Source organism: Rutidosis leptorrhynchoides, chromosome 1 (genome assembly GCF_046630445.1).
Source record: "Rutidosis leptorrhynchoides isolate AG116_Rl617_1_P2 chromosome 1, CSIRO_AGI_Rlap_v1, whole genome shotgun sequence".
Lineage (NCBI taxonomy): Eukaryota > Viridiplantae > Streptophyta > Magnoliopsida > Asterales > Asteraceae > Rutidosis > Rutidosis leptorrhynchoides.
Genome location: NC_092333.1, coordinates 190,308,408 through 190,380,496, shown reverse-complemented (window position 1 = coordinate 190,380,496; position 72,089 = coordinate 190,308,408).

Sequence of the window (72,089 nt, the reverse complement as noted above, 5' to 3'; positions counted from 1 at the left end):
AATTTTGTCGTTAAACAGTTTATAATGAATCATGAATTAAATACATATATTACTGGTAAAAGGTATATGATATACATGTTTTTGGAAAGCTGGCGAAAAATCAATAACTTTTCATTTAGATATCGAATAGTTTCGATTTACGGATTAAAAGATATGATCAACTGAATTATAATTGACATTAATTGGAATTGCTTATGAATCTACAATTAATATTTAAACAACTTGTTTGTAAGATGGATAAATTGGATTTTTGAATATTACCAACCGAGTAAATAAATCCTTATATAAGGTACATAACGTTTTGTTAAACTATTGTCAAAATTGACTTTTTGAAACAACTTTGGATAACTTTTGTATGTCGATCTCGAGCATTAGGATTGTGATACACTATGACCTGACCTAGCTTAGTAGACATTTATTGACCAACATATGTTCTCTAGGTTGAGATCTACGGTTATTTGGTAATTCGAGTTTCAGTCACATTTTGGTGAACGACTTTATATGCTGCTAAGGTGAGTTTCATTTGCTCCATTTTTAATTGCTTTTGCAATCTATATTTTTGGGCTGAGAATACATGCACTTTATTTTAAACGCAATGGATACAAGTACATACTAAATTCTACACCGAGTTTGAAACGAAAATCCCTTAGCTTTGGTAACTAGTAACTGCCGGCTATAAGAACTGGTGGGCACGAGTAGTTGTATATGGATCCATAGGGCTTGACATCCCCGTCTATTCCAGGTATAGAAACCCTAGCCTGAACTATAAAACAGACGTATGCTATTTGAGTTTAGTACACGTTGGTTTGCGTGTATTGTACATGTTGGTTGCATTATGTTAAAACAGGGGTACTTATTATATAGACGTTAAAGTTTAGTTACCAGGGTGCTCAATCTTGTAGAATAATTTAATAAACGTTTCTGGATGAAACAACTGAAATCTTGTAATCCACCTTTATATACAGATTATGCGAAACACTAAAACTATGAACTTACCAACCTTTGTGTTAACACTTGTTAGCATGTTTATTCTCAGGTTCCTAGAAGTCTTCCGCTGTTTGCTTATATGTTAGACAAGCTATGTGCATGGAGTCTTACATGGCATATTTATCAAGGAAACGTTGCATTCACCAAATCATCACCATGTATCTTATTTTGACTGCATTGTCAATGGAAGTACTATTGTAAACTATTATTTACGGTGATTGTCTATATGTAGAAATCATCAGATGTCGAAAATATTTGATTTAAATATTCATTTATGGCGTGCCTTTTCAAAAGAATGCAATGTTTACAAAACGTATCATATAGAGGTCAAATACCTCTCAATGAAATCGATGAATGACGTGTTCGTCCATATGGATTTGGAGCGATCGTCACAGTTGGTATCAGAGCGTTGGTCCATGTGAAGACCCGTCCTAATCCATCCGGGAGAATTCCATATCGATTATAAACGATTCACAACAGTTGATTACATCGCGAGGTACTTGACCTCTATATGATACATTTTACAAACATTGCATTCGTTTTTGAAAAAGACAATCTTTCATTACATCGAAAGTTGACAACATGCATACCATTTCGTAATATATCTTACTATAATTGACTTAATATTAATAATCTTGATGAACTCAACGACTCGAATGCAACGTCTTTTGAAATATGTCATGAATGACTCCAAGTAATATCTCTAAGATGAGCAAATGCACAGCGGAAGATTTCTTTCGTACTGATGATGTAGCGTGAGGGTACGAAATAGTATTATTTTTAATACAAAATACTACAAAATATGACACAAGTTTTATTAATTTACGGATGTGATATACCTAAACCTTGCTACAACACTATAGGCAGTGTACCTAATCGTAGAGTAGTGTAGTTTTTAGTAAGTCCGGTTCGTTCCACAGGGAGCTGGTGATACTTACTATATTTTTAACTATATTTATATAAAATATATATAATTATATAAGTAGTAATATTATTATAAAAGGGGGGTTTTACCGTTTAATGACCGGTTTGTCGATTCTATATTTTAAGCGTAAAGATAAATGACGATAATTAAAGTGCGTAAAATAATGACAATAAATAAAATGACAGTAAATAAAATTGCGAGTAATAAAATGACAGTAAATAAAGATACGATGAGAAATATAATAAAAGAATTATGCTTATTTAAACTTCCGTAATCATGATGTTTGACGTGTTGATTTTAATTTATTACCATGGGTTAATTGTCCTTTGTCCTGGTTTATTTGATACGTCTATCTGGTTTTTGTCCATAATAGTCCATCGGTCATAAATATAAAGTGCGAGTATCCTCGTCAAATTACCCTTATACCCGAAGTCAAATATTCCAACTGATTAAGGATTTAAACTGTGACGCAGTTATCACTTCTGTCAACAATTACACCAGTTATCACTGTATGTAATCCACCCCTGTTTTAATTAGTTTATGAATATTAATTCATCCACTTGATCAGAATGAATAATCAATTACCCAACCCAATTGATTAATTAAATGATTATAACAGATTCCATATGAACATCACTAAATAGGACAACCATAATCATTATTAATTATTAGGTTAATTAATTTGAAGATAGGTTCGACAGACTCCAATGAGTTGTCACTCAATTAGACAATACCCCCCATCTATTAATAGTCAATAGTTCAATTTCCACAAGTGTCGGTCTTTTGCCCAAACCTTAATTATGGTCCAAAGTTCAATAACCCCTTCTTAATATTTTAGCCCAACATCACGATTAATTCGGCTCAAATAAGCATAATAATAACTTAGTTACGATACATTAATGTAAAAAGGTTGAACATAACTTACAATGATTAAAAATAGCGTAGCGTTACACGGACAGAATTTCGACTTACACACTCAAACGATCTCTATCATAAATCTTATTATTATCATAATTTAAAATTAAAATTAAGATTATTGTTATATCTTATTAAGTTAACATTATGATAGAGATATAGAATATAGATATTGGATATTAGATATAGATATTTGATCGATATATAGATAAAAAGAGGATAGAAAAAGTTGTGTTTTCATCGATCGAATACACTGCCTTTTATAGGCGAATTCTGAATTTGATTTTTCACTTACGACCCCTGAACTATGCTCAATTAACAACTTTTTATTATTTAATATTATTCTTATTATGAATTATTTAAATATTATATTTTATTCTTGTGCATAGTTGACTCGTAATTTTTACACCGTTGCGTCGAGCGTTGAGAGTTGACTCATGTCCCGGTTCCGGATTTTCAAACGTCCTTTCGTACTATTTTATATCGTGTACTTTGCGTTTTGTAACTTGTACTCTTGTCATTTTTAGACGTTCCTCATCAATAAATTGAACCTTTTTAATTGTATCTTGTACATTTGAGCTTTTTGGACCTTTTTGTCTTCAAATCGTCGTTTTCGCCTTTTGTCTTCGCACTTATTTAATATAAACGAATATTACTTGAAAATGGAACAATTGCAACTAAAATCTTGTCTTTCTTGAGGGATAATGCTATGAAATATATGTTCCTTTTTAGCCTTATCAATATCCCCACACTTGAGCGTTGCTTGTCCTCAAGCAATACAGTCTTGAATTAAAATACATCACACGAATCACTTCTTTATTCTTCACACTTTATACATCAGTGATTTTGATACGGCGATATGAACAATGATAGTAACGATAGAACCATGGTTAAAGGTGGGTGTGTCATCCATAGTTGCCTTGGGTTTAGGTCAACGACACTTGCAATCAAATAGCCGATTTACTTTCGGTTTCCAAAGCAAAGTGCACATTTGAAAGGCGGTTTACAGTCCCACATGACTATAAAAATGTAGATCCCTAAGGAAATTGGATCTTTATGAAAACATTTGATCTTTTGAAAATTCATTCTAGATTTTACCCTAGATAAGTTTTCTGATTTGATCCACCATCGGTGTTGCAAAATATATTTGTGGATCAATATTTTGGCTAAAAACATTTAGGTTCGTGTAATCCACTGCTATCCCGGTATCGGAAAGCACACATCCAGTTTACTTGTTCCGTATATTACCTTTCGGCAAACTACCGTCCGGTTGTAAAGGAAAGCGATGAACAAGAAACTGTTAAGGCAATGTCCCGTGACATGCAGATGATTATGGTCTTTTAACGTGTCGGATGCTAGAACTATCCTTGGTAGGAGCGATAGTAAAGATCATCCTATGATTTTAAGGTCCTGTCTCCGACCATGCTATGCAACCACCGTTCTTACGGTTGACACCCGATTTGGTTCAGGTGACCTAATGAATTCCAGATGAATTCCTAGGATTTTACGTTCAATGGTAATGAACGCATTGAAAATGGGTTTTCAGAAAACAAATCGGTTTGTATTTTTGATTAAAATATTTTCTCGTTCAAGCTCGAGTTTAGATATCATTGAATTCCATGAGTTTGTAATTCTCAATCTTTAAGGTCAATCTTTAGGATTGAGTAATATCAGTCTTAAAAGCTGATTTTTGATCTTTAAGGAGATTATCCTTTCTGGGGATCTGATTCATTAGTCTTATCAAGCTAATTTGCACGGTGCCCCCCCATTGTACGAGATAAATCCTTCTCATGGTTAGGATAAATCTGACCACATGGCGACCCTGTTTGATGCTGAGGTCCGTGGATTTCCAGCCGATTTTAGTGATGACTTTTCTAGATTTTTCGTCAACCTACAGCTGGTCTGGACGACAACTTCTTGACCTAAATCAAGAAGCGTGTGTCTTTTTCGGAAGACTTTACTTCCTTTTAATGATGGAATTGATTCATCGTGTAGATCCATCTTTCTTTCAAAAGTATTATAGTAAATCGGGTAAAACTGATTAGTATCATCCAAAACAAAAGTACCTGCAATAATCTTGTACAAAAATATGTGATAGATAGTTTTTAATTGAATAACTTGGTACATTCTCCACACACTTAGTTTCTTTCTTTGCCTTTTTATTCTCCTTTATTCCATTTTAAATGAATTCAAGCATTTTAGGTTGTTTCTCAATTTATGTCCTTTCCGAGGTAACGATAATTTCGGTATTATCACCTAGTTTTCACCGTTCATAAATATGTATAAACATGATTTTGACTTCATTTAATTGAAAATTTTTCAAATTTTCACAAAATTTAGCAAATAAACCAAGTATAAACCTGAGAGAATTTATAACCCTTCCCCACACTTAAGATCATGCAATGCCCTCATTTGCATGAAATCAGACTATAATTTAAATTCATGAGGGTGATTAGCGTAGAAAAGTGATTAAAAATACCGAGTTTGTAATTACAAAGCTCGTCGAATGATAGATGGCGCCTCATCGTTCATTCCTTCATTTGTTATATCATATTTGTTGTTTTGCGTCTTGTCGTCAAAATTAGTACCTTTTGCTGAACTTTAATGACAGTCTTTGAAAGTGCGTTGTTTTACCCTGTTTTGTACATAAGATAAAATACAAACACATATATATATATATATATATTTTTGAAGTTTGGTTTATAACCCCACTTTTCAAAAATTTATAAAGTTTAATATTTTTGGCATACTTTAAATCAACAAAATTAAAAATAATGATAACAAAATTTGTCGCCCCGCCCTCGGGTAAAGTAATTTCGGCTTAATGACCTAGTCTTCAACTCACGACGAATTTTAGAAATCATTTTTTTCAACTTAATGAATTAAAGTAAATTTTGTTTTTAAAATTCACACAAAACTTAAATTTAAAAAAAAACATATTAATTTTATATAAAACCTACAAAACAAAAATTCAGAATGGAGGGAGAAAACTAGTTCTTTAGTGTCTGCTAGTGGAAAAGACCACTCGGATTCCATTCTCGGAACTACACGAGAACAGAACAACTAACTCTAGATAGCATTTTCTTTTTAGAACACTTGAATCTCCCCACACTTAGGTAGCTGTGGTGTCAAAATTGTGATTAACTTCATCATCAATTTCTCTTGGTCCATAATCAACTTGCCTATCTGTGACTTTTTCTTTAAGCCAGTGCCCGGCTTCTTCCGTAATATCCCATAATTCAACTAGCTTCGCCCTTTCTTTAGGCGACAGATTGGATACTAACCGGTTACATAACTTAAAGTTCCCCTTACTTCTAGCATCAATAGCCCGTTTAAAAATTTTCTTCATTGAACTGTTAATAACGGGGTCATTTAATTTCGTATCAATAACGGGGTTCTTTGTTATCATGTCATCATTAGGTGTTACTTCATTTTCCCCACACTTAGGCGTTTTATTATTATTAAGCACTACCGTTGGAGTTGGTAAAACAACATGGTTCTTACCAATCATTTTTTCTGGTTCAACGGTTTTGGTTGGTGGAGATTTAGACTTTCGAATCATAAAGGTGATCGATTTGTCACCACTTTTAAGTGTCATTCTTCCATTTCCTACATCAAAGAACGCCCCGGTGGACGCTAAGAATGGTCGACCTAAAATTAGAGGAATGTTTGAGTCCTCTTCTATGTCAATGACAATGAATTCGACTAGAAAGGTTAAATTACCTACTTGAATGGGTAGGTTGTCAGCAATTCCAACTGGGTGTTTAATGGTTTGATCAAAGAGTCGAACACTCATATCCGTTGGACTTAACTCACCTACACCTAATCTCTTATATTAGGAAAGAGGCATAACACTCACACTCGCACCTAAATCTGCTAGTGCATCATACATGACACAATCACTAAGTAGACAAGGAACAATAAATTCACCCGGATCACCTACCCTAGGTGGATGTTTTGGTGGAACTGTCTTTACCGGGTTTACTTCTATGATTTTTGTTTCTTGCACTTTCTTATTCTTCTTCTTCTTCTTCTTTTCAGAGGTATCACAAACTTTATTACCTATTACTTTCTCATACTCAACTCCTTTTCTTGGAAACGGGATGGGTGGTTTGTATGGTGCCACCACTGGCTTTACATACTCGGGTGGTGGTGGTGTAACTTCTTCATTGTTACTCACATTTAAAACCTTCCCATCTTCTGGTGCTGGTTTTTCAGAGTTTGTTGACACCATATTAACATTCTCATTCCGAGGATTTACTTCAGTATTACTCGGTAGCTTTCCTTGTTCCCTCTCACTCATCATGTTAGCAAGAGTACCTACGTGTTTTTCAAGATTCAAAATGGAAGCTTGTTGAGTTCTTAATGACTGATCAAACCTCTCATTCGTTTGGGTTTGAGATGTAATAAATTGTGTTTGAGATTCAACTAGCTTTGCCATCATTTCTTCTAGATTTGGCTTTTTCTCTTCGGTTTGTTGTGGTGGTTTATACAAGCTAGGTCTTTGTTGATTGAAAGTGTTGTTTTGAGTTGGTTGGTTATTCGGACCTTGTTGGTTGTACCAGTTATTTTCGGGTCCTTTTGGATTGTAAAGAATGTTTTGATTTCGATTGAAGTTTAGCTTTGGCGGTTGATAATTATTTTGATAATTATTTCCAGGCCTTTGGTTCATATAGGAAACATTCTCTCGTTGTTCCAATGTTGGTTCAATGTGAAAATCTTTCAATAAGTGTGGTCCACCGCATTGCTCACAACTGATTCGTATTGCGTGAATATCTTTATTCATCTTTTCCATTCGTCTTTCGAAAGCATCTATTTTTGCGGAAACGGAATCAAAGTCATGGCTAGAATCGGCTCTAGCCGCTTTAGATGATCGAAAGATATCTTTTTCTTGATGCCACTCATGTGAGTGGGAGGCTGTGTTATCAATAATTTTGTAAGCTTCAGTTGCGGTTTTCTTCATAATGGAACCACCAGCTGTTATGTCGATGTCTTTTCTTGTAGCAATGTCTACGCCTTTATAGAAGATTTGCACTATTTGAAAAGTATCTAATCCGTGTTGAGGACATCCTCTCAACATCCTTCCGAATCTTGTCCACGCCTCATATAATGTTTCATTTGGCTTTTGCGCGAACGTAACAATTTCTCCTTGAAGTCTCACGGCTTTAGATGCCGGAAAGAATTGTTTAAGAAATTTTTCAACTAAAACATCCCATGTGTCAATCGCCCCTTCAGGTAACGATTCTAACCAATCTTTGGCTTCTCCCTTTAAAGTCCAGGGAAACAACATGAGATAGATCTGTTCATCCTCCACTTCTCGGATTTTGAATAGTGTACAGATCCTGCTAAACGTACGAAGATGTTCGTTTGGATCTTCATTCGGCGCACCACTGAATTGGCATTGGTTAGTCACCATATGTAGAATTTGTCCTTTGATTTCATAATCTGGTGCATTAATGTTTGGTTGAGTAATTGCATGACCTTGGCCGGTGCGTTTGGCTCTCATTCGGTCTTCCATACTTAGAGGTTCTAGATTTTCCATGATTGGAAGTGTTGTATCCGAATCACTAGAGGTTTCTGATTTAATGGTTTCTTCCTCAGCAATCTCCGGATTCTCAATTGTGAGGTTGGTTTCAAAAACTGGATTATCAGAAATTTGAGTATTTGGTCGACTAGATGACGATTTTAAAGAAAAATCAACGGCGGTTATATTTGCTAAATGTCTTGATCTAGTTACAGGTGGTGAACGTACAAAAGGTGGTGAACGTCTTGCTCGGTGCATTCACTGAATATCCTATTAGTTTTTAAAAAGAAAGAAAAATTATAATAAGTTATCCAATCAATAGACTTTTCTGATTTTGCCCACGTTTCGAATAGCCAAAAGATGCAGCAGAGGGGCAGGATTCGTTTGGTCTCAATATAATTGAGGACTGTTTGGCTCCAATAACCCGGTCCACGTACAAATCCAACTATTACTACGAACCAGAAAATTTTGATGTCTATCAATTTAACCACTTAAAATAAATTTTCGTAATTTTAAGAAATTTAGAGAAGAAATAGAAAAAATTCTAAGTCCTAAAAACAAGTATGGCGAGAAATAAGAGAGAAAAAGATTGCGCGTCGAAAAGTGTCGAAAAATGAAAAAGACGAAGAGTGGTTTGTAAACACGCGGTTAATCCAACCTTATAACTATCACTATCTTAAAATCAAAGCTACAAATGGAGATCACTAATTGGAATTGTAATTGATACATAGGTAAACGCGTCGAAAAATAAAAATAAGAAAATAGCGCGAAAAATGGCGTCGCAAAATTCTAAAGCACCTAAAACTTAGTCTAAGGAATAAGCACTTAAGGGATTTTACGACAAAGCCTAAAAATCTAAAAATGAAAATAACTATGGCGAAACTAAACTTAATACTAAAAGTTGTGACTGAGTCTAAAAATCTAAAGGTAATAAAACTTAAAATAATTTTTTTTTTTTCGTTCGTTTTTTTTTTTTTTTTGCGTTTTTTTTTTTTTTGCGTTTTTTTTTTTTTTTTTTTTTTTTTTTTTTTTGCAAATATAAATTAAAAATATAGCGTTTTAGTGCTCCCCGGCAGCGGCGCCAAAAACTTGATGATGTAGCGTGAGGGTACGAAATAGTATTATTTTTAATACAAAATACTACAAAATATGACACAAGTTTTATTAATTTACGGATGTGATATACCTAAACCTTGCTACAACACTATAGGCAGTGTACCTAATCGTAGAGTAGTGTAGTTTTTAGTAAGTCCGGTTCGTTCCACAGGGAGCTGGTGATACTTACTATATTTTTAACTATATTTATATAAAATATATATAATTATATAAGTAGTAATATTATTATAAAAGGGGGGTTTTACCGTTTAATGACCGGTTTGTCGATTCTATATTTTAAGCGTAAAGATAAATGACGATAATTAAAGTGCGTAAAATAATGACAATAAATAAAATGACAGTAAATAAAATTGCGAGTAATAAAATGACAGTAAATAAAGATACGATGAGAAATATAATAAAAGAATTATGCTTATTTAAACTTCCGTAATCATGATGTTTGACGTGTTGATTTTAATTTATTACCATGGGTTAATTGTCCTTTGTCCTGGTTTATTTGATACGTCTATCTGGTTTTTGTCCATAATAGTCCATCGGTCATAAATATAAAGTGCGAGTATCCTCGTCAAATTACCCTTATACCCGAAGTCAAATATTCCAACTGATTAAGGATTTAAACTGTGACGCAGTTATCACTTCTGTCAACAATTACACCAGTTATCACTGTATGTAATCCACCCCTGTTTTAATTAGTTTATGAATATTAATTCATCCACTTGATCAGAATGAATAATCAATTACCCAACCCAATTGATTAATTAAATGATTATAACAGATTCCATATGAACATCACTAAATAGGACAACCATAATCATTATTAATTATTAGGTTAATTAATTTGAAGATAGGTTCGACAGACTCCAATGAGTTGTCACTCAATTAGACAATACCCCCCATCTATTAATAGTCAATAGTTCAATTTCCACAAGTGTCGGTCTTTTGCCCAAACCTTAATTATGGTCAAAAGTTCAATAACCCCTTCTTAATATTTTAGCCCAACATCACGATTACTTCGGCTCAAATAAGCATAATAATAACTTAGTTACGATACATTAATGTAAAAAGGTTGAACATAACTTACAATTATTAAAAATAGCGTAGCGTTACACGGACAGAATTTCGACTTACACACTCAAACGATCTCTATCATAAATCTTATTATTATCATAATTTAAAATTAAAATTAAGATTATTGTTGTATCTTATTAAGTTAACATTATGATAGAGATATAGAATATAGATATTGGATATTAGATATAGATATTTGATCGATATATAGATAAAAAGAGGATAGAAAAAGTTGTGTTTTCATCGATCGAATACACTGCCTTTTATAGGCGAATTCTGAATTTGATTTTTCACTTACGACCCCTGAACTATGCTCAATTAACAACTTTTTATTATTTAATATTATTCTTATTATGAATTATTTAAATATTATATTTTACTCTTGTGCATAGTTGACTCGTAATTTTTACACCGTTGCGTCGAGCGTTGAGAGTTGACTCATGTCCCGGTTCCGGATTTTCGAACGTCCTTTCGTACTATTTTATATCGTGTACTTTGCGTTTTGTAACTTGTACTCTTGTCATTTTTAGACGTTCCTCATCAATAAATTGAACCTTTTTAATTGTATCTTGGACATTTGAGCTTTTTGGACCTTTTTGTCTTCAAATCGTCGTTTTCGCCTTTTGTCTTCGCACTTATTTAATATAAACGAATATTACTTGAAAATGGAACAATTGCAACTAAAATCTTGTCTTTCTTGAGGGATAATGCTATGAAATATATGTTCCTTTTTAGCCTTATCACGTACCTGAGAATAAACATGCTTTAAAGTGTCAACCAAAAGGTTGGTGAGTTCATTAGTTTAACATAAATAATCGTTTCATAATTTTAATAGACCACAAGATTTCATATTTCCATTTCTCATAAACATACTTCCCATACATAGAGACAAAAATATCATTCCTATGGATTGAACACCTGGTAACCGACATTCACAATATGCATATAAGAATATCCCCATCATTCCGGGATTCTCCTTCGGACATGATATAAATTTTGAAGTACTAAAGCATCCGGTACTTTGGATGGGGCTTGTTGAGCCCGATAGATCTATCTTTAGAATTCGCGTCAATTAGGGTGTCTGTTCCCTAATTCTTAGATTACCAGACTAAAAAGGGGCATATTCAGTTTAATAATCCTGCCATAGAATGTACTTTCATTTACTCGTGTCTATTTCGTAAAACAGTTATAAAAATAGCGCATGTATTCTCAGCCCAAAAATATAAAGGGTAAAAAGGCAAATGAAACTCACGCATATAAATATTGTAAAACAGTTAAATAAGCATTTGCATGTATTCGCAGTTCAAAATATATTTCAAAAAAACTTTTAATAAAGCAGTTGTAAAAACAGCGCATGTATTCTCAGTCCCAAAAATGTAAAGAGTAAAAGGGAATCAAATGAACTCACAATACTGTATTTTATAGTAAAAATACATATGACGACATTGCACAACTGAATAATGCAGGGTTGGCCTTGGATTCACGAACCTATATTAATTATATATATATTAAAATATATAATCGTAATTGAACAAGTTATGTAATATATTTTTCTTATATCTATAATATTTATTTAGTGAGTTAACAATAATAATGAAAATAATAATTTTGATAATAATAATAATAGCCGTTTTGTTTGTAGTAATAATAATAATATTAATGGTAATAATGATAATAAAAATAATGTAATTAAAATTATATAAAAATCGTGTTAATGAAAATAATAATAATGTTAGTTATAATGATAATACTAATACTAATATTATTATTAATAATAATAAAGATTTTAAAATCATGTTAATACTATTAATAATAATAATAACAATAATAATAATAATAATAATAATACTAATAATAATAGCTATAATAATAATAATAATAATAATAATAATAATAATAATAATAATAATAATAATAATAATAATAATAATAATAATAATAATAATAATAATGAATATAATACTACCTTAAAGGTTTCAAAAGGCTTTTCAACAAGAAATGCCCTAGACAGGGCTCGAACTCACGACTTCTCGCTCACCCAACAACATGCCCAACCATTACGCTGTCTGTTTCTTTCTAATTTAAATCATAAATGAAATCCTATAACCCATCGTCTGTTTTTATCATTATCCTAATGATCATACATGCGCATCATTTTCATTATCATACTCATGTCATTCGTTTTCTCAGCAACACAAACTAGATCTTGGCCAAATTAAATAAGATGGATCTCGACCCAATTAATAAAAACAAGTTTTTGGCCCAACTAGCTTCTCAAGCCCAACTTATCACTAGCCTATTTAGTAGTCATTTAATAAGCCTAATTAAAATATTTTTGTGAGCTGTTTTGGTTCGGTTATTAAGCAGCCAAACAATAGGAACGTATCATTATCAATTACCCCAGCATATCATCATCATATCATAATCATCGAACATCATTTTTATCATTATCATCACTTTTATCATCACACTATAATATAGTCTTCGTTTATCACAGATGCATACCTATCATCATCATCAAACAATCTATTCTACCATTATCCAATTACTATATTATTGATATCACTTGCGTACACAAATAGCAGATTTTAGTAGCCATGTTAGACAGGTTTTTATGGCACTATATAACCCAACGACTAACCTTAATTGTGTAGCTTATTTATAAAACTGAAGAAACCCAACATACCTCGGTCCATCAGAACTTTTTAAACCTAAATACATCGGTCCATTGCAGCCTATAATTGGTTCTAGGATTCGGTTTATGTAGAAACAACACAGATAGAGATGATGCCGTATGCAACATCCAAGTAACCACTCCCATTATATAAAAAAAATAATACTTAAATGCCACCTTTAGGACTTATAATGTCGGCCATGAGGATCCACTCGTCCCACTTGCCTATCTATATTACACCAAAGCATTGGAATCCAATAACACGTCCCTATCTAGACCCCATTCCATTCTTCTTTTCAATCGTGAAAGACAATTACTCATTCATTCACTTTTCTATAAATTAGGTAGCCTTTTGTAGCACAACACTAAGTTTCGGTTTAATAATAAAAAAAATACGGGGTTTACCCAGTTGCAGCAGATAACGATGGTTTGGTGTGATGGAGCTGCAGCTCAAAAGTGGTATTCTTTGAGTAGTGAATTAGGATTTTGAGCTGGACATATTAGTAATACGGAAGTATACAACTGCAGAAACGTAGCTGTAACAACAACATCGAATACTCAATGATGAGTTGTGTGAAAAAGGTTTCAAAGTTCACGAAAAAGAAGAAAAATTTATAGAGAGAGAGAGAGAGAGAAATGAGAGAACGAAGGGTTGAGGGTTGAGCTATGGTGATTTCAAAAGGTGAAGGTGGCATTTTTAAACTGAAATGGAAACGTGCACTATAATAACGAATGTAATAATGAATGATAATGAAATAAAAGGTGGTGTTTGAGTGATTGATACTGTAACAAGATTTGATTAAGTTTGTAAGTTCGTGATCATTAATCGACAACAGTACACAGATCAAATAAATAAATAAAACAAATCAATAAAAAGAAATAAAAAGTCAGAGTTTGATGACTAAAGAATTTTGTTGGTTTCCCTCATTGTATTCGATCTGTGATTACTTTTAGGGACAAGGAATATCATCTAACACAAGTGGATGGATATGCTTAACCACTTCCCACGATATCAATACTATATATATAATTAATTTTTAATATTAATAATTAATAATTATATTAATAATAATAATTTTTATATTATTGAAAAAAAAAATGATAATAATTATATCTATTAATGATACTAATAATAGATGGTATTATTTCCCAATAACTATAATTATAATGAATGTTAATAACATTTATAATAATAATAACAATAATCCTTAATGATAATTGTAATAATAATAATATTTATTAATAATACTAATATTGTTCATAATAACTAATATCATAATTTTACCAATATTTATACTAATGTTGTTAACAATGATAACAATGATAACTATAAAAGATTAAATATATCAAGTTTCATAGTATATTTTAATTAATAATTCTGATATCAATACACTATTAAGATACTAATAATATTAGTAATTACATCACCTTATATGTATTAATCTTCATATCTATATAGTGTATATTGAAAATAATAATTTTTAATAATATTACCACATAACTATTTAAATGAATTATTATAAATCTCTCTATATATATATATATATATATATATATATATATATATATATATATATATATATATATATATATATATATATATATTATACATATTATTTACAATTTACCTATTTTAAAATTAATTTTTCGTGAATCGTCGGGGATAGTCAAAGGTCAAATGTTTACATGAACACAGTTCAAAGTTTCTGAGACTTTAATATTACAGATTTTTGCTTATCGTATCGAAACCATATAAAGATTAAGTTTAAATTTGGTCAGAAATTCCCGGGTCATCACAGTACCTACCCGTGAAAGAAATTTCGTCCCGAAATTTGAGTGAGGTGGTCATGGTTAACAATAAAAATGTTTTCATGGCGAATATGAGTTGATAAATGGAGTTTTATCATCATTGAATAATATGGATAAAATGATTCGATTAATCGAAGCGTATGAATGAAGCTATCACAAAAGATCGAGATGAAGAAATGGAGATTTTCCATAACTTTTGATGTAGTCGCGATTGAATTCCGGAATTCAAGGGATTTAAAGAAAATCTTCGAAATCTAAAGGATTTGATTCTTCGGCGAGTAAGGAAATTAAGATGCTCTATAATTAAATACGATGATCTACTTCGATTACTCTGTCTGATATTTCCATTATAAATTAAACTCTTTCGTTTCATGATTCTCACCATTTATATACTTTCTTTCTTATTTCTTACATTCAAAAGATTATGAAAATGTTTAATCCAGTTCTAATTCTTGATATTTTCCCTATTATCATTTCTGTCATCCTTCTTTTCAATTTTCCACCAGAAAAATCTGTTTACTTCTACTATTGCCCTTGGGATTATAGTATTCCCAATTCTCCCGTGTCTTTATATTGCTATACGTATTGATATATACGGTTTGTAATTTCTGTGTTGTTATTGGGTTTTATATCTTCCCTTATATTTTGGAGTCCCTGCTTCCATCTTCTATAATCATTGTCATTCACAATTAATGCTCTCTCTTATTTGCTGCAATTTATACCCTCTTTCTAGTTCGGAGCTTCATGCTTTTATTTTCTTTTTGCAAGTAATGGACCAGAATTTGTAGATATGGAGTTTCGAATTATCATAATATACAGGGTAGAAAGGAAAGGTAGCAGCACGATTTGATTTGTCAAAGTACCTGAATTACTGAGAATAGAACTATCAAGAATATACTTTCTTGATATGTTCAGAAGTTAAGCAGAATGAAAGAGTTGTGTAACATGGTAAGTGATGACGTTAGGATCTGTGAATCATCACGTCCCATTAGAAACTCAGCATGACTTACTGTAATATAATCACGTTGATCAAGTGTCATTATATTATACTAACTCATGCATCAGTTTCCAACATTACTTCAATAACATTCATATTTTAAGCTCGAAAGTTTACAGAATATAGAAACTAATAGTTTCTATATGATGTAACACTGATAGCACGAAGAGATTAATGATTTCAGATAAGATTAGTTATGAAAATATATTCAGAAATATCGAGGATATTTATAATGAAAGATACGATAATATCTCGGAATATCTAAGATCAGAGGATGATAGAAACTATTGTCCGCAAGGGTTTAGAGTAAAGAGCAAGATATTCGCTAAAGACTTTAGCAGGCATTGAATCATTTGGATTCTTTGAAGTCAAACTTATACTTTGTGATTTGTCCACGGCTTCCTTCATAGTTTCGCATAATCCGCTTTTCGGTACTAAATTTTCTATCGAATATTTCCAATATTCCATTCTTTATCATCAAACTTTCGACGGTTAAGGTCGTGTACAGTTTTTGTCGCTATATTCAGCTTTTTCAAAATTTGCGGTATTGATTTGTAGATTGGGTGCTTTTCAGAATTTCAGAATGGAAGGTCATAATTCTAAGAGATAAATGTTATATGTTTACATATAACTGTTGTTGTGGAAACGTTGCGAGACTCTCAATACAGATTTACCGATTTCCGGTAATTGTTATGACAATTCTTGTTACAAGATGCGGATGAGTACGTGATGAGACTTCAATAGATAAATATAGTGATTTTTCAGAGAGATTTAAACCAAGGAGTGACGAAGTTGCTGGTACATCTGCTGATAATATGGTGGAATATAAAAAGGTTCCCCGGTAACAACAAAAGAGCACGCATATAAATCAGGGTTATAGTAAGGTTATTTCGAACGAAAAGTCGAAGTTGACTTGCTAGAGCTGTGACAAAATTTGCTAGTTTGAAAGAGATTACTAAATTATTTTCGGTGACAACAACGCCAAAGGAGCTAGTACAAATATGTGCTAAACCTTTACTCAGGTTCCAAGGGTTTTCAGTTGCATAATTATATGCATTAACCTTTTCTTCCGTAGACGAAGTGCGGTTGGTTTATCCTCTCGTTTGAGGTGTTTTCAAGAATCATGAAAGGTTTGAACGCAGATGGTAATCGTCAAGATACAAATGAGGTTTAAGATGAAATCAAGTGGCAACTTGAAGAATTGTTTAGTTTCATATGTTATAATCAATATTTTAATTTATTTTAATTGTTTAATGTTATTAATCTACAGTCGATAGTCCACAGTTGACAGTCCAATAATTCATATATATAGTTTAATATATAATATTCAAATTAATTAATACGTGTCGTGACCCGTATACGTCTCAGACTCGATCACAACTCAAACTATATATATTATTGTAGAATCAACCTCAACCCTGTATAAAGAACTCGATCATTACTGCATATAGAGTGTCTATGGTGATTCCAAATAATATATATAGATGCGTCGATATGATATGTCAAAACCTTAAATACGTGCCCCGATATTTAAAGTGCGTAAAATAAATAACAGAAATTAAATAACGATAAATAAAGTGCGTAAAGTAAATAATAGAAATTAAATGACAATAAATAAAATTGCGAGAATTAAATTGCGATAAAATAAATTGTGATAATTAAATTGCGATAAATAAAATGTTATACGGAATTAACAGTTAGCTAGGAACAGTTAGCTAGGATTTTGTTAGCGTGGATTCTTAATAAAATTTCATATTGTTAATTAGTGTGTTTCTAATCAATTTTTATTGTGTCATTTTTTTTCCTTCTTCATTATGCCACTTGTTGGATTCTGATATGTCAAAATCCTAATATGAAATTTGAATTTGAATGAAAATAGTTATTCTGTGAGGAACGGATTCGTATAGCTGTGGTTGCAAGTAGGATAGTAAATGACTGTTAAATCATATTCGAAGAATATACAGTGTAACTTATTAATGCGAAATCTAAATATTCCTCGGGTATTACCTACCCGTTAAAATATTTTCACCATTAACAGTTTGTACAATAAAAATTTTAAATTACAATCTTTATGAAAACATATATATATATATATATATATATATATATATATATATATATATATATATATATATATATATATTTTCTTCAGACGTAATTATGGATTTAATGAGTCAATGTGATATTAAATTCATCAGATTTATGGCTAGAACTAGAGTACATATTCTCTAAAATATTAGAGATTACATAATCACTATGAAGGACGAAGATAGTTTATGTAGATCGATTCGTAAAATGATTCGTAGAATGATGATTATGCTTGAGGTATAGATTGCGAGATTGAGACGTGTAATTATGTTGTTGTTGTTGTTGGTACTCCTTGGTATCCATGGTGCGTATGACTTTGATGTTCGAGGTATAGATTAAGATTTTGAGATGTGAGATGCGGATGCTGATGTTGGTGGTGGTGATGGTACTGTTGACATTGGTGGTGGTACTGGTTATGCTGCTGGTGCTGCTGCTGGTCTTTGTAACCTTCGCACCATATTCTCTAAAGCCACTACCCGAGCGCGAAGCTCGTTGACTTCTTCTATTATACAGGGGTGATTTTCCGTTCGGACTAGCGGGTAAATATAATCTAGAATTTGGTATAGTATAAAATCGTGGCGAGATACTCTGGAAATGAGAGAAAAAATGGTGTTTCGAACAGGTTCACCGGTAAGTGCTTCAGGTTCTTCGCCAATAGGACAATGTGGCAGATGGAAAGGATCACCTTTTTCTTCTCTCCAATGATTGAGGAAGCTACGAACCCATCCCCAATTCATCCAGAATAGATGATGACTGATTGGTTGATTCATTCCGGTCGTACTGCTTTCGAAGCTTGAGTGGGATTCCATTTCGGAATCCGAGTGACTTGAACTAATGACGAATTTCATTTCGTACGATTGGATAAAGAATTTTTTAAATATGAAATGATTTTCTGGCTAACGGATGGTATTCTTAATTACATAGAATATCCATATATATAGAACAAAAGGTTTCGTAGATTACGGAGGGGTTTACGGGATAGGCCAGGTAAGGTTTACAGTAATAGATACGCTAAGATATGAATCTTGTCTATATACTATTCATGCAATCAATGTAGCAAGACGTGTCTAGACTAAGAATGATAAGCAGATAATTTTCGACACAAAATGATAAGCAAAACTTTTTGACATGCAGACACGGTCGGAGTCCAGACTCACTAATGCATCCTAACGACTTATCAGTTAGACACACTAATGCAGAACTGGTTCGCTAAGACCACCGCTCTGATACCAACTGTGAAGACCCGTCCTAATCCGTCTGGACGAATTCCATATCGATTATAAACGATTCACAACAGTTGATTACATCACGAGGTACTTGACCTCTATATGATACATTTTACAAACATTGCATTCGTTTTTGAAAAAGACAATCTTTCATTACATCGAAAGTTGACAACATGCATACCATTTCGTGATATATCTTACTATAATTTACTTAATATTAATAATCTTGGTGAACTCAACGACTCGAATGTAACGTCTTTTGAAATATGTCATGAATGACTCCAAGTAATATCTCTAAGATGAGCAAATGCACAGCGGAAGATTTCTTTCATACCTGAGAATAAACATGCTTTAAAGTGTCAACCAAAAGGTTGGTGAGTTCATTAGTTTAACATAAATAATCGTTTCATAATTTTAATAGACCACAAGATTTCATATTTCCATTTCTCATAAACATACGTCCCATACATAGAGACAAAAATATCATTCCTATGGATTGAACACCTGGTAACCGACATTCACAATATGCATATAAGAATATCCCCATCATTCCGGGATTCTCCTTCGGACATGATATAAATTTCGAAGTACTAAAGCATCCGGTACTTTGGATGGGGCTTGTTGAGCCCGATAGATCTATCTTTAGGATTCGCGTCAATTAGGGTGTCTATTCCCTAATTCTTAGATTACCAGACTAAAAAGGGGCATATTCAGTTTAATAATCTAGCCATAGAATGTACTTTCATTTACTCGTGTCTATTTCGTAAAACAGTTATAAAAACAGCGCATGTATTCTCAGCCCAAAAATATAAAGGGTAAAAAGGCAAATGAAACTCACGCACATAAATATTGTAAAACAGTTAAATAAGCATTTGCATGTATTCGCAGTTCAAAATATATTTCAAAAAAACATTTAATAAAGCAGTTGTAAAAACAGCGCATGTATTCTCAGTCCCAAAAATGTAAAGAGTAAAAGGGAATCAAATGAACTCACAATACTGTATTTTGTAGTAAAAATACATATGACGACATTGCACAACTGAATAATGCAGGGTTGGCCTTGGATTCACGAACTTATATTAATTATATATATATATATTAAAATATATAATCGTAATTGTACAAGTTATGTAATATATTTTTCTTATATCTATAATATTTATTTAGTGAGTTAACAATAATCATGAAAATAATAATTTTGATAATAATAATAATAATAGCCGTTTTGTTTGTAGTAATAATAATAATATTAATGGTAATAATGATAATAAAAATAATGTAATTAAAATTATATAAAAATCGTGTTAATGAAAATAATAATAATAATGTTAGTTATAATGATAATACTAATACTAATATTATTATTAATAATAATAAAGATTTTAAAATCATGTTAATACTATTAATAATAATAATAACAATAATAATAATAATAATAATAATAATAATAATAATAATAATAATACTAATAATAATAGCTATAATAATAATAATAATAATAATAATAATAATAATAATAATAATAATAATAATAATAATAATAATAATAATAATAATAATAATAATAATAATAATAATAATAATAATAATAATGAATATAATACTACCTTAAAGGTTTCAAAAGGCTTTTCAACAAGAAATGCCCTAGACAGGGCTCGAACTCACGACTTCTCGCTCACCCAACAACATGCCCAACCATTACGCTGTCTGTTTCTTTCTAATTTAAATCATAAATGAAATCCTATAACCCATCGTCTGTTTTTATCATTATCCTAATGATCATACATGCGCATCATTTTCATTATCATACTCATGTCATTCGTTTTCTCAGCAACACAAACTAGATCTTGGCCAAATTAAATAAGATGGATCTCGACCCAATTAATAAAAACAAGTTTTCGGCCCAACTAGCTTCTCAAGCCCAACTTATCACTAGCCTATTTAGTAGTCATTTAATAAGCCTAATTAAAATATTTTTGTGAGCTGTTTTGGTTCGGTTATTAAGCAGCCAAACAATAGGAACGTATCATTATCAATTACCCCATCATATCATCATCATATCATAATCATCGAACATCATTTTTATCATTATCATCACTTTTATCATCACACTATAATATAGTCTTCGTTTATCACAGATGCATACCTATCATCATCATCAAACAATCTATTCTACCATTATCCAATTACTATATTATTGATATCACTTGCGTACACAAATAGCAGATTTTAGCAGCCATGTTAGACAGGTTTTTATGGCTCTATATAACCCAACGACTAACCTTAATTGTGTAGCTTATTTATAAAACTGAAGAAACCCAACATACCTCGGTCCATCAGAACTTTTTAAACCTAAATACATCGGTCCATTGCAGCATATAATTGGTTCTAGGATTCGGTTTATGTAGAAACAACACAGATAGAGATGATGCCGTATGCAACATCCAAGTAACCACTCCCATTATATAAAAAAATAATACTTAAATGCCACCTTTAGGACTTATAATGTCAGCCATGAGGATCCACTCATCCCACTTGCCTATCTATATTACACCAAAGCATTGGAATCCAATAACACGTCCCTATCTAGACCTCATTCCATTCTTGTTTTCAATCGTGAAAGGCAATTACTCATTCATTCACTTTTCTATAAATTAAGTAGCCTTTTGTAGCACAACACTAAGTTTCAGTTTAATAATAAAAAAAATACGGGGTTTACCCAGTTGCAGCAGATAACGATGGTTTGGTGTGATGGAGCTGCAGCTCAAAAGTGGTATTCTTTGAGTAGTGAATTAGGATTTTAAGCTGGACATATTAGTAATACGGAAGTATACAGCTGCAGAAACGTAGCTGTAACAACAACATCGAATACTCAATGATGAGTTGTGTGAAAAAGGTTTCAAAGTTCACGAAAAAGAAGAAAAATTTATAGAGAGAGAGAAATGAGAGAACGAAGGGTTGAGGGTTGAGCTATGGTGATTTCAAAAGGTGAAGGTGGCGTTTTTAAACTGAAATGGAAACGTGCACTGTAATAACGAATGTAATAATGAATGATGATGAAATAAAAGGTGGTGTTTGAGTGATTGATACTGTAACAAGATTTGATTAAGTTTGTAAGGTCGTGATCATTAATCGACAACAGTACACAGATCAAATAAATAAATAAAACAAATCAATAAAAAGAAATAAAAAGTCAGAGTTTGATGACTAAAGAATTTTGTTGGTTTCCCTCATTGTATTCGATCTGTGATTACTTTTAGGGACAAGGAATATCATCTAACACAAGTGGATGGATATGCTTAACCACTTCCCACGATATCAATACTATATATATAATTAATTTTTAATATTAATAATTAATAATTATATTAATAATAATAATTTTTATATTATTGAAAAAAATGATAATAATTATATCTATTAATGATACTAATAATAGATGGTATTATTTCCCAATAACTATAATAATAATGAATGTTAATAACATTTATAATAATAATAACAATAATCCTTAATGATAATTGTAATAATAATAATATTTATTAATAATACTAATATTTTTCATAATAACTAATATCATAATTTTACCAATTTTATACTAATGTTGTTAACAATGATAACAATGATAACTATAAAAGATTAAATATATCAAGTTTCATAGTATATTTTAATTAATAATTCTGATATCAATACACTATTAAAATACTAATAATATTAGTAATTACATCACCTTATATGTATTAATCTTCATATCTATATAGTGTATATTGAAAATAATAATTTTTAATAATATTACCACATAACTATTTAAATGAATTATTATAAATCTCTATATGTGTGTATATATATATATATATATATATATATATATATATATATATATATATATATTATACATATTATTTACAATTTACCTATTTTAAAATTAATTTTTCGTGAATCGTCGGGGATAGTCAAAGGTCAAATGTTTACATGAACACAGTTCAAAGTTTCTGAGACTTTAATATTACAGATTTTTGCTTATCGTATCGAAACCATATAAAGATTAAGTTTAAATTTGGTCAGAAATTCCCGGGTCATCACAGTCCAAGTGAACCAGGTCTTGCATTAGTGTGTCTAACTGATAGTTGTTAGGATGCATTCGTAAGTCTGGACTTCGACTGTGTCTGCATGACAAAAGTTTTGCTTATCATTTCTTGTCAAAAATTACCTGCTTATCATTCCTAGTCTAGACACATTTTACTGCATTGATTGTATGAATAGTGTATACACAAAATTCATATCTTATCGTATCTATTACTGTAAACTTTTCCTGACATCTTTCGAAAATTTCTCCGTGAATTATGGAATTTGGTATTATATATACATATGTAAATTATGTATTGAAGAATACCAAACTAAATTCTATAATCTAATTCATATCAAAAATCATCTCCCTAATTATACAAGATGGATCCCGTATCTAGTTCAAATTCCTTAAACTCTGACAGCCATTCCGATATGGATATTCACCTGAATTCCAAAGACAGTGTAACCGAAATGGATCAACCAATTAGCCATCATCTATTCTGGAAGAATTGGGGATGGGTTCGTAGCCTACTTAATTATTGGAGACAAGAAGAAGGCGATCCCTTCCATCCACCACATTGCCCTCTTGGCGAAGAACCTGAAGCACTTACCGGCGAACCTGTTCGTAATACCATTTTCTCTCTCATCTCCAGAATATCTCGTCATGATCATATACTCTCTCAAATTCTGGATCTTATTCATCCGCTCGTCCGAACCGCCAATCATCCCGGTGTAGTAGAAGAAGTAAACGAACTTCGCGCTCGGGTAGTGGCTTTGGAGAATATGGTGCAAAGGTTACAAGTACCAGCAGCATCACCGGCATCAACAGTACCACCGACAACAACACCAACAGTACCATTACCACCACCAACAACATCCACATCACAAACCTCAACTTCACAATTTGTTCCACGAGCATCAACGTCATACGCACCGTAGTTACCAAGAAATACCAGCAACAATAACCGATGAAGTATTAACTCATTTCCCCTGAAGAAATTTTATGTATATTTAATATATATGAATTTTGAAATCAAAATAAATCTTTTCGTACTAAGCTATTACGTGTGAATCTTAACTGGTAGGTACTACTCGGTTAGTCCATATTACTAATATGCAATGATGTACATCCTTCCTTAAAAACTTAACCATTGTTAACTACAATCTCTGTTTCAACCCAATGAATTCCATTTCATAATAAACCAAGTGTATTAATCAATTACATAATTAATTTTACATTTTCAATTTCGATATACTCGAAACTTTCTAGAAAACATCGTTTATGCCTTGCAAGGTTCACAAAAATTCCACGAGCACCAACATCCTTCACCGAGGAATATCAATAAGAATAAATAATGAAGTATTGATTTCATTAGTGAAAAACTCTCCAAAGATTATGTAATCTTTAATGTTTTAGAGATTAATCATTTCTAACTCAAGCCAAAAATCAAATGAGCTTAATATGATATTAACTCATTAAATCTGTATTACATCTGAAGAGAATATACATACATATATTTTCATAAAGATTGTAATGAAAATTCTTTTGTACAAAATATTACTTGTGAAATCTTTAATGGGTAGGTAATACTCGGGAAGTATATAAGTTCACAATTAATATGTTACACTGTACATTCTTCAACTTTGATTCAAAAATTATTAACTATACTTACAGCGATATACAATCGTTTTCATACAAATTCAATTATATATTCTGACCGAACGGAATCCAAGTCAAGATTTAACAAGTGACATCATTCTTAGATCTCTACATCTTTCAAAGCTATACTTTGACTTCAAAACTGTGAAAGATCCTTTAGCATTGTTATTACTGAAAATAATCTTGCAATCCTTTTCAAAGTATCCAGTTTTATCACACTTCTAACCAGTCAGCTTCAACTTTTCAGATTAGCCTTATTGTAACTTTGACATATACGTTCTTGTTACCGGGGAACCTTTCATGTTCCACCACATTAACAGTAAATGTACCAGCAAATTCATTAATCTATGACTTAAAGTCTCTCCGAAAAACCATTATAATTATTCATTGAAACCCTATCATGTACTCATCCACATCTTGTAACGGTAATTGCCATACCAACTACCGAGAATTAGCAATCAGTATTTCAAACTTCGTAGCAATTCTACGCCAACAGTTATATATATACATATAATGTCTATCTCCTAGACTTACTTACTTCGAATGTGAAGTTTCTGAAAAACACCTTAAACTGCGAACTAGTTCTCGAAATTTTGAAAAGTACTGATGAAGCAGCAAAAACTGTAAACCTTAACAGTAAAAAGCTTTATGATAAAGAATAGTGTGTTGGAAAAGCTCAGAAAAAGAAAAGGTTTGGAACTGGAAAACGGATTGAGCAAAGTATGAAGGAGGCTGTGGATAAATCACAAGGATGAAACCTGCATTCCAAGAATCCAAATGATTCAGTATTTGCTGAAGCCATTAACGAACCTTGCTTCCGAATCTAAACCCTTGCGGACAATATTCTTCATCATCCTCTGATATTAGAAATTCTAAGATATTATCATATCTTTCATTATAAATATCTTCGATATTTTCGATGATATCTTCTTAACTATTATCATCCGAAATTATTTATCTCTTCACGCTATCTATGTTACATCATAAAAGAAACTATTTTAGTTTCTAATTTCTGAAAATTTCGAAAAATGGATGTTTTTGAAGTAGTGTTGGGAATTGAAGCATGAGTTAGTGTAATATAATGACATTTGATCAACGTGATTATATTACAGTAAGTCATGCTGAGTTTCTAATGGAACGTGATAAAGGTTCACATATCATACCCTCATCATGAACCATGTTACATAATTCTTTCATTCTATTTAACCTCTAAACATATCAAGAAAATATTTTTCTTGATGATTCGGTCTTTTTCGAGGTATTCTGGTAAATTGACAAGTCAGATTGTTCCATTACCGCTTCTTTCTTAGAACATTAATTATGTTCTTTCCGAAATTCATACCTACGAATTCTGGACCATTATTCGCTTGACTTGAAGTCGGGAAGGAAAAACAAAAGCATGGAGCTCCTAAATATAAGGGAAAATATAAAGCCTGACAACAACACATATATTACAAACCGTTTATATCAATGCATATAGTAATATAAAGACACAGGAGAATGAAAAATACTATAACCCCAAGGTAATAGTAGAAGAAAATAACTTCCTCTGGTGGCAGATGAAAAAGAAGAATGAAGGATACGATAGCCAAGAAAATATCAAGAATCAGAACTGGATTAAGCATTTCACAATCTTTTGGAAGTATGAAATAAGGAATAAGATGTAGGAGTGGTGAAAATAATGAAACGAAAGTGGTTAATTTATAGCGAAATATCAGACATAACAATCGAGGCAGATTACGCATTTAAAGGAAATCTTAATTTCCTTAAATTTCGAAGAATCAAATCTTATTTAGATTATGAAGATTTTCTATTCCTTAAATTCTGGAAATCAATCGTACCTAGGTCAAAAGTTAAGACGAATCTCTATTCTTTCATTTCACTCTTTTACGATAACTTCTCTCATACGCTTCGAGAAATCGGATTGTTTTATCCATATTATTCAATGGTGATAAAATTCTATTTATCAACTCATATTCGTCATGAAAACATTTTTATTGTTAGCCATGACGACCTCACTTAAATTTCGGGACGAAATTTCTTTAACGGGTAGGTACTGTGATGACCCGGAAATTTCTGACCAAATTTAAACTTTATCTTTAAATGATTTAATGTTTTCGAAACGATAAGCAAAGTCTGTAATGTTAAGTCACAAAGTTTTGGAACTATATTCATGTAATCAATTATTCTTTGACTGTTCTCGAAGATTCACGAACAATATATATATATATATATATATATATATATATATATATATATATATATATAACTTAATGTGCATATATATATATATGATTTCAAGTTATTTAGTAAACGATAGTGACATTCGATTATTGATTCGATTGATATTTAGATAAGTTAACTAAAATGTTTAAGATGAACAAATAAAACCCTAATTTGCTACAGTATTTTCGAATTGCTACAGTACCCAAAATGCTACAGTGTTTTCGAAAATCACTATTTGCTACAGTAAAAAAACTTTGCTAAAGTAACTTTGCTACAGTAAAACACTATTTCAAAATGAAAATGTATATATATATTTTACAAGGTGATAAAATAAAATATTAACTTAATCTTAAAATGATTTGATTTAAAATAATATTATTAAATATATATTAATAAATAAGGGGACGTTGATTTATAAAAGTAAATGACCAAAACACTCAAATGTATAAGTTATATTTCAAGTGGTATAATTTATGGATAATTTAAATCTATATTTTGACAAATGTAGGGGTTATGAAACGTAAAGCACAAGTTTTCTCAGTGTACGAAAGGACGTTCGAGAAACCGGAACCGGGACATAAGTCAAGTGACGACGTACGATTAATCGAAACAAAAATTACAAGTCAACTATGCACGTGAATTTAATATAATATATAATTAATTATATAAAATTATATATATTATATATAAATATAATATTATGTCGACAAAGATAAAAACAATCGAACCAGGCTGGTGACAGTTGGCCATGCGATCGCATGGCCGTATGCCCATGAAACCATGCGATCGCATGGAGGGTAATGGTGGCTCACATCTATAAATTCGCACGAGTTCGTTTCAGTTTTTCATTTCCTTTTCTATATATCTCAATATTATTATTATTTATATTATTATTATTATTATTATTATTATTATTATTATTATTATTATTATTATTATTATTATTATTATTATTATTACTATTATTATTATTATTATTATTATTATTATTATTATTATTATTATTAAGATTAATAATATTAATCTTAGTATTATTAATATTAGTATTATCAAATATCGTTACCGTTATTATTAATATTTTACATAAAATATTACGACGAGGTTAAGGCCAAACAATTTCAAAATAAGTTTTCAAACGGGATAGAGCTAAGGAAATTATGAGTATAGCTATGGAGGTTATGGGCAATATTCATGGGTATTGTTCGCAAGTCAAACCTAGTGTTTATCATCTCTGTTGCGTCTACGTACTTTTCTGAAATATTGAATCACAATATTGATACGTAAGCATTTATATTTTATCTTTTATAAATTAATAGTGTATACATGTCTAGTGCTCGAGTATATATATTTATACATGTGTGCATACTAAATTTCATCGTTAAACAGTTTATAATGAATCACGAATTAAATACATATATTACTGGTAAAAGGTATATGATATACATGTTTTTGGAAAGCTGGCGAAAAATCAATAACTTTTCATTTAGATATCGAATAGTTTCGATGAACGGATTAAAAGATATAATCAAATGAATTATAATTGACGTTAATTGGAATTGCTTATGAATCTGCAATTAATATTTAAACAACTTGTTTGTAAGATTGATAAATTGGATTTTTGAATATTACCAACCGAGTAAATAAATCCTTATATAAGGTACATCACGTTTTGTTAAACTATTGTCAAAATTGACTTTTTGAAACAACTTTGGATAACTTTTGGATGTCGATCTCGAGCATTAGGATTGTGATACACTATGACCTGACCTAGCTTAATAGATATTTATTGACCAACATATGTTCTCTAGGTTGAGATCTACGGTTATTTGGTAATCCGAATTTTAGTCACATTTTGGTGAACGACTTTATATGCTGCTAAGGTGAGTTTCATTTGCTCCCTTTTTAATTGCTTTTGCAATCTATATTTTTGGGTTGAGAATACATGCACTTTATTTTAAACGCAATGGATACAAGTACATACTAAATTCTACACCGAGTTTGAACTGAAAATCCCTTAGCTTTGGTAACTAGTACCTGCCGGTTATAAGAACTGGTGGGCACGAGTAGTTATATATGGATCCATAGGGCTTGACCTCCCCGTCTGTTCCAGGTATAGAAACCCTAGCCTAAACTATAAAACAGACGTATGCTATTTGAGTTTAGTACACGTTGATTTGCGTGTATTGTACATGTTGGTTGCATTATGTTAAAACAGGGGTACTTATTATATAGATGTTAAAGTTTAGTTACCAGGGTGCTCAATCTTGTAGAATAATTTAATAAACGTTTCTGGATGAAACAACTGAAATCCTGTAATTCACCTTTATATACAGATTATGCGAAACACTAAAACTATGAACTCACCAACCTTTGTGTTAACACTTGTTAGCATGTTTATTCTCAGGTTCCTAGAAGTCTTCCGATGTTTGCTTATATGTTAGACAAGCTATGTGCATGGAGTCTTACATGGCATATTTATCAAGGAAACGTTGCATTCACCAAATCATCAACATGTATCTTATTTTGACTGCATTGTCAATGGAAGTACTATTGTAAACTATTATTTACGGTGATTTTCTATATGTATAAATCATCAAATGTCGAAAATCTTTGATTTAAATATTCATTTATGGTGTGCCTTTTCAAAAGATTGCAATGTTTACAAAACGTATCATATAGAGGTCAAATACCTCGCAATGAAATCGATGAATGGCGTATTCGTCCATATAGATTTGGAGCGATCGTCACAATTGTAGAATTGATAAAAATATGAAAATGAGTATAAGTTTAATATGGATTAAACATGTTATTGTAATTGTTTTAATTTGTTATTTTGCTAACACTAATGCATATTTGGATGCACAAATTTTGTGTTTAATGTGTTTTGTAGAGAAATACAGATAGAGACGGTGCATCATCGTCTAGACATCATGAATAAGAACCTGAACAAGAACCTGATCAAGAACAACTACCGAAACCACAACCTGAACAACAACAACATAATGATCAACACATGCTATATTATGAGGTGGAACCACTGTTTTACACTCATTATCTTCAATTTCAGCCTCACCCGAGGATTATGCACCCAATTATTGATGACCAACAGTTACATCACAACCTAAGATTCGATCATTGTTGGACGAATACCCAAAATTTCAAAATAACATGCACATTGTTTACCACAAAAATATTGAAATGCCTCGGGTAATCGATTGGGAGCTTTTAGAAGCGGTTCACCTAGCCGAACCGGTCAGGGATTTACTACTCCAGAGGTATGGTAGCTCTACATTTAACGATTGGATCTGCTTATTTACTACACATAGAACTATATATAGAGAATGGTGTATTGAATTGCTTAGCACTATAGAGTTAAATAATGAAGTTATTATGATAGGAGATAAAAGTTTTATTAGATTTCTTTTAGGAGGTACAATGTACAGAATGTCCATTTTAGACATGGCTAGAGCTTTATTGATCTACATCCCCGCTGAGATTATTACACCTGATTGTAATAGTTTAATTACTGAAGGTGAAAGAGTAGATAGGAATTTTGACGCTAACGCCATATGGAGGAGTATGTCAAGATTTAGGGAGTTTATGCTGTCATACCCCGTCCTAATCCATCTGGAATAAGTCACCAACATCTGGTCCCATTGCGATGATCGACTCTAAATAATGTCTTTAAAATGAGCAAATGCACAGCGGAAGGTTTCTTTCATACCTGAGAATAAACATGCTTTCAAGTGTCAACCAAAAAGGTTAGTGAGTTCATAGGTTTATCATAAAATAATAAAATTCATCATTTTGATAGACCACAAGATTTAAATGCTGCATGGTACAAATGGGCCCGAATCCTATACCCACCTGTAATGTACATGCGATATCTTTTAAATACAGTACACCTTTCTCGTGTACGAAATCATCTTTCATAAATCTTAGTAACCGTACGCATATCTCGTGTACAAAATATAATACACATAACCTGTGTATAAAAATCATTCTCTCGATACATAACATTCACATCAATTGGTGGCAATTATCATGTCCACATAATTCAATGGTGGCAATTATCATGTCCACATAATTCAATAGTGGCAATTATCATGTCCACATAATTCAATGGTGGCAATCATCATGTCTACATAATTCAATAATAATCCGCAGAACTTCTGTCTGCATAATAATTCATTCAAGGAATGTTTTGCTTGTGTGTATCTCGTCAAACATTTATAAAAGCATTTCATGTATTCGCAGTTCAAAATATATTACAAAAGCATTTAATAAAGCAGTTGTAAAAACAGCGCATGTATTCTCAGTCCCAAAAATAGAAAGAGTAAAAGGGAGCAAATAAACTCACCATACTGTATTTTGTAGTAAAAATACATAGGACGACATTGAACAAGTATAGGGTTGCCCTCGGATTCACGAACCTATATTAATTAAAATATATAATGAAAATCACATAATTTCATTATATATATATATATATATATATATATATATATATATATATATATATATATATATATATATATATATATATATATATATATATATATATATATTATATTTTTGTGGTTATATAGAATTTATAGTAAATTTCATTTAAAACGTATACTTATATTATATCTTAAATTTTATGTTATAGATAGTTATTCATTAAAATGATAGTTTTGAAACTAAGGATTTAATAATAATAATAATAATATTAATAATAATAATAATAACTTTATTAATAATGATAATACTAATAATGAATGATAGTGATAATTTTTTAAATACTAATTATAAGTTATTTTATTTTTATAATGGAAACAATAATTTTAAAAGTAATACCTAATTCCAATAATTAGTAACAATAATACTAATTATGATAATAATAATAAAAAATAATTTTACTAATAATGTTAATCTTAATAATATGATAATTTTAATTGATAATAATGATAATAATAATACTTATTTTCCTAATAATAATATGATGATAATAGTAATAATAATAACAATAATGATATTAATAATAATAATATTTAACTATGTTAATAACAATAACATTAGTAGTATTTATATTAATGATAATATTACTTAACGCAATAATAATAACATAATAATTAATAATAATAATAATAATAATAATAATAATAATAATAATAATAATAATAATAATAATAATAATAATAATAATAATAATAATAATAATAATAATAATAATAATGGAAATAAAAATTCAAAGTGTATACCCTTCAAAAATGCTTTTCTAAAAAGAGTTGCCCCAGACGAGGCTCGAACCCGCGACCTCTTGTATAACACAAACACACTTAACCACTCCACCATTTCGTTTTATCTAATTTTATCCTATCTTAGTTATAGATAAACCGTATCAAACTGTTTCCTTTTCTTCTTCAAACATTCCATTCGATCAAGCCATGACAATCCTAATTATGAATTTTTGTTTTGTTTTAGGTTTATCTGGTCATAGAAGCAACAACAAACGCATCATCATCTCACGGCATCATCATCTTCATACGCATCATCATTTTAATAAACCTTATGGCCCAACCGAAGAAAACTAGTCTTCGGCCCAAACAACATAAATAATTTACTTATCCAATAAAGCAGAATCATAACAGTCCGTTAGACATTAATACGGCCCAATGGAAAATTGGTACCCCAACCATACTCTCGGTCCAACAACAACCTTTTAACAATCCGATTATAGCAGCCAGTAACATTTAATATCTAAGTTTCATAAGTGGGGTTCATTATCATTGTATGTGTCGGCCATAAAGAAAAATTGCAGTCTTTTAAGTCGATAAAAAAAATGCAGCTATAGTAGCAGTTTTATTGGTACGAAGGAGAAGAAAAAAAATCTAAAGTAGGAGAAAAATTGCAGTAGGTGTAGCTGTGGTTGTCCATGGTTGTTGTGTCGAGATAAGCGTCGAATAGTGAACCGGAAACAAAACGCAACAATTTATTTGATGATGGTTGCTTTGGTGTGGTGGTGTTTAAATGGGTTTCTTTGGTGATGATTGATGAAGATGATGTTACGATCGATGATAGGGTTGGGTTCATAATCAAAACAGACATAGAATATAGTAGCAGCAGCTGTAACATTAGTATAACAATGTTGTTGTTCGATGATGAGTTGTGAAAAAGATGATGAACAGTGAGTTGGTCGATATTGGTGATGGTTGGCGTGGTGGTTTGGTATTTGGCCAGAACCCAGAAACAAGAACAGAAGTGGTAGTAATCATATGTGATAGTATTCGTATGGTGGTTCTTGGTGGATCATGTAATGAAAGAAAGAAATATAAAGGTTGTAAGTAGTACGTTTCTTCGGACAGAAAGTTTAATGTTGTTGTGTTATGTTAATGAATTGTCATTCATTTGATTAGTACAAAACGAAACTAGTAACGTACGGTGATTGTGGTAATGGTTCAACAAGAGTGGTGGTGTACGGTTCATAGTGATTCTAATGGTAGTGGTTCTGAGCTGACAACGAAACAGAAATAGATAGAAGCTAGTAGCTGCAAATGGCAGTTGGGTGGTGGGTTTATGGTGGTGATGTAGTGGTGTCGTGAAGGAAGGGTGTGAGGTTGGCCGGTTGTGGTTGTTATCATTTAAGAAGATGGTAACTAGAGTGTTCGATGGAAACTTAGATATCTATATGCTTATGTATATGCATATCTATAAAATATATGAGATTCAACTTTATGTAGGAAACAAAAAAATGAAACAGTACTTAATAGTAATCGAGTGGCAATTTGTTCGAATAATAGACAAACCAAGTGGGTTTGTTATATATCCTACTCAGTATGCTTATTTATATAATAAATTAATAATATTATAATATTAATAATAAAACATGTGAATTCACATAGTAGCCTTGTTTTGTATCTTCCTACCGACAATTTTAACGGACTATAATATCATGCCCCGTTGTTCACTCAGTGGCGAATAAAAGTCTTCAGAAAAATTCCATATTTTTATAATAATTATCTTTATTTATTTCAGTCATTATGGTACAAAATTCGATCATTAATTTATTAAATAAACATTACATCAACTGTCCCTCTCAATTCTGGGTAAAATATAAAAAGTGTTAAAATTAAATAACTAGATCCTAAATACATTTTTAGTAAGCCTAAAATTTATAGAACTCATTTTCGGATCACCGTTTATTTTAAATTCATATAAGTTCGAATTAAACTTCTCTAAATAATAATCGAAATGTCTAATAAGTATTACAATTATTAAATAATTATATTTAATATACTATGTACATATATTTATATTTATTTTTATATGTATACACATTTATTTACAAATAATGGTTCGTGAATCGTCGAGAACAGTCGAAGGTCAATTGAATATATGAAACAGTTCAAAATTTTTGAGACTCAATATTACAGACTTTGCTTATCGTGTCAAAAATATTAAATCGTATCGAGAGTTTGGTTTAGAATTAGTCGAAATTTTCCGGGTCACTACAGTACCTACCCGTTAAAGAAATTTCGTTCCGAAATTTGAGTGAGGTCGTCATGGCTAACAATAAGAATGTTTTTCATGACGAATCTGAGTTGTTAAATAGAGTTTTATCACTATTAAATAATATAGATAAAACGATTTGATTACTCGAAGCGTACGAATGAAGCTATCACTAAATAGTGAAATGAAATAAGCAAGTTTCATCATAACTTTTCACTAGTCATGGTTGAATTTCGGAATTCAAGGGATTTAAAGATAATCTTCAAAATCTAAAAGATTTGATTCTTCGGCGAGTAAGGAAATTAATATTTCTATAATTAAATACGGTGTTCTGCCTCGATTACTCTGTCTGATATTTCCATTATAAATTAAATTCTTCCGTTCCATTATTCTCACCATTCCTATACTTTCTTTCTTAGTTCATACATCCAAAAGATTGTGAAAATGCTTAATCCCGTTATAATCCTTGATATTTTCCTAATTATCATTTCTGTCATCCTTCTTTTCAATCTTCCTCCAGAAAAATCTGTTTACTTCTACTATTATCTTGGGGTGATACTATTCTTAATTATACCGTGTCTTTATATTGCTATTCTTATTAATATCCACGGTTTGTAACCTCTGTGTTGTTATTGGGCTTTATATTTTCTTTTATTTTTTGGATCTCTTTGCCTTTTTATTATCTTCTCGACCTCTAGTAAAGCGAGTAACGGTCCAGAATTTGTAAGTATGGAGTTTCGAATGAACATCATGTTCTAAACAAGGAAGAACGTAATCGCACGATTTGATTTGTCAAATTATCAGAATCACTGAGAATAGAATTATCAAGAAAATATGTTCTTGATATGTTTTAGAGGTTAGATAGAATGAAAGAGTTATGTAACATGGCACATGATGACGTTATGATCTGTGAATCATCAAGTTCCATTGGAAACTCAGCATGATTTACTATAATATAATCACGTTGATCAAGTGTCATTATATTATACTAACTCATGTATCAGTTCCTAACATTACTTCAATAACATTCATATTTTAAGCTCGAAAGTTTACAGAATATAGAAACTAACAGTTTCTATATGATGTAACACTGATAGCACGAAGAGATTAATGATTTCATATAAGAATAGTTATAAAAATATCTTCAGAAATATGGAGGATATTTATAATGAAAGATACGATGATATCTTGGAATTTCTAATATCGAATCGAAGGATGGTGAAGAAAATTAGTCCGCAAGAGTTTGGAGTCAGATGCAAGGTATTCGCTAAAGATTTCATCAGAAACAGAATCATCAGGATTCTTAATGTACAAGTTTAGTCCTTGTGATTTGTTCAGAGACTCCTTCGTAGTTTGCTCAATCGATTTTTCAGTTTCAAACTTTTCTGAGCTTTGCCAACATACAATTCTTTGTCTTCAACTTTTGACTGTTGAGGTCATTTACAGTTTTTGTTGCTTTATTCAACTTTTCAAAATTCAGAGTATTAATTCGCAGACTGGATGCTTTTCAGAATTTTCAGAATGGAAGATCATAGTTCTAAGAGATAAATGTTATATGGATACATATAACTGTAGATGTGGAAACGTTGCGAGACTCACCATACAGATTTGTTGATTCCCGGTAATTTGTATGACAATTCTTGTTACAATATGCGAATGAGTACATGATGAGACTTCAATAGATAAATATAGTGATTTTTCGGAGAGATTTAAACCAAGGAGCGACGAGGTTGCTGGTACATCTGCTGGTAATATGGTGGAATATAAAAGGTTTCCTGGTAACAATAAAAGAGCATACATATAAATCAAGGTGATAATAAGGTTGTTTCGAACGAAAAGTCGAAGTTGACTTGCTGGAGCTGTGACAAAATTTGCTACTTTGAAAGGAATTACCAAGTTATTTTGGGTAATAATAACACTAAAGGAATTAGCACAGATACGTGTTAAACGTTTACTCAGGTTCTGAGTGTTTTTCAGGTGCATAACTATATGCAACAATGTTTTCTTTTGCAGATGAAGTACGATTGTTTCATCCTCTCGATTAAGGTGTTTTCAATAATTATGAAAGGTTTGAATGCAGATTGGAATCGTCAAGATACAAATGAGGTTTAAGATGAAATCAAGTGGCGAACTTGAAGAATTGTTTAGTTTCATATGTTATAATCAATATTTTAATTCATTTTAATTGTCCAATTATGGTAGTCCTCAGTTGATATTCCACAGTTAACAATATATAATATTCGAATTTATTAATATGTATCGTGACCCGTGTACATGTCTCAGACTCGATCACAACTCAAACTATATATATTATTGTAGAATCAACCTCAACCCTGTATAGAGAACTCGATCATTACTGCATATAGAGTGTCTATGGTTATTCCAAATAATATATATAGATGCGTCGATATGATATGTCAAAACTTTGTATACGTGTCCCGATATTTAAAGTGAGTAAATAAATAACAGAATTTAAATGATGATAAATTAAATGCGTAAAGTAAATAATAGAAATTAAATGACGATAAATAAAATTGAGATAATTAAATTGCGATAAATAAACTGCGATAAAATATAATCAGTTAGCTAGGAACAGTTAGCTAGGATTTTGTTAGCGTGGATCCTTAACAAAATTTCTCATAGTTAATTTGTTTATTTCTAACAAATTTTATTTTGTCAAATGTTTTCTTCATTATGCCACTTGTTGGATTCTAATAAGTCAAAATCTAAATATGAAATTGAATGAAAATGGTTATTCTGCGGTGAACAGATACGTATCTCTGTAGATGTAAGCAGGATAGTAAATGACCGTTGAATCAGATTCAAAGAATGTACAATGTAACTTATTAATATGAAATCTAAATATTCCTCGAGTATTACCTACCCGTTAAAATATTTTCACCATTAACAGTTTGTACAAGGAATTTTTCAATTACAATCTTTATGAAAATATATATACATATACATTTTCTTCAGGTGTAATCTTGGATTTAATGAGTTAATATGATATTAAACTCATTTGATTTACCGTTAGAACAAGAATATATAATCTCTAAAACATTAGAGATTACATAATCGCCATGAAGAACGAAGATAATTGGTATAGAACGATACGTAGAATGATGATTATACTCGAGGTACAGAATGAGAGGTTGAGGCATGAATTGTTGATTGTACTGGTGCTGTTACTGATGGTACTGTTGGTGCCGGTGATGTTGCTGAAGCTGGTACATTTTGCACCATATTCTCTAAATTGATTACTCGAGCGTGAAGTTCGTTGACTTCTTGTATTACTCCGGGATGATTGTCGGTCGGAACGAGCGGATGAATAAGGTTTCGAATTTTGAGATATTATATAATCATGGCGAGATATTCAGGAAATGATGGTGAAAATGGTGTTTCGGACTGGTTCGCCGGTAAGTGCGTCAGGTTCTTCGCCAATAGGTGAATTCGGTTGGTGGAAGGGATCTCCTTCTTCGCGTCTCCCTTAATTAAGTTGACTACGGACCCATTAGATGAATTGGTTGATTCATTCTGGTGATGCTGCTTTTGGAGGTTAGGTGAACATCCATGTCGGAATAGCTGTCGGAATAACTATCAAAATAGCTATCGAAATCTGAGGGACTCGAACTGGTTGAGGGATTCATCTCGTACGATCAGATGAATGATTTTCGATAAGAAATAGATTATAGGATGTAGATTAGTACCCTGCAATACATAATTTACATATGCATATATAATACTAAAATCCCATAAGTTACGGAGGAATCTACAGAATATGTCAGGCAAAGTTACAGTAACAGATACACTAAGATATGAAATAGCAGATACGCTAAGATATGAATTTTGTCTATACACTATTCATGCAATCCAGGCAGTAAGATATGTCTAGATTAAGAATGATAAGCAAGTGATTCTCTAAGAATGATAAGCAGGTAATTTTTGACACGAAATGATAAGCAAAACTTTTGACATGCAGACACGGTCGAAGTCCAGACTCACTAATGCATCCTAACGACTATTAGTTAGACACACTAATGCAAGACCTAGTTCGCTAAGACCACCTCTCTGATACCACATGTCATACCCCGTCCTAATCCATCTGGACGAAGTCACCAACATCTGGTCCCATTACGATGATCGACTCCAAATAATGTCTTTAAAATGAGCAAATGCACAACGAAAGGTTTCTTTCATACCTGAGAATAAACATGCTTTCAAGTGTCAACCAAAAAGGTTGGTGAGTTCATAGGTTTATCATAAAACAATAAAATTCATCATTTTGATAGACCACAAGATTTAAATGCTGCATGGTACAAATGGGCCCGAATCCTATACCCACCTATAATGTACATGCATTATCTTTTAAATACATTACACCTTTCTCGTGTACGAAATCATCTTTCATAAATCTTAGTAACCGTACGGATATCTCGTGTACAAAATATAATACACATAACCTGTGTATAAAAATCATTCTCTCTATACATAACATTCACATCAATTGATGGCAATTATCATGTCCACATAATTCAACGGTGGCAATTATCATGTCCACATAATTCAACGGTGGCAATTATCATGTCCACATAATTCAATGGTGACAATTATCATGTCCACATAATTCAATAATAATCCGCAGAACTTCTGTCTGCATAATAATTCATTCGAGGAATGTTTTGCTTGTGTGTATCTCGTCAAACATTTATAAAAGCATTTCATGTATTTGCAGTTCAAAATATATTTCAAAAGCATTTAATAAAGCAGTTGTAAAAACAGCGCATTATTCTCAGTCCCAAAAATATAAAGAGTAAAAGGGAGCAAATAAACTCACCATACTGTATTTTGTAGTAAAAATACATAGGACGACATTGAACAAGTATAGGGTTGGCCTCGGATTCACGAACCTATATTAATTAAATTATATAATGAAAATCACATAATTTCATTTATTGATATATATATATATATATATATATATATATATATATATATATATATATATATATATATATATATATATATTTTATATTTTTATGGTTATATATGAAATGTCCCATTCATATTGATTATAAACGTTCCATATTAATTGATTTCATTGTGAGGTTTTGACCTCTATATGAGACGTTTTTCAAAGACTGCATTCATTTTTTAAAACAACCATAACCTTTATTTTATCAATAATGGTTTTAAAAACATTACGTAGATTATCAAATAATGATAATCTAAAATATATTGGTTACACACGACCATTACATAATGGTTTACAATAGAAATATATTACATCGACATATGTTTCTTGAATGCAGTTTTTACACAATATCATACAAACATGGACTCCAAATCTTGTCCTTATTTTAGTATGCAACAGCGGAAGCTCTTAGTATTCACTTGAGAATAAACATGCTTTAAACGTCAACAAAAATGTTGGTGAGTTATAGGTTTAACCTATATATATCAAATCGTAACAATAGACCACAAGATTTCATATTTCAATATACATCCCATACATAGAGATAAAAATCATTCATATGGTGAACACCTGGTAACCGACGTTAAAAAGATGCATATATAAGAATATCCCCATCATTCCGGGACACCCTTCAGATATGATATAAATTTCGAAGTACTAAAGCATCTGGTAATTTGGATGGGGTTTGTTAGGCCCAATAGATCTATCTTTAGGATTCGCGTCAATTAGGGTGTCTGTTCCCTAATTCTTCGATTACCAGACTTAATAAAAAGGGGCATATTTGATTTCGATAATTCAACCATAGAATGTAGTTTCACGTACTTGTGTCTATTTTGTAAATCATTTATAAAACCTGCATGTATTCTCATTCCAAAAATATTATATTTTAAAAGTGGGACTATAACTCACTTTCACAGATATTTCCTTCCTCGAAAATAAGACTTGGCCACGGATCGATTCACGAACCTATACAAACATGTACATATATATCAAAGTATGATCAAAATATAATTACAACCATTTTTATTATGTTTTAAAGATTTGAGTGTATTAAGTCAGCTGTCCTCGTTAGTAACCTACAACTAGTTGTCCACAGTTAGATGTACAGAAATAAATCGATATATATTATCTTGAATCAATCCACGACCCAGTGTATACACATCTTAGGCTAGATCACAACTCAAAGTATATATATTTTTGGAATCAACCTCAACCCTGTATAGCTAACTCCAACATTACTGCATATAGAGCGTCTATGGTTGTTCCAAATAATATATATACATGGGTCGATATGATATGTCAAAACATTTGCATACGTGTCTATGGTATCCCAATATTACATAATATATTAGAATACATGAATAATACAATATAAGTTAGCTAGGATATGATTTGTATAGATTTGTTAAACATTTCCCGTAGCTAAAAAGATCAAAAATATCCAATTTTGTTTTACCCATAACTTCTTTATTTTAAATCCATTTAGAGTGAATCAAATTGCTATGGTTTCATATTGAACTCTAATTTAAGAATTCAAACAGAAAAAGTATAGGTTTATAATCGGAAATTTAAGTTACATGTCAATTACTAGAGAGGTAGTTATTTCCGTCGAAAGAACGACATCTTGATGACCATTTTGAAAAACATACTTTCACTTTGAGTTTAACCAACATTTTTGGATATAGTTTCATGTTCATATGAAAAATCATTTTTCCAGAAGAACAACTTTTAAATCAAAGTTTATCATAGTTTTTAATTATCCAAACCAAAACAGCCCCCGGTTTCACTACAACGGTGTATATCCGATTTTATGGTGTTCATCGTGTTTCCAGGTTTTAAATCATTAAGTTAGCATATCATATAGATATAGAACATGTGTTTAGTTGATTTTAAAAGTCAAGTTAGAAGGATTAACTTTTGTTTGCGAACAAGTTTAGAATTAACTAAACTATGTTCTAGTGATTACAAGTTTAAACCTTCGAATAAGATAGCTTTATATGTATGAATCGAATGATGTTATGAACATCATTACTACCTCAAGTTTTCTGGATAAAACTACTGGAAATGAGAAAAATGGATCTAGCTTCAAAGGATCCTTGGATGGCTTGAAAGTTCTTGAAACAGAATCATGACACGAAAACAATTTAAGTAAGTTTTCACTCGAAATAAGATTGTTATAGTTGTAGAAATTGAATCAAAGTTTGAATATGAATATTACCTTGAATTAGAAAGATAACCTAATGTAAATAACAAAGATTCCTTGATCTTAGATGATTACTTAGAATGGATTAGAAAGCTTGGAAGTAGACTTGCAAACTTGGAAGTATTCTTGATTTTTATGAAACTATACTTATAGAATTTATGAAGAACACTTAGAACTTGAAGATGGAACTTGAGAGAGATCAATTAGATGAAGAAAATTGAAGAATGAAAGTGTTTGTAGGTGTTTTTGGTCATTGGTATATGGATTAGATATAAAGGATATGTAATTTTATTTTCATGTAAATAAGTCATGAATGATTACTAATATTTTTGTAATTTTATGAGATAGTTCATGCTAGTTGCCAAAATGATGGTTCCCACATGTGTTAGGTGACTCACATGGGCTGCTAAGAGCTGATCATTGGAGTGTATATACCAATAGTACATACATCTAAAAGCTGTGTATTGTACGAGTACGAATACGGGTGCATACGAGTAGAATTGTTGATGAAACTGAACGAGGATGTAATTGTAAGCATTTTTGTTAAGTAGAAGTACTTTGATATGTGTCTTGAAGTCTTTCAAAAGTGTAAGAATACATATCAAAACACAACATGTATATACATTCTAATGGAGTCGTTAAGTCTTCGTTAGTCATTACATGTAAGTGTTGTTTTGAAACCTTTAAGTTAACGATCTCAATTAATGTTGTTAACCCAATGTTTATTATATCAAATGAGATGTTAAATTATTATATTATCATGATATTATGATGTATGAATATCTCTTAATATGATATATACATTAAAATATCGTTACAACGATAATCGTTACATATAAGTCTCGTTTCGTAATTCTTGGGTTAGTAGTCTTGTTTTTACATATGTAGTTCATTATTAACATACTTAATGATATATTTAAATATCATTTTATCATGTTAAATATAGTGTATCTGTAACACCCGATAATTGGGCCTAGATGAAATGGCAATTTTGCCCTTACGTGCGTTTATATTGATATTTTATTAGTTGAATATTTATAGTCATTTGACTATTTGGTTAGGACTAGTTTGTGACAAGGGTCACAGAACAGGTTCGTTTGTTTAATTTAGACTCCGTTAGGGTAGTCAAATTAAGTACGAAAGATATCAGATAACTGATAAATACCCGTGTGTTATGGGGTATGGGTTTTTAACCCATTTATAAGCCTGTTTCCTGACTTCTCTTCCATTTTCCCAAATTAAATCAAGAACACCGTACCTAACTTCATATCCTACCTCTAACCCTAATCTAATTCAAGTGTGTAATTGAACCAAGAAGCTTTAGAGATTGAATTCTTGCATCCTTGTAATCAATAATCCAGGTTAGCTTGCTTGAATTGTTGCTTGAATTCTTGATTAAATGGGTTTTTGTGTTCTTGAATAAAAGTGTGCTTTCTTAGCTTGAATCTTGATGAATTGTATTTTTTAGTGTTGATTGTTGTTAGGTATATGTTCTATAGTTGTTATATGATGTTTTTGAAGTGGTTTCATGATCAGATTGAGCAAAAATCATGATTTTGGGTCAAAAAACGCGAAAACAGCGTGCTGAAACTGATTTTCAGCACCCACACTTTTGACAGATCAACTGTACGGGTGACCACACTTTTGATGGCCAACCACGCGGTTGAGGAGTCACTCGTATGTGTGATGTCTCAGTCACACGTGTGAGCACTAGTCAGCTTTGTGGAAAACTTATTTTGGTCATAACTTTCAAACCGTAACTCCGTTTTTAATGAATCAAGTATCGTTGGAATCATAATGAAAAATCCTTTCCAATGGAAAACTTTTAAGAATCTGGATCAAACTTTATTTTGATCATAAAAAGGGGTTTTAGGGTGTATGCCTTGTTTTACACGCTTTAGAGTGTCGTTATGGGTTGAAATTATGATGTAGACTTATCATACAGTGATTACATGTTCTTAGGTGTTGATTTAGTGTATGTATTGATGTTTGATGTTGTGTTTTTGGGTTGAAACCCATATATTTAGCTGTTGCTACTGTTCTTCATCACTCGCACGAGTGAGCCTTCACTCGTACGGTTGAGGTAGTCAACCGTGTGGTGAACCGCGCGAGTGAGTGGTGATGGGAACTTATGTTTTGATTGTGATGATACGTACAGTTGAGATGTGACTCGTACGAGTCACTGGTCACTCGTGTAGTGAACCGTACGGATCAGGTGAGTCATTGTTGGATGTTTGGTCATAGACCAAACGTGCGAGTGAGTTGTCAACCACACGGTTGAGTGTTCTCAAACATGCATGTGATGGTGTTACTCATACGGTTAACTGAGCATGTATGATTGTTTTGTTTCTATCTCATTTTTGTGTCTGTCTTGTTGATAGAATACTATCAGGATACAATTACTGACTTTATTTGTATCTTTTCCAGGTGATCAGGAGAAGTGAAGACTCAGAAATATAAGATCTCTGAGTTCTTCTCATGCTGGTATTCGGTGAGTGGGTTAATCTAGCCGTTAAGGCATATAGTGACATGACCTAGGCCATTGACCTAGTTTCTATGATTTGAATTATGCTGTTAAGAGTTGTGGACTGTGGCCTCGCGCGTTTGTTGGACCGACCTTGCTTCTGATCAGGTCGGGAGAGATCAACCTTGCTTCAGATCAGGTTGGGCTCATTAATGGTGTATGATTAATATAAGTCGAAATCACGCATCCGTCGCGTGTGGAAGACTTATACTAGTAATACAGAGTTATTTGTTTTCGGTAGACCTTTGATTGATCAAATGGGGTCGTTGGCCTAGTTAGGCCGCCGAGTCTCTCAATGGGTTGCTTCTGATTGACCATTGCTTGTAGTCATCACGGTTGCTTTGGATAGACCGTTGCTGTAGATATTGTACTTGTATTGCTTTTATGAGATATGCTAATGGTAGATTACTCTGTTTCTGTAAGTTCTAGTAATTGTACCTATGTGTTTTAGCTGTTGGATTAGTCCATTCACTTAGCTTCGTGCTAACCCCTCCACCTGTAGTGACCCGAACTTTTCCATGTTTATATATATTAATTGAGATTGATGTTTACATGATTAAATGTTTCCAACATGTTAAGCAATCAAACTTGTTAAGACTTGATTAATTGAAATAGGTTTCATATAGACAATTGACCACCCAAGTTGACCGGTGATTCACGAACATTAAAACTTGTAAAAAAAAACTATATGATGACATATATATGGTTATATATATAGTTAACATGATATTATGATAAGTAAACATATCATTAATTATATTAACAATGAACTACATATGTAAAAACAAGACTACTAACTTAATGATGTTGAAACGAGACATATATGTAACGTTTATCGTTGTAACGACATTTAATGTATATATATCATATTAAGAGATATTCGTACATCATAATATCATGATAATATAATAATTTAAAATCTCTTTTGATATTATAAACATTGGGTTAACAACATTTAACAAGATCGTTAACCTAAAGGTTTCAAAACAACACTTACATGTAACGACTAACGATGACTTAACGACTCAGTTAAAATGTATATACATGTAGTGTTTTAATATCTATTTATACACTTTTGAAAGACTTCAATACACTTATCAAAATACTTCTACTTAACAAAAATGCTTACAATTACATTCTCGTTCAGTTTCATCAACAATTCTACTCGTATGCACCCGTATTCGTACTCGTACAATACATAGCTTTTAGATGTATGTACTATTGGTATATACACTCCAATGATCAGCTCTTAGTAGCCCATGTGAGTCACCTAACACATGTGGGAACCATCATTTGGCAACTAGCATGAAATATCTCATAAGATTACAAAAATATGAGCAATCATTCATGACTTATTTACATGAAAACAAAATTTCATATCCTTTATATCTAATCCATACACCAACGACCAAAAACACCTACAAACACTTTCATTCTTCAATTTTCTTCATCTAATTGAACTCTCTCAAGTTCTATCTTCAAGTTCTAAGTGTTCTTCATAAATTCCAAAAGTTCTAGTTTCATAAAATCAAGAATACTTTCAAGTTTGCTAGCTCACTTCCAATCTTGTAAGGTGATCATCCAACCTCAAGAAATCTTTGTTTCTTACAGTAGGTTATCATTCTAATACAAGGTAATAATCATATTCAAACTTTGGTTCAATTTCTATAACTATAACAATCTTATTTCAAGTGATGATCTTACTTGAACTTGTTTTCGTGTCATGATTTTGCTTCAAGAACTTTGAGCCATCCAAGGATCCATTGAAGCTAGATCCATTTTTCTCTTTTCCAGTAGGTTCATCCAAGGAACTTAAGGTAGTAATGATGTTCATAACATCATTCGATTCATACATATAAAGCTATCTTATTCGAAGGTTTAAACTTGTAATCACTAGAACATAGTTTAGTTAATTCTAAACTTGTTCGCAAACAAAAGTTAATCCTTCTAACTTGACTTTTAAAATCAAATAAACACATGTTCTATATCTATATGATATGCTAACTTAATGATTTAAAACCTGGAAACACGAAAAACACCGTAAAACCGGATTTACGCCGTCGTAGTAACACCGCGGGCTGTTTTGGGTTAGTTAATTAAAAACTATGATAAACTTTGATTTAAAAGTTGTTATTCTGAGAAAATGATTTTTATTATGAACATGAAACTATATCCAAAAATTATGGTTAAACTCAAAGTGGAAGTATGTTTTCTAAAATGGTCATCTAGACGTCGTTCTTTCGACTGAAATGACTACCTTTACAAAAACGACTTGTAACTTATTTTTACGACCAGAAACCTATACTTTTTTTGTTTAGATTCATAAAATAGAGTTCAATATGAAACCATAGCAATTTGATTCACTCAAAACGGATTTAAAATGAAGAAGTTATGGGTAAAACAAGATTGGATAATTTTTCTCATTTTAGCTACGTGAAAATTGGTAACAAATCTATTCCAACCATAACTTAATCAACTTGTATTATATATTATGTAATCTTGAGATACCATAGACACGTATACAATGTTTCGACCTATCATATCGACACATCTATATATATTTCGGAACAACCATAGACACTCTATATGTGAATGTTGGAGTTAGCTATACAGGGTTGAGGTTGATTCCAAAATATATATAGTTTGAGTTATGATCAATACTGAGATACGTATACACTGGGTCGTGGATTGATTCAAGATAATATTTATCGATTTATTTCTGTACATCTAACTGTGGACAACTAGTTGTAGGTTACTAACGAGGACAGCTGACTTAATAAACTTAAAACATCAAAATATATTAAAAGTGTTGTAAATATATTTTGAACATACTTTGATATATATGTATATATTGTTATAGGTTCGTGAATCAACCAGTGGCCAAGTCTTACTTCCCGACGAAGTAAAAATCTGTGAAAGTGAGTTATAGTCCCACTTTTAAAATCTAATATTTTTGGGATGAGAATACATGCAGGTTTTATAAATGATTTACAAAATAGACACAAGTACGTGAAACTACATTCTATGGTTGAATTATCGAAATCGAATATGCCCCTTTTTATTAAGTCTGGTAATCTAAGAATTAGGGAACAGACACCCTAATTGACGCGAATCCTAAAGATAGATCTATTGGGCCTAACAAACCCCATCCAAAGTACCGGATGCTTTAGTACTTCGAAATTTATATCATATCCGAAGGGTGTCCCGGAATGATGGGGATATTCTTATATATGCATCTTGTTATTGTCGGTTACCAGGTGTTCACTATATGAATGATTTTTATCTCTATGTATGGGATGTGTATTGAAATATGAAATCTTGTGGTCTATTGTTACGATTTGATATATATAGGTTAAACCTATAACTCACCAACATTTTTGTTGACGTTTTAAGCATGTTTATTCTCAGGTGATTATTAAGAGCTTCCGCTGTCGCATACTTAAATAAGGACAAGATTTGGAGTCCATGCTTGTATGATATTGTGTAAAAACTGCATTCAAGAAACTTATTTTGTTGTAACATATTTGTATTGTAAACCATTATGTAATGGTCGTGTGTAAACAGGATATTTTAGATTATCATTATTTGATAATCTACGTAAAGCTTTTTAAACCTTTATTGATGAAATAAAGGTTATGGTTTGTTTTAAAAATGAATGCAGTCTTTGAAAAACGTCTCATATAGAGGTCAAAACCTCGCAACGAAATCAATTAATATGGAACGTTTTTAATCAATAAGAACGGGACATTTCAGTTGGTATCCGAGCGTTGGTCTTAGAGAACCAGAAAATTTGCATTAGTGTGTCTTATCGAGTTTGTTAGGATGCATTAGTGAGTCTGGACTTCGACCGTGTTTTCTTTAAAAATGATTGCTTAACATTTTTGTTGGAAAATATATATTTTTAACATATGAATATTATGTGATATATTAATCTCTTAACGTGTTTGATATTATGTGATAGATGTCTACCTCTAGAACAAGTCCCATTGACTCACCTAATAATAATGAAGAGTCAAATGTAAATTGGAATGATTTGTGGACTGATTCACAAGTTCCCGAAGAGGAACCGGAAGAAGAGTCGGAACCGGAAGAAGAATCGGAACCGGAAGAAGAATCGAAACCGGATGAAGAAATAGAACCGGTGGGGGAAATAATAAAACGGTTAAGTAAAAGAAAATCCTCAACCAACCGACCAAAGTTAATTATGGTCAATGGTGTTTCCGCCAAGGAAGCAAAATATTGGGAGGATTACCAATTCTCCGATGAATCAGATTCCGACGAGAATTCCGATGATGTTATAGAAATTACCCCAACTGAATTTAAAAAGGTAAAAGAAAATAATAAGGGAAAGGGCATAAAAATAGAGAAATCTAATTCCAACCCCGATGAACTTTATATGTATCGTCAACCCCCGAAGTCCTTAAGTTGTAACAATGACCCGGGAACCTCTAAACCACCAGGTTTTTCTAAACCAATGTGGACAACGACGGCTCGTATTAGGGGAACATCATATATCCCTAGAAACTTGGCAAAACGAACCAAAACCGAAGAAGAAGAAACGAGCGAGTCGGAATAAGATAGTTGTATTCGTGTGGTGTAATATATGGAATATAGTGTTCTTATGCTTTATGATATATGTAAAAATTGCTTGTATTAATAAGTATTTTTTTTATGAATCTAACTCTTGTCTATTTTACAGTTTAAAAACACAAAATGGATAGACAACCCAATATTTTAAGAGACCTACCCGGAGACATGATTGATGAAATCTTGTCTAGAGTCGGCCAGAATTCCTCGGCACAACTATTTAAGGCGAGATCAGTTTGTAAGACATTCGAAGAACGTTCCAAGAATGTCTTGGTTTATAAGAGACTTTCGTTTGAAAGATGGGGGATATCACATTGGGAAACCCATAAGTTACGATGTGTTTACTTTGACGCATATATTGCGGGGAACCCAAATGCTATTTTACGCAACGGGTTAAGAAATTATTTTGACTCAATATATCCGAATATTGGACTTCGTGATTTAGAAAAAGCGGCTAACATGCAACATAAAGAAGCATGTTATGCTTACGGATTAGTAATGTTCGCTTCTCACCAAAGTGAGAACAAGAACATCGGGCTACAACTATTAAACAAAACGTTTCCACAAGTGACGGAGTCGGTAATTGGGGTAAGAAATGAGGTTTTTAGATTATTACGGGACTGTTGGACATTACGTAACCCTCGTCCCTTTGATGACGTTACAACACGCTGTCTTATCAATGGCCATAACGGTTATGTTTCACAAGACCAAGGATGGGAAGTAGTCCTAGTAAAACCAGAATGCATGACTTGTTTCTGGACGTATGAATTACGTGTCTTTATTGCCTTTGTCGAACGACTTGTGTACTAGCTAGAATTGTCTTCAAATCTATCTTGTATCAAAGTTATTGTGTGCTATATTTCATGCTTTATGTAAAATAAGCGGTATTGTAAGTTTGTAAAATATTGTATAAAAGTTTGAACGCGAAATATTATTACAATCAGTTTTTCATATAGAATTGTAGTAGTTGAATTGTATATTAGCTACTAAGTATGAACTTAACGGGTAGGTACTACCCGAATTTAAACTTATAAAACGCTAATATGAAGAAAAAGATTTTATAAATGAGTTCATATTATGCTACGAAATACTATTAACTACTCTTAATATTCTGTATGATTAACTTGTTCCATTTAACTATTTTGAAGGAAATGGCACCGACTACTCGACACACCGTGAATATGAATGAAGAGGAATTCCGTACTTTTATAGCTTCAAACATAGCCGCAGTACAGGCTGCGCTACATACCAACAATAACCTTGGATCTAGCAGTACAGGAAATCGTGTAGGATGCACCTACAAAGAATTCACTGCCTGCAAACCTTTGGAATTTGATGGAACCGAAGGACCGATCGGATTGAAACGGTGGACCGAGAAGGTTGAATCGGTGTTTGCCATAAGTAAGTGTACTGAAGAGGACAAAGTGAAGTACGCTACGCATACCTTCACAGGTTCTGCGTTAACATGGTGGAATACCTATCTAGAGCAAGTGGGACAAGATGATGCGTACGCACTACCGTGGTCAGCATTCAAGCACTTGATGAACGAGAAGTACCGTCCCAGAACCGAGGTCAATAAGCTCAAGAAAGAACTTAGAGGGTTACGAACCCAAGGATTTGATATTACCACGTACGAAAGACGATTCACAGAATTGTGCCTATTGTGTCCGGGAGCATTCGAAGATGAGGAAGAGAAGATCGACGCGTTTGTGAAAGGATTACCGGAAAGAATCCAAGAAGATATAAGTTCACACGAGCCCGCCTCCATACAACAGGCATGTAGAATGGCTCACAAACTAGTGAACCAGATTGACGAAAGAATTAAAGAACAGACTGCTGAAGAGGCCAATGTGAAGCAAGTCAAAAGAAAGTGGGAGGAAAACGGTGATAAGAATCACCAATACAACAACAACAGCAATTACAACAATAATCGCAACAATTATCCCAACAATCGCAACATCAATCGCAACTACAACAAACGGCCCAACAACAACAACAACAACAACAACAACAACAGCAACTACAACAATCATCCCAACAACAATAATAACCGCAACAACAACAACAATCAGAAGCAACTATGCCAAAGGTGTGAAAAGAATCACTCGGGGTTCTGCACCAAATTTTGCAACAAGTGTAAAAGAAATGGTCATAGCGCGGCGAAGTGTGAGGTCTACGGACCAGGGGTTAATAGAACGAAAGGAACAAATGGTGTCGGAACGAGTAATGGCGGAGCAAGTAGTGTCGGAGCAAGTTATGCCAATGTAGTTTGTTATAAATGTGGAAAACCAGGCCACATTATTAGAAATTGCCCGAACCAGGAGAACACGAATGGACAAGGCCGTGGAAGAGTTTTCAATATTAATGCGGTAGAGGCACAGGAAGACCCGGAGCTTGTTACGGGTACGTTTCTTATTGACAATAAATCTGCTTACGTTTTATTTGATTCGGGTGCGGATAGAAGCTATATGAGTAGAGATTTTTGTGCTAAATTAAGTTGTCCATTGACGCCTTTGGATAATAAATTTTTACTCGAATTAGCAAATGGTAAATTAATTTCAGCAGATAATATATGTCGGAATCGAGAAATTAAACTGGTTAGCGAAACATTTAAGATTGATTTGATACCAGTAGAGTTAGGGAGTTTTGATGTGATAATCGGTATGGACTGGTTGAAAGAAGTGAAAGCGGAGATCGTTTGTTACAAAAATGCAATTCGCATTATACGAGAAAAAGGAAAACCCTTAATGGTGTACAGAGAAAAGGGCAACACGAAGCTACATCTTATTAGTAATTTGAAGGCACAAAAACTAATAAGAAAAGGTTGCTATGCTGTTCTAGCACACGTCGAGAAAGTACAAACTGAAGAAAAGAGCATCAATGATGTTCCCATTGCAAAAGAATTTCCCGATGTATTTCCGAAAGAATTACCGGGATTACCCCCACATCGATCCGTTGAATTTCAAATAGATCTTGTACCAGGAGCTGCACCAATAGCTCGTGCTCCTTACAGACTCGCACCCAGCGAGATGAAAGAACTTCAAATCCAATTACAAGAACTTTTAGAGCGTGGTTTCATTCGACCAAGCACATCACCGTGGGGAGCTCCTGTTTTGTTTGTCAAGAAGAAAGATGGTACATTCAGGTTGTGTATCGACTACCGAGAGTTGAACAAACTTACCATCAAGAACCGCTACCCACTACCGAGAATCGACGACTTATTTGATCAACTACAAGGCTCGTCTGTTTATTCAAAGATTGACTTACGTTCCGGGTATCATCAAATGCGGGTGAAAGAAGATGATATTCCAAAGACTGCTTTCAGAACACGTTACGGTCATTACGAGTTTATGGTCATGCCGTTTGGTTTAACTAATGCACCAGCTGTGTTCATGGACCTTATGAACCGAGTGTGTGGACCATACCTTGACAAGTTTGTCATTGTTTTCATTGATGACATACTTATTTACTCAAAGAATGACCAAGAACACGGTGAACATTTGAGAAAGGTGTTAGAAGTATTGAGGAAGGAAGAATTGTACGCTAAGTTTTCAAAGTGTGCATTTTGGTTGGAAGAAGTTCAATTCCTCGGTCACATAGTGAACAAAGAAGGTATTAAGGTGGATCCGGCAAAGATAGAAACTGTTAAAAAGTGGGAAACCCCGAAAACTCCGAAACACATACGCCAGTTTTTAGGACTAGCTTGTTACTACAGAAGGTTCATCCAAGACTTTTCCAGAATAGCAAAACCCTTGACTGCATTAACGCATAAAGGGAAGAAATTTGAATGGAATGATGAACAAGAGAAAGCGTTTCAGTTATTGAAGAAAAAGCTAACTACGGCACCTATATTGTCATTGCCTGAAGGGAATGATGATTTTGTGATTTATTGTGATGCATCAAAGCAAGGTCTCGGTTGTGTATTAATGCAACGAACGAAGGTGATTGCTTATGCGTCTAGACAATTGAAGATTCACGAACAAAATTATACGATGCATGATTTGGAATTAGGCGCGGTTGTTTTTGCATTAAAGACTTGGAGGCACTACTTATATGGGGTCAAAAGTATTATATATACCGACCACAAAAGTCTTCAACACATATTTAATCAGAAACAACTGAATATGAGGCAGCGTAGGTGGATTGAATTATTGAATGATTACGATTTTGAGATTCGTTACCACCCGGGGAAGGCAAATGTGGTAGCCGATGCCTTGAGCAGGAAGGATAGAGAACCCATTCGAGTAAAATCTATGAATATAATGATTCATAATAACATTACTACTCAAATAAAGGAGGCGCAACAAGGAGTTTTAAAAGAGGGAAATTTAAAGGATGAAATACCCAAAGGATCGGAGAAGCATCTTAATATTCGGGAAGACGGAACCCGGTATAGGGCTGAAAGGATTTGGGTACCAAAATTTGGAGATATGAGAGAAATGGTACTTAGAGAAGCTCATAAAACCAGATACTCAATACATCCTGGAACGGGGAAGATGTACAAGGATCTCAAGAAACATTTTTGGTGGCCGGGTATGAAAGCCGATGTTGCTAAATACGTAGGAGAATGTTTGACGTGTTCTAAGGTCAAAGCTGAGCATCAGAAACCATCAGGTCTACTTCAACAACCCGAAATCCCGGAATGGAAATGGGAAAACATTACCATGGATTTCATCACTAAATTGCCAAGGACTGCAAGTGGTTTTGATACTATTTGGGTAATAGTTGATCGTCTCACCAAATCAGCACACTTCCTACCAATAAGAGAAGATGACAAGATGGAGAAGTTAGCACGACTGTATTTGAAGGAAGTCGTCTCCAGACATGGAATACCAATCTCTATTATCTCTGATAGGGATGGCAGATTTATTTCAAGATTCTGGCAGACATTACAGCAAGCATTAGGAACTCGTCTAGACATGAGTACTGCCTATCATCCACAAACTGATGGGCAGAGCGAAAGGACGATACAAACGCTTGAAGACATGCTACGAGCATGTGTTATTGATTTCGGAAACAGTTGGGATCGACATCTACCGTTAGCAGAATTTTCCTACAACAACAGCTACCATTCAAGCATTGAGATGGCGCCGTTTGAAGCACTTTATGGTAGAAAGTGCAGGTCTCCGATTTGTTGGAGTGAGGTGGGGGATAGAAAGATTACGGGTCTGGAGATTATACAAGAAACTACCGAGAAGATCATCCAAATTCAACAACGGTTGAAAACCGCCCAAAGTCGACAAAAGAGCTACGCTGACATTAAAAGAAAAGATATAGAATTTGAAATTGGAGAGATGGTCATGCTTAAAGTTTCACCTTGGAAAGGCGTTGTTCGATTTGGTAAACGAGGGAAATTAAATCCAAGGTATATTGGACCATTCAAGATTATTGATCGTGTCGGACCAGTAGCTTACCGACTTGAGTTACCTCAACAACTCGCGGCTGTACATAACACTTTCCACGTCTCGAATTTGAAGAAATGTTTTGCTAAAGAAGATCTCACTATTCCGTTAGATGAAATCCAAATCAACGAAAAACTCCAATTCATCGAAGAACCCGTCGAAATAATGGATCGTGAGGTTAAAAGACTTAAGCAAAACAAGATACCAATTGTTAAGGTTCGATGGAATGCTCGTAGAGGACTCGAGTTCACCTGGGAGCGTGAAGATCAGATGAAGAAGAAATACCCGCATCTATTTCCAGAAGATTCGTCAACACCTTCAACAGCTTAAAATTTCGGGACGAAATTTATTTAACGGGTAGGTACTGTAGTGACCCGAACTTTTCCATGTTTATATATATTAATTGAGATTGATGTTTACATGATTAAATGTTTCCAACATGTTAAGCAATCAAACTTGTTAAGACTTGATTAATTGAAATAGGTTTCATATAGACAATTGACCACCCAAGTTGACCGGTGATTCACGAACGTTAAAACTTGTAAAAAAAACTATATGATGACATATATATGGTTATATATATAGTTAACATGATATTATGATAAGTAAACATATCATTAATTATATTAACAATGAACTACATATGTAAAAACAAGACTACTAACTTAATGATGTTGAAACGAGACATATATGTAACGTTTATCGTTGTAACGACATTTAATGTATATATATCATATTAAGAGATATTCGTACATCATAATATCATGATAATATAATAATTTAAAATCTCTTTTGATATTATAAACATTGGGTTAACAACATTTAACAAGATCGTTAACCTAAAGGTTTCAAAACAACACTTACATGTAACGACTAACGATGACTTAACGACTCAGTTAAAATGTATATACATGTAGTGTTTTAATATCTATTTATACACTTTTGAAAGACTTCAATACACTTATCAAAATACTTCTACTTAACAAAAATGCTTACAATTACATTCTCGTTCAGTTTCATCAACAATTCTACTCGTATGCACCCGTATTCGTACTCGTACAATACATAGCTTTTAGATGTATGTACTATTGGTATATTCACTCCAATGATCAGCTCTTAGTAGCCCATGTGAGTCACCTAACACATGTGGGAACCATCATTTGGCAACTAGCATGAAATATCTCATAAGATTACAAAAATATGAGTAATCATTCACGACTTATTTACATGAAAACAAAATTTCATATCCTTTATATCTAATCCATACACCAACGACCAAAAACACCTACAAACACTTTCATTCTTCAATTTTCTTCATCTAATTGAACTCTCTCAAGTTCTATCTTCAAGTTCTAAGTGTTCTTCATAAATTCCAAAAGTTCTAGTTTCATAAAATCAAGAATACTTTCAAGTTTGCTAGCTCACTTCCAATCTTGTAAGGTGATCATCCAACCTCAAGAAATCTTTGTTTCTTACAGTAGGTTATCATTCTAATACAAGGTAATAATCATATTCAAACTTTGGTTCAATTTCTATAACTATAACAATCTTATTTCAAGTGATGATCTTACTTGAACTTGTTTTCGTGTCATGATTTTGCTTCAAGAACTTTGAGCCATCCAAGGATCCATTGAAGCTAGATCCATTTTTCTCTTTTCCAGTAGGTTCATCCAAGGAACTTAAGGTAGTAATGATGTTCATACCATCATTCGATTCATACATATAAAGCTATCTTATTCGAAGGTTTAAACTTGTAATCACTAGAACATAGTTTAGTTAATTCTAAACTTGTTCGCAAACAAAAGTTAATCCTTCTAACTTGACTTTTAAAATCAAATAAACACATGTTCTATATCTATATGATATGCTAACTTAATGATTTAAAACCTGGAAACACGAAAAACACCGTAAAACCGGATTTACGCCGTCGTAGTAACACCGCGGGCTGTTTTGGGTTAGTTAATTAAAAACTATGATAAACTTTGATTTAAAAGTTGTTATTCTGAGAAAATGATTTTTATTATGAACATGAAACTATATCCAAAAATTATGGTTAAACTCAAAGTGGAAGTATGTTTTCTAAAATGGTCATCTAGACGTCGTTCTTTCGACTGAAATGACTACCTTTACAAAAACGACTTGTAACTTATTTTTCCGACCAGAAACCTATACTTTTTTTGTTTAGATTCATAAAATAGAGTTCAATATGAAACCATAGCAATTTGATTCACTCAAAACGGATTTAAAATGAAGAAGTTATGGGTAAAACAAGATTGGATAATTTTTCTCATTTTAGCTACGTGAAAATTGGTAACAAATCTATTCCAACCATAACTTAATCAACTTGTATTATATATTATGTAATCTTGAGATACCATAGACACGTATACAATGTTTCGACCTATCATATCGACACATCTATATATATTTCGGAACAACCATAGACACTCTATATGTGAATGTTGGAGTTAGCTATACAGGGTTGAGGTTGATTCCAAAATATATATAGTTTGAGTTGTGATCAATACTGAGATACGTATACACTGGGTCGTGGATTGATTCAAGATAATATTTATCGATTTATTTCTGTACATCTAACTGTGGACAACTAGTTGTAGGTTACTAACGAGGACAGCTGACTTAATAAACTTAAAACATCAAAATATATTAAAAGTGTTGTAAATATATTTTGAACATACTTTGATATATATGTATATATTGTTATAGGTTCGTGAATCAACCAGTGGCCAAGTCTTACTTCCCGACGAAGTAAAAATCTGTGAAAGTGAGTTATAGTCCCACTTTTAAAATCTAATATTTTTGGGATGAGAATACATGCAGGTTTTATAAATGATTTACAAAATAGACACAAGTACGTGAAACTACATTCTATGGTTGAATTATCGAAATCGAATATGCCCCTTTTTATTAAGTCTGGTAATCTAAGAATTAGGGAACAGACACCCTAATTGACGCGAATCCTAAAGATAGATCTATTAGGCCTAACAAACCCCATCCAAAGTACCGGATGCTTTAGTACTTCGAAATTTATATCATATCCGAAGGGTGTCCCGGAATGATGGGGATATTCTTATATATGCATCTTGTTATTGTCGGTTACCAGGTGTTCACCATATGAATGATTTTTATCTCTATGTATGGGATGTGTATTGAAATATGAAATCTTGTGGTCTATTGTTACGATTTGATATATATAGGTTAAACCTATAACTCACCAACATTTTTGTTGACGTTTTAAGCATGTTTATTCTCAGGTGATTATTAAGAGCTTCCGCTGTCGCATACTTAAATAAGGACAAGATTTGGAGTCCATGCTTGTATGATATTGTGTAAAAACTGCATTCAAGAAACTTATTTTGTTGTAACATATTTGTATTGTAAACCATTATGTAATGGTCGTGTGTAAACAGGATATTTTAGATTATCATTATTTGATAATCTACGTAAAGCTTTTTAAACCTTTATTGATGAAATAAAGGTTATGGTTTGTTTTAAAAATGAATGCAGTCTTTGAAAAACGTCTCATATAGAGGTCAAAACCTCGCAACGAAATCAATTAATATGGAACGTTTTTAATCAATAAGAACGGGACATTTCACCACCTTCCCCCTGGCAGGTTGTAGGTCTTTTGCTTTTGTGGACATGGGAGAAGATGGGCGTGTTGGGTTGTGTTCGACAAGTCTAGAACTCTGATGTGTTCTATATAAAATCGAATATTAAAGTAACGCCGGTTGTTTGTTAAATATGTATTGATAAATAAATTTGTAGTAATCATGTTTATGTGTGTACATAAGGGTACGCTTTGTAAGTATGACTTCCGCTGTTTTATAAAAAAAAAGTACGGTGTTACAACTTGGTATCAGAGCATAGGTTTGGCCGCATTGACATTGTTTATAAATGTCATGTTCCCAAACCTAAAGAGAATCTTGTCGAACATAACACAAAGGGGATAGGATAAGTGAATGTAGGAACTTTTATGTGTTAGTTGATAGGTACTAACCGGTTATCTACTATGAGTTTGTGTGAGATGTTGTGGTAGTGCAAATATGTCAGGTAATCAAGATGCTGCCCCCAATGCCACCGGAACCTTTAGAGCTCCTGATGAAGACGGTCATGTATGAGAGTCATATATCAGAAGAGGTTTTAGAGCTTCAGGGTAAGTTGAAAGATCCTCAAGATAAGATCAAAGAGCTTGAACAACAAGTGATGTCGCATTCTAACACCACAACAATAAATCAAAGCTTTCCTCCAAGTATTTACCCACAGTTTGGAAACATTTCTCAACAACAGTATGTGCCACCTCAGTACCAGATACCATCTCAGTTCAATCCACTACTTCCGAATCAAGTGATGTACCCATTTCAGACACCATTCTTCCAACCACCGATGTTTGAAATGAAGAAGTGCTCGTATAAGGACTTTCTTAATTGTCAACCTTCAGAGTAAACTGGTAAAACCGACCCGATTGAGACTCTAAATTGGCTCAGGGAAGTGGAAAAAGCATTAGATGCTTGTCAGTGTGAGCTGGAGTTGAGAGTGTTATATGCTTGTCGATTGTTCAAGGGGCGAGCTATGGAGTGGTGGGACTCCATCACGGGTCATTTATCAAAGGAACAACTAAGTCAAGTGTTATGGGAGCAGTTTCATGCTAAGGTTCGCGAGCAGTATTGTTCAGAATATGATTTAGAGAAGTTAAAAACCGAGTTCTTGGGGATGAGAATGACCGATGATATGACGATTGATGATGTTATTTTGGACTTTACCTCCAAGTTAAGGTTTTTCCAACAGTGGGTACCGCATGAGAAAGATAAAATTCAGCATTTTATTAGAGTTATCAAGCCGGAGTATCGGTCAATGGTTAGATTTGCTTCATCTTTATCGCAAGCTTTTGAGATGGCAAAAACGATAGAGAGTGATGTTAAAGCCTTAAGGAGTGCGGGAGTGGGGAGTGGTTCTTATGGGAAGAGGACGGAAGGTCAATCCAGTTATTAGTCCAGTCTAAAATCAAGAAAGTCAACCGGGTCCAGTATGAAGGAAGTTTCGAGTAGGAGTGGGTCAGGTTCCTTACAGAAAGAGTGGTGTAACTCGTGCAGATCTTACCATAGTGGACAGTGTTCTCCGGGTACGAAAAGGTGTCTAAGGTGTGGTATAGTAATACATGATGTTCAACAATGTTCTTTCGGAAGCAATATATGTTGGAATTGTCATAAAGAAGGTCATAGGTCAGCACAGTGTCCGGCAGTGGGTAGAGGTGGTTCCGGGGCAGGGTCCGGGGTGCAGTCGGCGTCTGTTGGTGGATCTACAAAATCAGTAGGACAGAAAAGAAAAGGTCCTCCCACGGCTATAGCTAGAGCTTATCAGATGGTAGCAGATACTGATGTTATATCAGAAGACTTAAATACTAGTATGTTCAGACTAATCTTGTTATTGCATTTGATTTTAGGATTACGTGTTTAGTATGTTATGTAGATGATGTATCCTGTTTATTAATAGGTACTTTGAGGTAGCGTTGGTTGTAGTGATAGAGATGACTTGGATTTTGGTTTCTCGGATTTTCTTAACTGAAATGGAGACATGATCTATGATAATGTATTACGTCTGGCTAACGTAAGCACATTTTGGTAGATCATACGAAAGTTTCAGTAAGTTAAGAAGAGAAGTAGGATAGTTACTGCTTAAACTGTTGTTAATATGTGTTGCTTGATGAGATTTTGTTACCGTGAATTTTGACTTTGACCAGATTCCGAGGATGGAATCTCTTTAAGTAGGGTAGATTTGTAACACCCGATAATTGGGCCTAGATGAAATGGCAATTTTGCCCTTACGTGCGTTTATATTGATATTTTATTAGTTGAATATTTATAGTCATTTGACTATTTGGTTAGGACCAATTTGTGACAAGGGTCACAGAACAGGTTTGTTTGTTTAATTTGGAATCCGTTAGGGTAGTCAAATTAACTACGAAAGATATCAGATAACTGATAAATACCCGTGTGTTATGGGGTATGGGTTTTTAACCCATTTATAAGCCTGTTTCCAGACTTTTCTTCCATTTTCCCAAATTAAATCAAGAACACCGTACCTAACTTCATCTCCTACCTCTAACCCTAATCTAATTCAAGTGTGTAATTGAACCAAGAAGCTTTAGAGATTGAATTCTTGCATCCTTGTAATCAATAATCCAGGTTAGCTTGCTTGAATTGTTGCTTGAATTCTTGATTAAATGGGTTTTTGTGTTCTTGAATAAAAGTGTACTTTCTTAGCTTAAATCTTGATGAATTGTGTTTGTTAGTGTTGATTGTTGTTAGGTATATGTTCTATAGTTGTTATATGATGTTTTTGAAGTGGTTTCATGATCAGATTGAGCAAAAATCATGATTTTGGGTCAAAAAACGCGAAAATAGCGTGCTGAAACTGATTTTCAGCACCCACACTTTTGACAGATCAACCGTACGTGTGACCACACTTTTGATGGTCAACCATGCGGTTGAGGAGTCACTCGTACTTGTGATGTCTCAGTCACACGTGTGAGAACTAGTCAACTTTGTGGAAAACTTGTTTTGGTCATAACTTTCAAACCGTAACTCCATTTTTGATGAATCAAGTATCGTTGGAATCGTAATGAAAAATCCTTTCCAATGGTAAACTTTTAAGAATCTGGATCAAACTATATTATGGTCAGAAAAAGGGGTTTTAGGGTGTATGCCTTGTTTTACACGCTTTAGAGTGTCGTTATGGGTTGAAATTATGATGTAGACTTATCATACAGTGATTACATCTTTTTTGGTGTTGATTTAGTGTATGTATTGATGTTTGATGTTGTGTTTTTGGGTTGAAACCCATATATTTAGCTGTTGCTACTGTTCTTCATCACTCGCACGAGTGAGCCTTCACTCGTACGGTTGAGATAGTCAACCGTGTGGTGAACCGTGCGAGTGAATGGTGATGGGAACTTATGTTTTGATTGTGATAATACGTACGGTTGAGATGTGACTGGTACGAGTCACTGGTTACTCGTGTAGTGAACCGTACGGATCAGGTGAGTCATTGTTGGATGTTTGGTCATAGATCAAACGTGCGAGTGAGTTGTCAACTGCACGGTTGAGTGTTCTCAAATGTGCGTGTGATGGTGTTACTCGTACGGTTAACTGAGTATGTATGAGTATTTTATTTCTATCTCGTTTTTGTGTCTGTCTTATTGATAGAATACTATCAGGATACAATTACTGACTTTATTTGTATCTTTTCCAGGTGATCAGGAGAAGTGAAGACTCAGAAATATAAGACCTCTGAGTTCTTCTCGTGCTGGTATTCGGTGAGTGGGTTAATCTAGCCGTTAAGGCATATAGTGACATGACCTAGGCTGTTGACCTAGTTTCTATGATTTGAATTATGTTGTTAATGAACTATCTCGTTCATATTGATTATAAACGTTCCATATTAATTGATTTCGTTGCAAGGTTTTGACCTCTATATGAGACGTTTTTCAAAGACTGCATTCATTTTTAAAACAACCATAACCTTTATTTTATCAATAAAGGTTTCAAAAGCATTACGTAGATTATCAAATAATGATAATCTAAAATATACTGTTTACACACGACCGGTACATAATGGTTTACAATAGAAATATATTATATCGACATATGTTTCTTGAATGCAGTTTTTACATAATATCATACAAACATGGACTCCAAATCTTGTCCTTATTTTAGTATGCAACAGCGGAAGCTCTTAATATTCACCTGAGAATAAACATGCTTTAAACGTCAACAAAAATGTTGGTGAGTTATAGGTTTAACCTATATATATCAAATCGTAACAATAGACCACAAGATTTCATATTTCAATATACATCCCATACATAGAGATAAAAATCATTCATATGGTGAACACCTGGTAACTTACATTAACAAGATGCATATATAAGAATATCCCCATCATTCCAGGACACCCTTCGGATATGATATAAATTTCGAAGTACTAAAGCATCTGGTACTTTGGATGGGGTTTGTTAGGCCCAATAGATCTATCTTTAGGATTCGCGTCAATTAGGGTGTCTGTTCCCTAATTCTTAGATTACCAGACTTAATAAAAAGGGGCATATTCGATTTCGATTATTCAACCATATAATGTAGTTTCACGTACTTATGTCTATTTTGTAAATCATTTATAAAACCTGCATGTATTTGAAATGTCCCGTTCTTATTGATTAAAAACGTTCCATATTAATTGATTTCGTTGCGAGGTTTTGACCTCTATATGAGACGTTTTTCAAAGACTGCATTCATTTTAAAACAAACCAGAACCTTTATTTCATCAATAAAGGTTTAAAAAGCTTTACGTAGATTATCAAATAATGATAATCTAAAATATCCTGTTTACACACGACCATTACATAATGGTTTACAATACAAATATGTTACAACAAAATAAGTTTCTTGAATGCAGTTTTTACACAATATCATACAAGCATGGACTCCAAATCTCGTCCTTATTTACGTATGCGACAGCGGAAGCTCTTAATAACCACCTGAGAATAAACATGCTTAAAACGTCAACAAAAATGTTGGTGAGTTATAGGTTTAACCTATATATATCAAATCATAATAATAGACCACAAGATTTCATATTTCAATACACATCCCATACATAGAGATAAAAATCATTCATATGGTGAACACCTGGTAACCGACATTAACAAGATGCATATATAAGAATATCCCCATCATTCCGGGACACCCTTCGGATATGATATAAATTTCGAAGTACTAAAGCATCCGGTACTTTGGATGGGGCTTGTTGGGCCCGATAGATCTATCTTTAGGATTCGCGTCAATTAGGGTGTCTGTTCCCTAATTCTTAGATTACCAGACTTAATAACCATAGAATGTAGTTTCACGTACTTGTGTCTATTTTGTAAATCATTTATAAAACCTGCATGTATTCTCATCCCAAAAATATTAGATTTTTAAAGTGGGACTATAACTCACTTTCACAGATTTTTACTTCATCGGGAAGTAAGACTTGGCCACTGTTGATTCACGAACCTATAACAATATATACATATATATTAAAGTATGTTCAAAATATATTTACAACACTTTTAATATATTTTATTGTTTTAAGTTTATTAAGTCAGCTGTCCTCGTTAGTAACCTATAACTAGTTGTCCACAGTTAGATGTACAGAAATAAATCGATAAATATTATCTTGAATCAATCCACGACCCAGTGTATACGTATCTCAGTATTGATCACAACTCAAACTATATATATTTTGGAATCAACCTCAACCCTGTATAGCTAACTCCAACATTCACATATAGAGTGTCTATGGTTGTTCCGAAATATATATAGATGTGTCGACATGATAGGTCGAAACATTGTATACGTGTCTATGGTATCTCAAGATTACATAATATACAATACAAGTTGATTAAGTTATGGTTGGAAAAGATTTGTTACCAATTTTCACGTAGCTAAAATGAGAAAAATTATCCAATCTTGTTTTACCCATAACTTCTTCATTTTAAATCCGTTTTGAGTGAATCAAATTGCTATGGTTTCATATTGACTGAACTCTATTTTATGAATCTAAACAGAAAAGTATAGGTTTATAGTCGGAAAAATAAGTTACAAGTCATTTTTGTAAAGGTAGTCATTTCAGTCGAAAGAACGACGTCTAGATGACCATTTTAGAAAACATACTTCCACTTTGAGTTTAACCATAATTTTTGGATATAGTTTCATGTTCATAATAAAAATAATTTTCTCAGAATTACAACTTTTAAATCAAAGTTTATCATAGTTTTTAATTAACTAATCCAAAACAGCCCGCGGTGTTACTACGACGGCGTAAATCCGGTTTTACGGTGTTTTTCGTGTTTCCAGGTTTTAAATCATTAAGTTAGAATATCATATAGATATAGAACATTTGTTTAGTTAATTTTAAAAGTCAAGTTAGAAGGATTAACTTTTGTTTGCGAACAAGTTTAGAATTAACTAAACTATGTTCTAGTGATTACGAGTTTAAACCTTCGAATAAGATAGTTTTATATATATGAATTGAATGATGTTATGAACATCATTACTACCTTAAGTTCCTTGGATAAACCTACTGGAAAAGAGAAAAATGGATCTAGCTTCAACGGATCCTTGGATGGCTCGAAGTTCTTGAAGCAGAATCATGACACGAAAACAAGTTCAAGTAAGATCATCACTTGAAATAAGATTGTTATAGTTATAGAAATTGAACCAAAGTTTGAATATGATTATTACCTTGTATTAGAATGATAACCTACGGTAAGAAACAAAGATTTCTTGAGGTTGGATGATCACCTTACAAGATTGGAAGTGAGCTAGCAAACTTGAAAGTATTCTTGATTTTATGTAACTAGAACTTGTAGAATATATGAAGAACACTTAGAACATGAAGATAGAACTTGAGAGAGATCAATTAGATGAATAAAATTGAAGAATGAAAGTGTTTTTAGGTGTTTTTTGTCGTTGGTGTATGGATTAGATATAAAGGATATGTAATTTTGTTTTCATGTAAATAAGTCATGAATGATTACTCATATTTTTGTAATTTTATGAGATATTTCATGCTAGTTGCCAAATGATGGTTCCCACATGTGTTAGGTGACTCACATGGGCTGCTAAGAGCTGATCATTGGAGTGTATATACCAATAGTACATACATCTAAAAGCTGTGTATTGTACGAGTACGAATACGGGTGCATACGAGTAGAATTGTTGATGAAACTGAACGAGGATGTAATTGTAAGCATTTTTGTTAAGTAGAAGTATTTTGATAAGTGTATTGAAGTCTTTCAAAAGTGTATAAATACATATTAAAACACTACATGTATATATATTTTAACTGAGTCGTTAAGTCATCGTTAGTCGTTACATGTAAGTGTGGTTTTGAAACCTTTAGGTTAACGATCTTGTTAAATGTTGTTAACCCAATGTTTATAATATCAAATGAGATTTTAAATTATTATATTATCATGATATTATCATGTATGAATATCTCTTAATATGATATATATATATATATACATTAAATGTCTTTACAACGATAATCGTTACATATATGTCTCGTTTAAAAATCATTAAGTTAGTAGTCTTGTTTTTACATATGTAGTTCATTGTTAATATACTTAATGATATGTTTACTTATCATAGTATCATGTTAACTATATATATATCCATATATATGTCATCATATAGTTTTTACAAGTTTTAACGTTCGTGAATCACCGGTCAACTTGGGTGGTCAATTGTCTATATGAAACATATTGCAATTAATCAAGTCTTAACAAGTTTGATTGCTTAACATGTTGGAAACATTTAATCATGTAAATATCAATCTCAATTAATATATATAAACATGGAAAAGTTCGGGTCACTAGAGTACCTACCCGTTAAATAAATTTTGTCCCGAAATTTTAAGATGTTGAAGGTGTTGACGAATCTTCTGGAAATAGATGCGGGTATTTCTTCTTCATCTGATCTTCACGCTCCCAGGTGAACTCGAGTCCTCTACGAGCATTCCATCGAACCTTAACAATTGGTATCTTGTTTTGCTTAAGTCTTTTAACCTCACGATCCATTATTTCGACGGGTTCTTCGATGAATTGAAGTTTTTCGTTGATTTGGATTTCATCTAACGGAATAGTGAGATCTTCTTTAGCAAAACATTTCTTCAAATTCGAGACGTGGAAAGTGTTATGTACAGCCGCGAGTTGTTGAGGTAACTCAAGTCGGTAAGCTACTGGTCCGACACGATCAATAATCTTGAATGGTCCAATATACCTTGGATTTAATTTCCCTCATTTACCAAATCGAACAACGCCTTTCCAAGGTGCTACTTTAAGCATGACCATCTCTCCAATTTCAAATTCTATATCTTTTCTTTGAATGTCAGCGTAGCTCTTTTGTTGACTTTGGGCGGTTTTCAACCGTTGTTGAATTTGGATGATCTTCTCGGTAGTTTCTTGTATAATCTCCGGACCCGTAATTTGTCTATCCCCCACTTCACTCCAACAAATCGGAGACCTGCACTTTCTACCATAAAGTGCTTCAAACGGCGCCATCTCAATGCTTGAATGGTAGCTGTTGTTGTAGGAAAATTTTGCTAACGGTAGATGTCGATCCCAACTGTTTCCAAAATCAATAACACATGCTCGTAGCATGTCTTCAAGCATTTGTATCGTCCTTTTGCTCTGCCCATCAGTTTGTGGATGATAGGCAGTACTCATGTCTAGACGAGTTCCTAATGCTTGCTGTAATGTCTGCCAGAACTTGAAATAAATCTGCCATCCCTATCAGAGATAATAGAGATTGGTATTCCATGTCTGGAGATGACTTCCTTTAAATACAGTCGTGCTAACTTCTCCATCTTGTCATCTTCTCTTATTGGCAGGAAATGTGCTGATTTGGTGAGACGATCAACTATTACCCAAATAGTATCAAAACCACTTGCAGTCCTTGGCAATTTAGTGATGAAATCCATGGTAATGTTTTCCCATTTCCATTCCGGGATTTCGGGTTGTTGAAGTAGACTTGATGGTTTCTGATGCTCAGCTTTGACCTTAGAACACGTCAAACATTCTCCTACGTATTTAGCAACATCGGCTTTCATACCCGGCCACCAAAAATGTTTCTTGAGATCCTTGTACATCTTTCCCGTTCCAGGATGTATTGAGTATCTGGTTTTATGAGCTTCTCTAAGTACCATTTCTCTCATATCTCCAAATTTTGGTACCCAAATCGTTTCAGCCCTATACCGGGTTCCGTCTTCCCGAATATTAAGATGCTTCTCCGATCCTTTGGGTATTTCATCCTTTAAATTTCCCTCTTTTAAAACTCCTTGTTGCGCCTCCTTTATTTGAGTAGTAAGGTTATTATGAATCATTATATTCATAGATTTTACTCGAATGGGTCCTCTGTCCTTCCTGCTCAAGGCATCGGCTACCACATTTGCCTTTCCTGGGTGGTAACGAATCTCAAAGTCGTAATCATTCAATAATTCAATCCACCTACACTGCCTCATATTCAGTTGTTTCTGATTAAATATGTGTTGAAGACTTTTGTGGTCAGTATATATAATACTTTTGACCCCATATAAGTAGTGCCTCCAAGTCTTTAATGCAAAAACAACCGCGCCTAATTCCAAATCATGCGTCGTATAATTTTGTTCGTGAATCTTCAATTGTCTAGACGCATAAGCAATCACCTTCGTTCGTTGCATTAATACACAACCGAGACCTTGCTTTGATGCATCACAATAAATCACAAAATCATCATTCCCTTCAGGCAATGACAATATAGGTGCCGTAGTTAGCTTTTTCTTCAATAACTGAAACGCTTTCTCTTGTTCATCATTCCATTCAAATTTCTTCCCTTTATGCGTTAATGCAGTCAAGGGTTTTGCTATTCTGGAAAAGTCTTGGATGAACCTTCTGTAGTAACCAGCTAGTCCTAAAAACTGGCGTATGTGTTTCGGAGTTTTCGGGGTTTCCCACGTTTCAACAGTTTCTATCTTTGCCGGATCCACCTTAATACCTTCTTTGTTCACTATGTGACCGAGGAATTGAACTTCTTCCAATCAAAATGCACACTTTGAAAACTTAGCGTACAATTCTTCCTTCCTCAATACTTCTAACACCTTTCTCAAATGTTCACCGTGTTCTTGGTCATTCTTTGAGTAAATAAGTATGTCATCAATGAAAACAATGACAAACTTGTCAAGGTATGGACCACACACTCGGTTCATAAGGTCCATGAACACAGCTGGTGCATTAGTTAAACCAAACGGCATGACCATAAACTCGTAATGACCGTAACGTGTTCTGAAAGCAGTCTTTGGAATATCATCTTCTTTCACCCGCATTTGATGATACCCGGAACGTAAGTCAATCTTTGAATAAACAGACGAGCCTTGTAGTTGATCAAATAAGTCGTCGATTCTCGGTAGTGGGTAGCGGTTCTTGATGGTAAGTTTGTTCAACTCTCGGTAGTCGATACACAACCTGAATGTACCATCTTTCTTCTTGACAAACAAAACAGGAGCTCCCCACGGTGATGTGCTTGGTCGAATGAAACCATGCTCTAAAAGTTCTTGTAATTGGCTTTGCAGTTCTTTCATCTCGCTTGGTGCGAGTCTGTAAGGAGCACGCGCTATTGGTGCAGCTCCTGGTACAAGATCTATTTGAAATTCAACGGATCGATGTGGGGGTAATCCCGGTAATTCTTTCGGAAATACATCAGGAAATTCTTTTGCAATGGGAACATCATTGATGCTCTTTTCTTCAGTTTGTACTTTCTCGACGTGTGCTAGAACAGCATAGCAACCTTTTCTTATTAGTTTTTGTGCCTTCAAATTACTAATAATATGTAGCTTCGTGTTGCCCTTTTCTCCGTACACCATTAAGGGTTTTCCTTTTTCTCGTATAATGCGAATTGCATTTTTGTAACAAACGATCTCTGCTTTCACTTCTTTCAACCAGTCTATACCGATTATCACATCAAAACTCCCTAACTCTACTGGTATCAAATCAATCTTAAATGTTTCGCTAACCAGTTTAATTTCTCGATTCCGACATATATTATCTGCTGAAATTAATTTACCATTTGCTAATTCGAGTAAAAATTTACTATCCAAAGGCGTCAATGGACAACTTAATTTAGCACAAAAATCTCTACTCATATAGCTTCTATCCGCACCCGAATCAAATAAAACGTAAGCAGATTTATTGTCAATAAGAAACGTACCCGTAACAAGCTCCGGGTCTTCCTGTGCCTCTGCCGCATTAATATTGAAAACTCTTCCGCGGCCTTGTCCATTCGTGTTCTCCTGGTTCGGGCAATTTCTAATAATGTGGCCCGGTTTTCCACATTTATAACAAACTACATTGGCATAACTTGCTCCGACACTACTTGCTCCGCCATTACTCGTTCCGACACCATTTGTTCCTTTTGTTCTGTTAACCCCTGGTCCGTAGACCTCACACTTTGCCGCGCTATGACCATTTCTTTTACACTTGTTGCAAAATTTGGTGCAGAACCCCGAGTGATACTTTTCACACCTTTGGCATAGCTGCTTCTGATTGTTGTTGTTGTTGTTGCGGTTATTATTGTTGTTGGGATGATTGTTGTAGTTGTTGTTGTTGTTGTTGTTGTTGTTGGGCCGTTTGTTGTAGTTGCGATTGATGTTGCGATTGTTGGGATAATTGTTGCGATTACAGTTGTAATTTCCGTTGTTGTTGTATTGGTGATTCTTATCACCGTTTTCCTCCCACTTTCTTTTGACTTGCTTTACATTGGCCTCTTCAGCAGTCTGTTCTTTAATTCTTTCTTCAATCTGGTTCACTATTTTGTGAGCCATTCTACATGCCTGTTGTATGGAGGCGGGCTCGTGTGAACTTATATCTTCTTGGATTCTTTCCGGTAATCCTTTCACAAATGCGTCGATCTTCTCTTCCTCATCTTCGAATGCTCCCGGACACAATAGGCACAATTCTGTGAATCGTCTTTCGTACGTGGTAATATCAAATCCTTGGGTTCGTAACCCTCTAAGTTCTGTCTTGAGCTTATTGACCTCGGTTCTGGGACGGTACTTCTCGTTCATCAAGTGCTTGAATGCTGACCACGGTAGTGCGTACGCATCATCTTGTCCCACTTGCTCTAGATAGGTATTCCACCATGTTAACGCAGAACCTGTGAAGGTATGCGTAGCGTACTTCAATTTGTCCTCTTCAGTACACTTACTTATGGCAAACACCGATTCGACCTTCTCGGTCCACCGTTTCAATTCGATCGGTCCTTCGGTTCCATCAAATTCTAAAGGTTTGCAGGCAGTGAATTCTTTGTAGGTGCATCCTACACGATTTCCTGTACTGCTAGATCCAAGGTTATTGTTGGTATGTAGCGCAGCCTGTACTGCGGCTATGTTTGAAGCTAGAAAAGTACGGAATTCCACTTCATTCATATTCACGGTGTGTCGAGTAGTCGGTGCCATTTCCTTCAAAATTATCAAATGGAACAAGTTAATCATACAGAATATTAAGAGTAGTTAATAGTATTTCGTAGCATAATATGAACTCATTTATAAAAGCTTTTTCTTCATATTAGCGTTTTATAAGTTTAAATTCGGGTAGTACCTACCCGTTAAGTTCATACTTAGTAGCTAATATACAATTCAACTACTACAATTCTATATGAAAAACTGATTATAATAATATTTCGCGTTCAAACTTTTATACAATATTTTACAAACTTACAATACCGCTTATTTTACATAAAGCATGAAATATAGCACACAATAACTTTGATACAAGATAGTTGTGAAGATAATTCTAGCTAGTACACAATTCGTTCAGCAAAGGCAATAAAGACACGTAATTCATACGTCCAGAAACAAGTCATGCATTCTGGTTTTACTAGGACTACTTCCCATCCTTGGTCTTGTGGAACATAACTGTTATGGCCGTTGATAAGACAGCGTGTTGTAACGTCGTCAAAGGGACGAGGGTTACGTAATGTCCAACAGTCCCGTAACAATCTAAAAACCTCATTTCTTACCCCAATTACCAACTCCGTCACTTGTGGGAACGTTTTGTTTAATAGTTGTAGCCCGATGTTCTTGTTCTCACTTTGGTGAGAAGCGAACATTACTAATCCGTAAGCATAACATGCTTCTTTATGTTGCATGTTAGCCGCTTTTTCAAAATCACGAAGTCCAATATTCGGATATATTGAGTCAAAATAATTTCTTAACCCATTGCGTAAAATAGCATTTGGGTTCCCCACAATATATGCATCAAAGTAAACACATCGTAACTTATGGATTTCCCAATGTGATATCCCCCATCTTTTGAACGAAAGCCTTTTATAAACCAAGGCATTCTTGGAACGTTCTTCGAATGTCTTACAAACTGATCTCGCCTTAAATAGTTGTGCCGAAGAATTCTGACCGACTCTAGACAAGATTTCATCAATCATGTCTCCGGGTAGGTCTCTTAAAATATTGGGTTGTCTATCCATTTTGTGTTTTTATACTGTAAAATAGACAAGAGTTAGATTCATAAAAAAAAATACTTATTAATACAAGAAATTTTTACATATATCATAAAGCATAAGCACACTATATTACATATATTACACCACACGAATACAACTATCTTATTCCGACTCGCTTGTTTCTTCTTCTTCGGTTTTTGGTTCGTTTTGCCAAGTTTCTAGGGATATATGATGTTCCCCTAATACGAGCCGTAATTTTCCACATTGGTTTAGAAAAACCTGGTGGTTTAGAGGTTCCCGGGTCATTGTTACAACTTAAGGACTTCGGGGGTTGACGATACATATAAAGTTCATCGGGGTTGGAATTAGATTTCTCTATTTTTATGCCCTTTCCCTTAAAAATTTTCTTTTACCTTTTTAAATTCAGTTGGGGTAATTTCTATAACATCATCGGAATTCTCGTCGGAATCCGATTCATCGGAGAATTGGTAATCCTCCCAATATTTTGCTTCCTTGGCGGAAATACCATTGACCATAATTAACCTTGGTCAGTTGGTTGAGGATTTTCTTTTACTT